This window comes from Terrapene carolina, unplaced genomic scaffold (genome assembly GCF_002925995.2).
Source record: "Terrapene carolina triunguis isolate 2854851 unplaced genomic scaffold, T_m_triunguis-2.0 Scaffold68, whole genome shotgun sequence".
Taxonomy (NCBI): Eukaryota; Metazoa; Chordata; order Testudines; family Emydidae; genus Terrapene; species Terrapene triunguis.
The window spans coordinates 2,304,119-2,375,744 of NW_020664419.1; the positions used below are offsets into that span (position 1 = coordinate 2,304,119).

A 71,626-nucleotide genomic window follows, 5' to 3' on the forward strand; every position below is an offset into this window, starting at 1 on the left:
GGCACAGAGAAACATTCTCCCATGAGGGTAAAGCGCTTCAAGAGACAGCTTTCTCAGCGCTTCAAGAGACAGAGCTTTCTCAGGGGCTGGTCTGAGACTGGAACAAACTCCCCTAGGAACTAAGGACCATCATAAACCTTATCTTCTTCCTCTCCAAGTGCAAGGTGCACCATTTTGACCAGCCTTTTCTAGCAAACAGAGATCAGTGTGTACATAAAAAATTATCTCTCTCTCCTTATCAAACCCAAACACTCCCCTGCATGCACAATTCTCCTCTTGGGGGAAGGATAAGAGAATGAGCCACAGGTGACAGCTGTATTAAGCAATGTGAATAACGTGACTGGAAGGTGCTCAGATATCAGGGTGGATAAAAATCAATGCTTTTTTTTTAAATAAAAAAAATTGGATTTATTTTTATTTACATCAGATTTTTTTGATAGGTGTTTTCCTCAAAATGCATTTTATCTAAAGATCGTTTTAATTAAGATACATTATAGCTCAAAGATATCTCATCATGGAATAAGGATTATAAATTCTAATTCTATAGTATGAGACAATATATTCATGTCATGTTTAAGAAAAGTTTTGTAAATGAGTTCCAAGTTCATGGATTAGGGACCAATCTTATGGGGGTCCAGGGGCTTCTGTATAGTATTTAGTACAATCTTTCTATCTACCCAATGGGACTCAGTGCTCAGTCTAGAAGATGCCATCAGAGATGCTTAGTTTTGCAGTTCTCAAACTGTGGATTTGTGTTTCCAGAGATAACATGCTTGTTAACAGCAAAAATGTTTTCAAATAAATAAATAATATATAGAGGTAAAAAATAACAGACCTCAACCCTATTGTCCCTCTGAAAATTTGTGTACAGAGTGTCAATCCCTTACCTCTCTCTAAAAGTGCAAAGTTTCAAAAAGTTCAATGAATAGAAGATTGTTGAGTGGTGTTGCTGTGCACTGTTAAACAGCTGGCAAGCTGCTCCCCAGAGGTTGCTAGATCCCAGTGATGAGTGAAATGATCCTTGTGAGTAGTTTGTATATGAATTTACAGTGGAGGTGCCTATACTGCAGTGATGAGGGCTATATAAGAACCACGCTAGGTAAGCTTGTCAGGAGTGTTAGAATGGTAAGCGCTGGTAAGAGCTCTATGAATGTGTGTAAACTACTGGTCTCCTCCTGAGTGCATTCAGTTACTATATACTGTGTGTCATTATGTTTCTCCTTCTCTCTCTTCCCCACAAATCCAGAGAGTTTCCAGGATGCGGGAACATCGTGACATTTGCACAGTTCTTATTTATAGCAGTGGAAGGCTTTATCTTTGAAGCCAACTTTGGAAGGAAGCGGCCAGCCATCCCAATAAGGTACAATAGACTTAAATGCTTTCACTGGGCTTGAATTGACTAGATATCTGTTATCTCTTAGCGTTTAATAAAACAGCTTATCCGTTTCTCCTGTCTAACCCTCATTCCCTTTCCAGAGTTAGCAATGCTTCATTCAGAACCTGTCATGCCTGGTAAAATATTAACTCATTTATCTAGGATTATTAATAGGAAACTGCTTTCAGAGTCTTCTCTCCTAAGGAACATGTTAGTAGCTGTTTAGTAAGCGAGCGTTACTTTTAGGGGACTGGATCTCTCTGGGGTTTGGTAATGAGTGGGGCCCACTGGCAATCTGGGGGGAAAGAAGTCTTGCAAAATTCTTGTTTTACCCCCTTATTCTGTAGGGGACAATCCTGCATTGGCAGCAGTGTGGCCTAGAAAACCTGATGGGTTTTTCCACCTCTAATCCCTGTGACTTGATGGCCTGTGTGAAATGACTTGGTTTCAGACTGGTGCCTAGTAGATCGCTAAATACCAGCCCATTCGCAGTTGGTCCCATTGTTGGCAGCCTCCTTACGGAGACTGAATTCTCCACCCATCCTGGAGCAGATGTGGGAACACTGTTGCATGTAAGGGAGGGAGACTTGCACCGCCTGGGCTCTTCCTGCTCTGAGGATGAGCAGAGAACTTGAGTCTCTGGGGCTGACAGATTAGCGCTGCCCAAGCATTGTGTGAGACAACATCTAGAAGGAACTTCCCGGTCATCAACTTGCTTTGCTGACCAGCCCCTTGTGTTTCCCTTTCAGATACTACTTGATCATGGTGGCCATGTTCTTTACAGTCAGCGTCGTGAATAACTATGCCCTGAATCTAAACATAGCCATGCCGCTGCACATGATCTTCAGATCAGTGAGTACCTCTGCCAGCCTTTCTCTCCGTGTGCACAATGTCCCAGGGGAGCAGAACACATCCGTTCAGTCTCCCTCCAGGCCCGGTGGAGGAGCAGAGCTTCGCATTGACATGGAGTGCTTTATAGCTACAATACGTTGTACATAGATAGCAGTGTTATTAATGGAGAAAAGATGGCCTTGTGGTTAAGGCATGGGGTCAGGGCTTAATATGGGTTCAGTTCCCAGTTCTGCAATAGACACCCTTTGAGAATTTGGGCTGTTCCCTTATTGCCTGTGCCTCAGTTTCCCCATCTGTCAAATGGGAATAATACAACCACCTGACAGGTGATTTGAGAACTAGTTAATCTTTGGGAGGCTTTTGCACATTACAGGGAGGGCCATTGTCACACACACACCTGGCTGTCAGGGCTGGGAACTTGTTTGTCTGCTCCTTATTCCGGGGGGCATCAAGGCCTGGAGAAGCTTCCTTCTTACAGATGGGGAAACTGAGGCATGCAGAGGTTGAATAACTCACCTAGGATCACAGAGGGAGTTGGTGTTAAAGCTAGTATCTAGACTCTGGAGTTCCTGGCTCCCAGCCCTGCATTCAGACTGCAAAACAACTTGCTTCTGTTTCATGTAAAACCCCTGCATTTCACTGGTAATGTGACCTATTCGTCTGTTTGGCACAGTATAGGATAGGTTTGCAAAGACTGCCCAGTATGAATGCAGTCCGGGGGAAGGATATGTGAGTTTGCATGTGCAAACACTCAGTAGCTATTTTTTAGTTGTACTGAGCGTGTTGGTAGCACGTCTGAAAAGTAAATTCAAGTTTTGCCTGCTCTTTACATCTCTAGTTCCCTACAACTTGCGGATTCACTGATGTGTTTCTTATGGTGCTTCATAGGCACAGAGCACTGTACAAAAGGTGAATTGTGCCAAAATAAAACTACTAGCATGAAGAGATGTATTAACCCAGGGGTGGGCAAACTACGGCCCAGGGGCCACATCCGGCCCTTCAGGTGTTTTAATCCGGCCCTCAAGCTCCTGCTGGGGAGCGGGGGTTGGGGCTTGCCCAGATCCATGCTGTGGCTCTGCGTGGCTCCTGGAAGCAGCAGCATGTCCCCCCTCCAGCTCCTACACGTAGGGGCAGCCAGGGGGCTCCGTACGCTGCCCCCACCCCGAGCGCTGCCTCCACAGCTCCCACTGGCTAGGAACCGTGGCCAATGGGAGCTGTGGGGGCGGTGCCTGGGATCGGGGCAGTGTGCAGAGCCGCCTGGCCGCGTAGGAGCCGGAGGGGGGACATGCCGCTGCTTCTGGGAGCTGCTTGAGGTAAGTGCCACCAGGAGCCTGCACCCCTGACCCCCTCCTGTGCCCCAACCCCCTGCCCTAGCCCTGATCCCCCTCCTGCCCTCTGAGCCCCTTGGTCCCAGCCCGGAGCACCCTCCTGCACCCCCAACCCCTCATCCTCAGCCCCACCCCAGAGCCCACACTCCCAACTGGAGCCCTCATCCCCCCCCCCCGCACCCCAACCCCTTGCCTCAGTCTGGAGCCCCTTCCCAAACCCTGAACTCTTAATTTCTGGCCTCACCCCAGAGCCCTCACCCCCTCCCACACGCCAACCCCCAATTTCATGAGCATTCATGGCCCGTCATACAATTTCCATACCCAGATGTGGCCCTTGGGCCAGAAAGTTTGCCCACCCCTGTATTAACCCAATGAGCCATGAAATGTACGAACAGGATCATTTGGGTAAGAAGATGTCACCTGAAAGCTGAGCCCCACTTCAAGGAAACGAAACCCTTCTCACCTCCTCCCTTCTGCAGCACCCTGCCCTGTTAAAGGCCCACACAGCATGAATGTGCGTGCGCACGCTGCTAGTCCTTCATGCGCCCCTAGGGGGTGCACAATGCTGCCCCGTCCATGTTACTCTCGCAAATTTTAATGTCTGCAAAACAGTGGCCAGGTGAACTTACATTAAAGCAAAAAGGAAATGTATGCTTGAGTATCAGGTATCGCGTACTAGGCTGTGGAGTAACCTTCCGTGAGAAGCAGTGGATGGCCAATGGCTTGACACATCTTAAATCTAGACTGTTTTTTAAAAACAATAAAAGAGGATACAATCTAGGAACCAGTCCTGTGCTGAGCTAGATAACCTCGTAGTTCTCTCACCTAAACATTATCATTCCTGAGCCATCCCCAGATAGATAGAGGACCTAGGCCTATTCCCTACAATGTTGATGCCAGAAACTCTTTTAGTTTGTTCTTTTCCTGAACTGCCCTTGTAACTGTTTTAGCGTAAATACGACAAGGAGAAAGCCTAAATTTCCCTGCTGCATCCACATGTCCTATTACTTCTCTTCTCTGGGTCTAATGAGAATCCGTCCCTTTCTGATTTCGGTCTCTCACTGTCCTTCTCTTGAGGCTGTTATTTCTATTAGTGAACTGTACTTACCTGTTCAGAGCACACAGGATTTCTCGTGGAATGTGTTTCTATATCTGGGAGGGTGCCTGAGACACTGACCTTGTTTTGCATTTCTCTCTCCCCGCTCCCCAGGGCTCTCTAATAGCGAGCATGGTTCTAGGCATCATCATTTTGAAAAAAAGGTAAATTAATACCTCCCAGTTTCATCAGAAAAATTTATGTTATTGACTTAGTCAGTGCAACATCTGATAGTCAGCGGCATTTGGCACATGTGAAAAACTGTTCATCTGCAAAGCGCTTTAGACTTGATCTGTCATCCCTCGGTGTAAATGTTATCCTCCTCTCACTGATGGGGAAACTGAGGCACTGAAGGTAAGTGACTTGCCAGAGGTCAGGGCGGGAGTCCGTATCAAAGCTGGGATTGGCGCTCCAGCCGTACCTCTCTAAGGCAAACCTGAATAGGGAGCACTTCAGTACTACTGCTTTGCATTTCTGTATCACCGTCTGTCTGAGAAGTACAGTGTTTTATGATCATTAATCGATTAAGCCCTATATCACCCCTTACTGATAGGTAAGTAGTGAAGGAGAGTTGGTCCCAGGTTGCTGCTCGTGGGCTGGCCGTGTGATTATAAGTGACGGAGGAGCGATAGGGAAGAGAGTGCTTTGTCACTCCCTTTGCAGCCACCAGCCTTCCAGCTGAGGCCTGGGTAGGATTCCCTTCCGTGTGAGGTCTCGGCTTAAATATTTTTCAAGAAGCTTTTGTTTTTGCTGCAATAGGAGCGTGTGGGTCTTTGTCCCCCTCCAGTGACTGGTTTATGTAAAAGATAAGTTGACAGCTAAGCGAGCTTCAGATGCTCATACTGTTAGCGCTGATGAGCAGGGCTCGAGACGTGCTGCTGGCCCAGGCAGGAGTGGGGCTAGGTATTGCAGTAAGAGCTCTCTTCTGCTGACCTTTCCATCTGTGTGGGGGTATCAGGGAATGAAAAGTAAATGGCTCAGCAAGAGAGTAATCAGAATGACATGATCTTAAGGCTCCCTATCTTGTGATCGATCCCGGACTAGTTCTTGGAAAGAGAGCACTTAAATCTCTGAGCATGGAAAGGGCTAGAACTGAAAGAGCTTTTCCTTGGATCTTCTGTTCAACAGTTTCCAATCAGTAGTTACTCCAGATTTACACCAGGGTAACTGAGCAGAATCAGGCCTAATGCCTCTTCAGTGCAGCATTGGGTGAAAGCTCCCAGGTTGGAAAGGGTGGACTAGAATGCTGAAGTCTCTCTGTTCTTCTCTTGTTGCAGATACAGTGTGTCTAAATACACATCCATAGCCCTGGTGTCTGTGGGGATCTTTATCTGCACTTTAATGTCTGCAAAACAAGTGGTAAGGAATGCTTTTCAAGTGTCTGAGTCTGTACAGCTGGGAGCCCTATTAACAGTAGGAGCTGCCACTGATGCCTTAATCAGGCAATTCCCTTTGTATCAATGGGAAGAAAGTACACTGCATATTTTTTGTCTGTTTCCCTAGAGATCTTTCCCACAGTCAGACACCGGATTTTTGCTGGCCTTCACATTTTTTTTTAGTTCAAGGTGCCTTTTATGACATGCTGCTTAGTTTTTGCTTTTCCTACGGGCACACTGAATATCGAGTTACTTTCACCTGCAGAGGAAACAAAATAATTGGGGTTAATGTAATTGATTAGTAGCTGCTTAGACTGGCAGTGGCTATCTAAAAACCTTACTCTCAGCTTCCAGAACAGGTCTCTTTTCAAACTAGAATTTTCCAGGCCTGGCCCGAAATGAAGTGTGATTTTTATTTTTTGGGTAAGTTTGAGCATAAACAGGCTGGCAATTTTTTGCGAGCAAGGTTTCGGGGTGGGGAGAATACACACAAGTGTGTAACTTTTCTTGTTTGAGGTTTTTCCTTCTTGGTTTAACAGCTTTTACGCAGGTAAGGCCAGAAAATTGAAACCGACCATGGAGATAGGACTTAGAGAGATGCCCTTTCCAGTGTCTTGGTGAAAACTGATTTAATTTGGCCCAATTTTGTGGGTTTGAATAGTGTGTAAGCCCACTGCAGACTTGCAGTGACAATAACGCTTTATCATGGGGAAAATATACTTAAGAACAAAGGATCGGAAGGGACCAGAGAAACGAATCTCCTGCTGTCACAGGCAACTGTAGAGAGGAAAAACTTACAAGATTCATTGCGCAATAACTTTAAGCAGCTCTGTTGCTCTGATACAGAGACAGCTGCTTAGAATTAGTCTGCAGTGTAAGAAGCTGGGTTCTGTAAGATCCTTGCTTATTTAAATGCAGGTTCAGGAGATTAATGCATCCACAGATGCATTAAACAGCTGTACTTCTAGACTAGACTAGTAGTAATAATCCAAGTTAACTTTAATAGATCCACAGCAAATACTGGGAGTTAAGCATGTGCCACAGAGTGCAGGCTTGGGTATCGGCATATGTGAGTCTGTATCCCATTTTCAATAGACTCACGCCTGAATAAGTCTGTTTTCCACCCTGCAAAAGAGGCTGTGCATCTGCAGCTCCTGTCAGACTTGGGCTGTGCCAGCATGGTACTTTTTTATTATGATTGGTAATTGATTATTTTTTCCAAATACAACAAATGTCCCAAAATACCAGCTTCATCATAACACACACAGTCACTCAAGAGTTAGGATAAAGGGAGGGGAGGGGAAGCGACGTGTCTTCAGCCAGCGTGTTGCTTTGAAAGGGATGCTTTGCTGATCAGTCTTCATCTTCTGTCCAACAATTCCACTAAAGCAGGGGTGAAAGCCGTAACTGCCACATACTCTCTTTAACCAGTGAAGGGAGTGCAGAGGAAGGACACTCCGGGCTGTCTTTGATATACTGTTTGTATAGGTTTGGAACACAATCCATCAGCTATTGGGAACAGAGAGACAAACTTAGTCACTTGGAAACTCCCCAACTGCATCCATTATAATGATCTGACTCGCTTCTCCCCACCTTCCCTAGGCTTCTAAATCCAGCTTAAGCGAAGAGGACGGACTCCACGTCTTCATGTGGTGGCTGTTAGGTCTGTAAGTGCAGTGACGCTAACTGACTTTGCAATTATGTTGGTCGAAGCTGCTCTCACGGGGCTGATCTCCAGGCCTGCAGCTGTGCTTAAACGGCACGGCAGCAGAGAGCGGTCGGACACCCGGCTCCAGGGATCAGTTGCGTTTCTGCTATCGATTTAAGCAGACTCCCGTTGCCCTCTCTCACCCTGTTGATACAAGCCTATCACGTTGCAAAAAGTCGCTTGCAACCAGCTGGTCAAAGATAGTATCTGAAGTGTTTGTGTGAGGGGTGGGTTAGTGATGGAGCTGCGTTGCTCCTTTATCGGGTCCCTTCCCAGGTTACTTTTCCGCAGTGAATTTGAGAGATTCATATTAAGTCAAAAAGGGCAGAGTCTGATCTCCATTGGACGGGTGCCACTGATGAAACCAAGATTAGAATCTGGGCCTAGCTCTGTAAAGCAGACTCCCTATAGGAAACAGACATGGGAGGCGAACCTGAGAAATGATGGCTTCTGAAAATATCGCAGCATCCCGTCGTCAGCTGAAGCTGGGGAGGGGGAGTAAAAAACTGCGTAGAGGTCAAAGGGCAATCTCAGTCCTGGGTGTCACTCCATTGCCTACAGCAGGATTAGACCAGGGATGTATTTGGCCCCATGTGTATGCCAACAATATTGGCCCACTTCCTCCCTACAATAGAAGGGCCTTCTTGTTCACCCAGGTGCTGCAGAGGAGCCTTTTTAGAAAACTGGCCCTGAAGAGTTTAATATGGCCAGTCTTCACTTTCTGGCTGCTTTCAGGGACTGGGTTTGATATCTTGAGGAACCCAATTTTGCATGTGGGGCAGTAATTCCGTCTGTGCGTGGCAGGGGCTGGCTTCCGATTTTCAATATTGGTCAAGGGGGTAACAACATCTAAAGCAGCTAAATCACTTTTGAAAATGGGCCTTAGGTGCTTAAATCCTATTGGCTTTCCATGAGACTTAGTGCCTAAGTCACATGGGTAAAATATTCAAAGACCCCTAACATCTTTCGGCTGCGGCACCGGTCTCTTGTGGGCTTTCCCATTCTCTTTCGTTTCAAGTCACACCCCGGAGATCTGCCTACGCTGATTGATTTGAGGTTTATTAAGCGTTGAGGCGGGGACAGTAAGGCTGCTTTTGTGTTACAGGTATCGCGGCACTGACCTTCGCCCTCCTGATGTCAGCCAGAATGGGGATCTTTCAAGAGACCATCTACAAACAGTTTGGAAAGCATTCCAAGGAGGCGCTGTTTTACAATGTAAGCAACTGCTGGCTTTATCTCAAACCAAACCATTTCGAATATAAATTTCATGCAGTTTTCCAGTCTGCTCTATGCGATAGAACCACTGACCTGAGTGGAACCTTTTTTTAGAAAGAATCTAGAGCTGAAGGCCCTGATCCTATGGTCAGAGCCATGCGGGCAATCCCTGGCCGTGCTCGGCACTAGGAAATGTTTTGTAGGAAATAATCCTGCATGATGATTTTATAATAAGTCTCTTCCCATTTCTACGTCCTATGATGCCAGGTTACTATACAGTAGAGGGGGTTGGGGAAATGAGGCTGGCATTGATCAAAAACTGTCCCCAAACCTCTCACTCAGGTGTTCGGCCCTTTAGAGCATGAGGGCTGGGTCAACGAATGCATTTCATCCTGTCGTAATCCCAGGTTGCTCTGCCAAGAGTGACTGATAATTTTGACTTGGGGTAGGACGGATGGATAAACTGTACATGAGCTCAATTAGAACATTAAAGCATTTGTCCTTTAACATTAGTTGAAATGCACATACACTGGATTCTCTGCCTGGTGTCAGTTTAAAGCTCTGCATTGGATTTCTATCTCTTGCCATAGCATGCCCTGCCCCTCCCTGGCTTCCTCCTCCTCGCTCCGGACATCTACGCCCATGCTGTTCTCTTCAGCCAGTCTGGTGAGTTTTCTTTGTGCAAGTTGATGCTCTTGTGGGTTCCCTGCAGTGCAGGAATCTCTGGGTGAGACTCTCTGGCTGGTGATTATGTAGGTCAGCTTAAGTAATTATAATGTTCCGTTCTGAACTTAAGTCTGTGAATTGCTATGGAGAGTGCTTTAACCCAGCAGAGGGATTAGAAACTCGTCAAGTTCCCAACCCTGCTAATACACACATGCTTAACTTTATCTATCATCAGTAGTCCCGTCAAAATCAGTGGGTCTGTTTTGTGCGCATTAAGTTACTCACACGCAGAAGTGAAAACCTGAAAACTGGTGAATGTTATTGTTAAATAAGCCCCACCTCACAGACACAGATCCCCAATTTTATCTGACAGCCAAAAACTTTTCAGCATGATGCTTTGTAAACAGGTCCCCCTGTAATGCACAGCTCATCTTCCCTAGTCAGTCACAGCCATTTAAAAATGAAAATCCTTCTCTCCAGCGGAAAAGAAGGGCTGTTCTTCCTCCCCCATTCAGCAAATCAAGTGATAACAGATTTCATTAAACCATTCACATAAGTGATGCCGATGAGCACAGTCATGGGAATGAACAGGCCAGATTCTTTGGTTGAAATTGGCATAGTTTGGAAATTGGAATCAATGAAGCTGCAGAGGCTTATAGCAGCTGAGGATCTAGCCCATGATGCATGTCCAGGTAGATGACCTGTGTGAAAATGACAATGTTTTCATACAGCTTTTTCACGCAAACTTCTCCCGGCGGGTATTGCCAGCACAGAGTTGCCTTTGTGAGATTTCCTTTCCTCCCCAAAAAACTTGCAGAAGCACGTGCAAAGTGGAATTCATGTTCTCATTGCCAATAGCTGCTTGATAATGGGCCCCTCGTCAGCTGTGAATTCAGAAATGCACAGCTCTCGTGGTGCTTATCACAGCAAAAGCTTTGCCCAGCGTCTGTGTGTAATGCACATACAGCAGGAGACACCAAACAGTGAGCAGTAAGAGATGCCACCTCACCGTGCTATTTCTGTCTAGCGATAAAAGTCAAGGTACCACACTGGATCAGAACCAGAACTGGGCCCCTTTCCAGGTGGTAGGGCCCAGTGCCGCTGGAGCATGTGCAACCGTTACTGCTGTCCAGTCTGCTTTAGAATGCCATTGAATCTGAATACCCTTCGGTCTCCAGAGCTGTGGTGTGTTTATCCCTCGCACGGATACAGCATGGTCAGTCGCAGTGCAAGCTCCCCACAGCTTTTCCGGCAGGCCTCGCCGAGTGAGACGCAATTGAGAGGCTTCCCTGCTGACCACCAAGAAGGGGGCTCGTTGCCATTGTGTGTGTTTTTGAGCTTTTAAAAGCTGGGCCGAGATCAGACATGGACCTTTCTTCTTTCCTCTCTCCTCGCAGAGCCATTCCAAGTCCCGGGGATCGGGCTGACCTTGCCCATCATGTGGTTCTACCTCGTCATGAACGTCATCACTCAGTATCCTTCAAACGCACTGGTGGTAGAACCAGGGCAGGCAGCGGGGATGCTAGTGCGTTGAGAAAACTGGGCCGAAAGATCAGTTGTGTAAAGCCTGCCGTGCGCTCTTAGACCTCCCTGAATTCAGAGCTAACGTCTCTGTAGCGCAAGAGGTGCTGTCAGCTGCTGAAGCAGCGTGCGTGTTGTTTCCAAGAGACCAGAGACATTGACAGGTGCGCTTGAGCTGATGTAAGGTACCGACACAGCAGCTAAACTTTTACTAGTAATAATTATTGGAAGTGTGCGCGTGAAGCTGGAAAAGGCAGGCAGAGAGGGTCCCGGCAGGGAAGCCTTTGCTCTCTGAATTCAGGCAGAATGCAGTGCGTGAAGGCAACAGAAGAGACGGAGACCCAAGCTTTTGATAATGGCTTGTTTGTTATGAACACACCTCAGCGATTCTGGGATGAGACAGACACTCCTGCAGTTTGTCACCGAGTTATGGCTTGCGGTTATTGTAAGCTCTTTATGTGGAAAGGGGGAGGGGTCTGTTTCTGTTCCCTCCCAATCTCTGTTCTGCAATGGCAACTTGTGTGCACCTGCGTATAAAGCAACAGTGGTTCATCTAGTACAGTATATCACCTCCTGTCGTACTGCAGCAAACCAATCCTCCACCTAGACCAGTATCCCTCTCTCTGACAGCAGCCACTGCAGGGTACTTCAGAGGACATTTGGAAAGAGACCCAGACAGCTGTGCATATATAATTTGAGTCAAGTAGGAGCAGAAGCCAGCCTAGCGTCCGGTGTGTGTGGAATGGCTTGACAACTAACTGGCTTTAGCACTTAGGCAACTCTACTTACCTATGATTGAGCTCTACCTTTGTCCTCTACGCTTACTGGGCCAGAGGAGGGTGGAAATATTCCTGAGAATACAAACACTCTTGCCTATCCAGGGGAAGGGGAAAGATGGATCAGCGAGAAGCTTCCTGATCATCCCCCCTCCTCCCCCGCCCTCCCAAAAGGCAGCCACCTGGCTCTGTGTCGAAATTCTACCACCCCTTTGTCTTCCCCCCCCCCCCCCCCCCCCCCCCGCTCTCTGTCCTTATTTCACTATTCCCTCTGCACCCCAGCTAGGAGCCCTTCTACTTACTGCTTCCCAAGCCTCTTGGTAAAAAAAAAAACCTCCTTAAACACGTCTCTTCTATATTCTAGCAAGGGGGCGTGGAGGGGAAGAGACTTCTCCACTCCAGCTGTTTATCAGCTTATGCCCTGCGGCAGGAGGATTGATAGCTCTTAGATTTAGCCTACCTGGTCTTGCAGCAGGTGCTGTTAGCATATCAGTGCAACTTTTTAACCCTTCTTTAAGAGAGCGGCTGCTCTAGCACCGTGTGTTTGGTTTTGAGATTATGATGGCTGGATTCTCAGAGAGCTCTGGCTGGTGTCGAAGACTGGGAGGATTCCTATAGACCGGGGTGGGCAAACTACGGCCCGGGGGCCTCATCCAGCCCTCGAGCTCCCGCCGGAGAACGGGGTCCGGGGCTTGCCCCACTCTGCACGGCTCCCAGAAGCAGTGGCATGTCCCCTCTCCGGCTCCTAAGCACAGGGGCAGCCACGGGGCTCCGCAAGCTTCCCCCACCCCAAGCGCTGCCCCCGCAGCTAGCATTGGTCGGGAACCGCAGTCAATGGGAGCTGCAGGGGCGGCACCTGCAGACAGGACAGCACGCAGAGCCACCTGGCCGCGCCTCCGCGCAGGGGCCGGAGGGGGGACATGCCACTGCTTCTGGGAGCTTCTTGAGGTAAGTGCTGCCCGGAGCCTGCACCCCTGATCCCCTCCTACAACCCCCTTCCCCAGCCCTGATCCCCCTCCCGCCCTCAGAACCCCTTGGTCCCAGCCCGGAGCACCCCTAACCCCTCATCCCCAGCCCCACCCCAGAGCCCACACCCCTAGCTGGAGCCCTCACCCCCTCCCGCACCCCAACCCCCAATTTTGTGAGCATTCATGGCCCGACATACAATTTCCATACCCAGATGTGGCCCTCGGGCCAAAAAGTTTGCTGACCCCGATCTATAGACACTGCAAACAGCTATGGAAACATATTAAGGGCTTAGAAGAGGAGAGTGAATTTTGTCTCTCTCTTTAAAGTCAACTCTTTCTGGGTGGGGGTGGGGGTGGAACTTGAGTATTCCCTTGTGGCTGGTGGCCTTAAGTCATGTAAGTCTAGCCCTGAATAATGTGGGGAATGAGACTACTAGCTCTTATACTTAAAGGCGCATGGTAGTGATCCCGAATCTCCTAGGGTTTGCCCTCCATTCAAGGACATCCTATCACCGCTTGTATTGGGAGAGCTGTAAAGGTGCGTGGACGTTGGTAGGAATTACCGGAGCGCCTGCAAACCCAGCTTCCGGGCACGGGGCATAGAGCAAAGGAGCAGAAAGATCTCCCAGCCGTGCTCCATTGGCTCGTTTGGATTGTGCATGAATGGCTGGCTGGAGCCTGGGGAGGGGGTAGCTTTGAGGTGCCTTTGCAGCTATGTTGGGCAGATGAGCCTATGTAGACTGTAGGCGATTGGGGCACCAGGCAGCAGGAGACGCACCTGTGGATATCTGTCATGGCTTTGAGCACGGGCAGTGTCTGTGCGTGCCATGAAACAGGGAGGAAGAACAAGCCAGGTGGGCAAATCAGAAATATGTTAGCATTAAAAGAACATGAGCAAACCCAGCTTCCTTCAGGAGTGAGAGGCCTTCGCAGAACTGGGAAGGGCGACGGGGACAGAGGGCCTGGGGGGTGCTGCAGGACTGGAGTGAGTTTAGCAGAGCTGAATGGGAGCCCATGGCTGGAGGAGCAGAGAGTGGAAGGAGGGTTGCAGGTCAGGACGGAGGGGCATCAGCAGAGCTGTGTGTGTGGGGAGAGCAGTACTGGAATAGGAGGGTGGGGTGGGGGGCAGGATTGAGGGGCATGTCCGTGTGGAGAGAGACCAGGAGGAGGGACTGTGGGTCAGGCTGGAGGGGCATTGGCAGAGCTGGTATGAATGGCAGGGGTTCTGCAGCTCAGAAAGTAGCACTTATCTGCACTGTCCCTGGCTCAAGCTGGTGCTCTCCGTTTCACTTTCCTAAGCCCTTCATCCGTCCGCTGGACCCACCCACGGCCCCCGTGTTCTCAAACAGCCGACCACCGGCATGTGCTTCTCTCCGCTCGCTGTGCCCTTAACTCGCCCCACCCAGATACGTGTGCATTCGGGGAGTCTTCAGCCTCACCACGGAGTGCACCTCCCTCACCGTCACCCTGGTGGTGACGCTGCGCAAGTTTGTCAGCCTCATCTTCTCCATCCTGTACTTCAAGAACCCCTTCACCGCCTGGCACTGGCTGGGCACCCTCTTTGTCTTCGTGGGCACGCTGATGTACACCGAAGTGTGGAACAGCCTGCGGCCTCTGCTGGCCAGACAGAGGAAGGAGGCCAAGAAGGAGTAAAGGACTGTCTCAGCAAGGACCTTTTGTTATGGTTTTACAGGGCAGAGCCCCAGGGACTCCCCTGCAAGGGGGGTCGTTTCTGTAATAGAGAGGAGCTGCTGGCTGTGCCAAGCTGGTGGGGAACGCGTAGCCTCCGCTGGGGAAGAGAACGAGTTTAGCGTTCGGCTCGCAGCCCCTTTCGTTTTAAAATGGCCCTTTTAAAATTTTTAATACTGTAAAGGTAACGTGCGTCCGTTACACGCTGTCCCTGCACTGGCCCCCTGCCTGTGGTGCTGTTGGCCCATCCTCCCTCCCCACCTGTCTGATTTAACCCTTTCGCTGCCGTCCATTACCATTCTCCTTACTTTACCGGCAGCCTGGTGCGCTTGTGCCCTGACCCGCCCGGTGCTGCTAACGCCCAGCGCAGCGTTGTAAAGTTCAAGCACAACGCGTGGATGCCAAGCCCTGGCTTCTGGACTGGCTCTCTAGCTGCAGGGGGCATTCAAAACAGCTGAAGCTGCCAGCTCTTCCCAAGTCCCCTGATCCCTCTGTGAAATCCTCTGCCGTTCTTGACTCATGGCTAGGAATGATGCATTCTGCATCGAAACACTCCATTTGTGATATCGCGTTGTGGGCTCTTCGGTGAGCCCAGACGTGAGAGAGAGAGAGTCACTGAGATGGGAGAGACTTTTAAAAGGTCAGTCACACTGTTGTCCTCGTCTCTTGCTTCACTGAGACACTGAAGTATGTAAGATCAGGACTTGACTCAGTTTCTCTTTGCGAGTCACCTTTTAAAGCGCAGGTGACAAATGGCACCAGGGGACTCCATCCTTGTCAGCTGGCCAGTTCCCAGGTCGCTTTTCCCCTCCTAATTGCTAGTGTAGTAAAGCCAGCCCTGAGCCAAAGAACCCAGCTGGAACGGAAAGGTTCTACAGGCCAAATTAGAGCCCCAGTGACCCCTAGCAACCCCAGAGTCCAGTGGGCTTGTCGAGATGAGACTGATTAGAATTTAGACTATTCTACTGGAGCACAAGATGCAATAGCCAAGAGTGAGCGAGCTGGGGGCTGTCGGCTCTGCGTGGCTAAGAGCAGAGGCTTTGTTTGTGTTACTGAACGCAGCCAGGGAACAGATCTCTCCAATCAGAAGGTGCCTCTTTTACATTCCCTTTGCAGAGGAGAACCACCCCGTTGAGTGACGTCCCCAGTGAAATTGCAGGTGTTTCCCCCGAAGGGCTCAGAGGAAGTCAGCCACGTTGAAGGCCTTTGCATGGCTGACTATCCCCTGAATCCCATGGTGAAGTTACTACTCAGGTCTAACATGGCTCTTTCCCTGTGGTCACCACTCTTTTCCCCTGTGCTGCTGCTGTTTGAGCCTCTGTAGCAACCAGGTGTGGCGCTCCTGTGACATCAGGTCCATAAAGATGGCTTCCCCTTAGTGTCCTGCTAAATGACATTGCAAGATCTAGCAGCCAACCTTTCCCATCCTCGCTTCGATTTGGGTTTGCCAGTTCTTTGTGCCGGACCATTTCTACCCACCTGTGTTAGGATTTATACATCCAGGCCCTGGGTGAAGTTTTGGATGCGTACATCCTACTGTTTGGCTGCAAGTGCACAGACAAGTTCTGTGCATTGTGGTCGACCTGGCCAGCAGTGTTCAGGAAGGAACTTGCACAGGGCTTGTAGCAATAGAGAATTAATAGTGTCCTTTCTAGGAGCAAGGAGGAAAGATAAATGTGCAGTAACAAACCCACAAGTGAGAACCTGCTGGGACTCTGCTAATGGGTAAAAAGTAAGAGGCATAAACCGATCTGAATACAAAGCCGAGATGTTCCTATATTAGATTACACGTACTGCCCTCAAGCAGCTAGCCGAGCATCTGACTAGAATAAGACGTGATAGCGGAAGAGCGAAAGCCATCATAAGTAGTTCTGATGGTGGCAGCCTTCGGCGGTCTCAGCAGAGAGCAAGGACTGAATTAGCCACCGTGATGACCTTTAGCAGAGGTCCCTATAGGTCACAGCTGGTGCCTTGTGGGAGAGCTTGCAATGCCACTTCCTGGAACGGTTCCATAGCCAGATTAGCTCCCCATTTTCAGCTGTCTTGACTTTGAGCAGCTGGTCAAACTAATTTACAGCTTCCTTCGCTATTTAAAGTGTCTGCTCATAACACAGACTAAATGAAAGGGGCATAATCAGCCAGCCTGTCCTTGTCATGCTCCATTGTTCCTAACGCTCTTTAAGTTTGACAACAAGACTTGTTCCATTGACTGCGCCTCTGATTTGTCAGAGAACAGCTCACAAGCAAACACTGCTATGTTACAATCAGTGTTCAAGTGGACGGGAAGGGATTCACTGCCTTTGAAGTTCATTGTTCCCTGTAACTGTGAAGCCGTCCATAGCAGGATGGAGTTGGCATCTACTTGCTCAGAGCAATATTTCTGAGGAGCAAAACTTCCTGCCTTCGGAGTGCCCCAAGTGGCACATGGTTTTCAAAGTATTTTCTCTGGCAGGGGGAGAATAAGCCTGCACGTTCACTAGACTGTCTATCCCTCCCGCCCACAAATAACTTGTTTTAAACCCTGCTTCAGCTCATCAGCTGGTATATACATACCCTGGGAAAGACCAGCCCAGAAGTAAGATTTCCATCTTGATCTTCATTGCGGGGGGGGGGGGGGGGGGCGAAGCTTTTTACACAGACTCAGAGCAGGGAGTGTGTGCAGCACAAGTAGAATTCAGTGTTAGAGCAGCAGTAGAGCTTGTAGATCAGAGTGGAAATATGGCATGAGGCTGAGACATGGAGTCAGATTCAGCACTGGCCTCCACTCCACATGAAACCAGTTTACACTAGCTGTGAATGTGGCTCAAGTAGTTTGGGTTCACTGTTGCCAGCCAAACAATAGCTTGGCAAGTGTAAAAGTGAATGTAACGTAGTATTGTACATAGGCTGCTCTCATTTATCAGCTCCACTCTATGTGGTCTCTTGTTTCAGTTTTTTTTGCCATGTTCTGTATTTGGATTTTATTTGAATGAAATCAACGTGATGTTTTTACATATACAGTATCTCTGTTTACAAGACAGTCTAGGTGTCGCAGAGTAGTTATCACCAGACACCGGTAGTGATGGCTTCCCTTCTGTATTCTAGGATCTCTAAGTGATAGTCTCTATAAACTCATGAGAGGCAGAGGGGAAGGAAAATGCTGAGACAACCTGGACTATCTAGAGACACTCTGTCAGTATCCTCACGGTAGGGGTGGTGGACTTGTTTTTAAAATGTACACTTGAATGACCGACAGTGATTTAGCGCATATGCAAATAGACACTTGAAAAAGCCCAACCCTGAAGATCTGAAATGCTTTCTGAATGAAAGTAGAGATTTAGGGGTTTTTTCTTTTGTTAAATAAATCTGCTCCTGACCCTTAGCTTTTGTTGTGCCTTTTACTGTTTAATATATGGAGATATACCTATCTCATAGAACTGGAAGGGACCCTGACAGGTCATTGAGTCCAGCCCCCTGCCTTCACTAGCAGGACCAAGTACTGATTTTTCCCCAGATCCCAAAGTGGCCCCCTCAAGGACTGAACTCTCAACCCTGGGTTTAGCAGGCCAATGCTCAAACCACTGAGCTATCCCTACCGCCGGTATGTTCCTTCTGCTGAACACTCTTTGCTAAGGGAAGTAGACCAGGTACTGCTGCCATGAAGTCATACTGCCTCCAATAGGTGGGCTTCAGAGCAGGCTCTCTGGTTTCAGGGTTAACCTTCCCTCCCGGGAGCAGCCAGACAGCCCCAGCGTGTGCGGATGACGGTGTGCCACGGCTCAGTCCAGAAGGTCAGTAACTGGTCTCAGTGTTGGCTTCCAAACAAAAATGAACGTTGAGCAGCCAACGCCACGTGAGCAACCAAGGAGCCCTGGCCTTCCTGCTGCTACCAGATCCAATTCTGGAGGATCTTGACTGTCCATCAGTAAAGAACATGCACTGAGGGGGAACAGAGGATGGCAGCCGAATCAGACTTAGAATGGGGTGGTGGAGACTAGGGGTTTTTTTTCCAGTGGGGCAGAACCCCCCATCTCTACTTGAAGTCAGTGGGAGCTGAAAACCAAACTCTTTAGTTTTCTTTTCTATCTGGGAGGGCAAGGCTGATTTGAAAGCTAATTGCTCTAAAGTTAGACTAAGAGCAGTGGCTACTTTAGCTTGTTCTAAACTCAGATTCAACACAATCCCTATCAGCCTACCCATCGGTGTCTCATACTCTAAACAGAACAGCCCTGTAACGTAGGGCAGTGCTGGTCACCCCAGTTTACAGATGATGAACAGGGGCACAGAGAATTGAACCCAGGTGTCCTGAGTCGCACCCTAGCCATACGACCAACGTTTTGGAAAGGAACCTCACCCAGGTAGCAAACTGGCAGGGAGCAACTGGCTTCTTTTGAAGGGCTAGGACCTAGCATATGGATGGAAAGTCATTGTTATCCTAATGTTGTCTTAGAATTCTGTATTGTTACAGCCCCGACAACTGTCCCACAGCCTTCTCCCACACCTGGCCTATCCCTTAGAAGCAAAACTCCACCTCACACAACGCACGGTTAACCTGTGGAACTCATCGCCATGGGATGTTGAGCTGGCAAAAGTATAACTGGGTTCAAAAAAGAATTAGAGAAGTTCATGGAGGAGCGGTCCAGCAATGGCTATTAGCCAAGATGATCAGGGATGCAACCTGTCCATACGCCTGACACATGAGCCCAGATTCTCAGAAGTTGGGTGCCTAAAGTGAGATGCCCCAAGTCTTTATTAAGCCAACTCACTAAGTGGGCCAGTGTTTAGCGTGGGGACTGCTGGGGGCTCAGCACTTCTGAAAATCAGGCCTCGTATTGAGTTGCCTAAATATCGACTTCACTGCCTAAAGTCAGGCTGCTACCTTCTGAAAAGCTTGGTATACAGCCGTGCTTTGTACTTTTGTTCGTATTTTGTTCAGTCCCGCTGTTTGGCTCTCGCTATCCAATGAAGACATAAGACAGACCCTCATACAGGCTTTCCACTATTAAAGCCAAGTAGTGGGGAACGTGAGTTGATAAAGAAGCGGATGACCGAGGTCCTTCTATACGCTAGTGAAGGCTAAATCACTTTATAAAGGGATAATGTGCTAACGAAGATACCTCTTCAAAGCCTGGCCGTAATTTCATGTTTAACATACACGCCTATAAAACCCACATATTACACATTTAATAGCTGCACTTAATTCCAGAGCAGTTATGTCGTCTATATTTCTAATTTAACAAATCATCTTTCTCCCCTAACATTGCAGAGGTCTGATTAAGAAGTCCCCATCTGCTGGGCTCTTCATTCATAAAAGCTAGAGGTTTTAGCGTGAAATCTTTGCCTTTCAGTGAGTGTGCTTGTGTTTATTAATGACTTCAGTCTGTCTTCAGCCCTTCCCACTGTGCAGGTCGAGGGAACAAGGGACTTGTAAAGCAAAAAGAAACTCTTAAGGTTCCTTTGGAGATCTGACTAAATCCTGGTTGCTTTTGAGGTGTAAAACCGGCTCCTGTCACTAAATTAAACAAGAGGGGAAGAAGGTGATTCTGCGAGCAGTAAAGATGTCTTCATAAATCACACCTGACAGCACGGTTCATTTTTGTGGAGCCTCGTTCATTACAGTGAACATAAATCAGCAGCTGCAGGGGCCAGGAAGATTAAAAAAAAAGGTGAGATTTACTGACAAGGGAAATGGGGGAGGGGAAATAATTTGCATTGTCACAGTTCAGGGCAACTGCACCTCCCCACCCCCCCTTGGGGTCCAGCATGGGCTCCTACTCTTAGGCCTCCAGCACCCCAGCTGTCACCTCCCTTGGGCAGAGACCGCATCTCTCTCCCTCCTGGCCAGTGTATTTCCAGGTTACACAGGTCCTTGTTTACGCTGTGAGTTCCCTAGCAAGTCAGATTGCCTCAGCAGCCCTGCTTTGGTTGCCTTTGCCTCAGAAGTGATAACAGCGCAATTACTATAGAATCATAGAATCTCAGGGTTGGAAGGGACCTCAGGAGGTCATCTAGTCCAACCCCCTGCTCAAAGCAGGACCAATTCCCAATTAAATCATCCCAGCCAGGGCTTTGTCAAGCCGGGCCTTAAAAACCTCTATGGATGGAGAGTCCACCACCTCCCTAGGGAACCAATTCCAGTGCTTCACCACCCTCCTAATGAAATAGTGTTTCTCAGGGCTGGTCTACACCGGGGGAGCGATCGATCTAAGATACGCAACTTCAGCTATGCTATTCGCGTAGCTGAAGCCGAAATATCTTAGTTCGACTTACCTGGCCGTCCTCATGGCGGCAAGTCGACCGCCGCGGCTCCCCCGTCAACTCCTCTTACTCCTCCTGCCGAGGTGGAGTACAGGCATCGATTCGGGGATCGATTTATCGTGTCTAGACGAGACGTGATAAATTGATCCCTGATAGATCGATTACTACCCGCCGGTCTGGCGGGTAGTGTAGTCATGGCCCTAATATCAAACCTAGACCTCCCCCACTGCAACTTGAGACCATTGCTCCTTGTTCTGTCATCTGCCACCACTGAGAACAGCCGAGCTCCATCCTCTTTGGAACCCCCCTTCAGGTAGCTGAAGGATGCTATCAAATCCCCCCTCACTCTTCTCTTCTGCAGACTAAATAAGCCCAGTTCCCTCAGCCTCTCCTTGGGGTGATTTCAGTCGGATCCTGACCCTCAGGGGTGTTGGGTCCTGCCTGGCATTCACCCCCGCAGTGGTGGCTCTTGCAGCGCCTGTGCTGTGGGGCTGACTGGGCTTGGCTTTCTGCTCCGGGTGTTGCAACCCCTGGGGTTGCAGTGCCGCTCAGGTTTGGGGCCACCAAATCAAATTAATAGGCAGTGGGTTTAAAACAAATGAAGTATGTCTTCACACAACACGCAGTCGACCTGTGGAACTCCTTGCCGGATGATGTTGTGAAGGCCAAGACTATCACAGGGTTCAAAAAAGAACTAGATAAGTTCCTGGAGGATAGGTCCATCCTCCAGGGAAGAAGGAGTGCTAGGCAGAGATGGGCTCCACTTAACGAAGAGAGAGAAGAGCATCTTTGCAAGCAGGCTGGCTAATCTAGTGAAGAGGGCTTTAAACTAGGTTCACCAGGGGAAGTGTGATGCCGGGAGGAAGCACAAGCAGGAGAGCACAAGAGGGGAGGACTTCTGACTCATACTGAGAAAGCAGGACGATCAGCGAGTTCTCTTAAGTGCCTGTACACAAATGCAAGAAGCCTGAGAAACACGCTGGGAGAACTGGAAGTCCTGGCACAGTCAAGGAATTATGATGTGATTGGAATAACAGAGACCTGGTGGGATAACTCACATGACTGGAGTACTGTCATGGATGGATATAAACTGTTCAGGAAGGACAGGCAGGGCAGAAAAGGTGGGGGAGTTGCATTGTATGTAAGAGAGCAGTATGACCGCTCAGAGCTCCAGTATGAAACTGCAGAGACTCTGGATTAAGTTTAGAAGTGTGAGCAACAAGGGTGATGTCGTGGTGGGAGTCTGCTATAGACCACCAGACCAGGGGGATGAGGTGGACGAGGCTTTCTTCCAGCAACCAACAGAAGTTACTAGATCACAGGCCCTGGTTCTCATGGGGGCTTCAATCACCCCGCTATCTGCTGGGAGAGCAATACAGCGGTGCACAGACAATCCAGGAAGTTTTTGGAAAGTGTAGGGGACAATTTCCTGGTGCAAGTGCTGGAGGAACCAACTAGGGGCAGAGCTCTTCTTGACTTGCTGCTCACAAACAGGGAAGAATTAGTAGGGGAAGCAAAAGTGGATGGGAACCTGGGAGGCAGTGACCATGAGATGGTCGAGTTCAGGATCCTGACACAAGGAAGAAAGGAGAGCAGCAGAATACGGACCCTGGACTTCAGAAAAGCAGACTTTGACTCCCTCAGGGAACTGATGGGCAGGATCCCCTGGGAGAATAACATGAGGGGGAAAGGAGTCCAGGAGAGCTGGCTGTATTTTAAAGAATCCTTATTGAGGTTGCAGGAACAAACCATCCCGATGTGTAGAAAGAATAGTAAATATGGCAGGCGACCAGCTTGGCTTAACAGTGAAATCCTTGCTGATCTTAAACACAAAAGAGAAGCTTACAAGAAATAGAAGAGTGGACAAATGACCAGGGAGGAGTATAAAAATATTGCTCAGGCATGCAGGAGTGAAATCAGGAAGGCCAAATCACACTTGGAGTTGCAGCTAGCAAGAGATGTTAAGAGTAACAAGAAGGGTTTCTTCAGGTATGCTAGCAACAAGAAGAAAGTCAAGGAAAGTGTGGGCCCCTTACTGACTGAGGGAGGCAACCTAGTGACAGAGGATGTAGAAAAAGCTAATGTACTCAATGCTTTTTTTGCCTCTGTCTTCATGAACAAGGTCAACTCCCAGACTACTGCACTGGGCAGCACAGCATGGGGAGGAGGTGACCAGCCCTCTGTGGAGAAAGAATTGGTTCAGGACTACAATATTTAGAAAAGCTGGACGAGCACAAGTCCATGGGGCCGGATGCATTGCATCCGAGGGCGCTAAAGGAGTTAGCAGATGTGATTGCAGAGCCATTGGCCATTATCTTTGAAAACTCATGGCGATCGGGGGAGGTCCCGGATGACTGGAAAAAGGCTAATGTAGTGCCCATCTTTAAAAAAGGGAAGGAGGAGGATCCGGGGAACTACAGGCCAGTCAGCCTCACCTCAGTGCCTGGAAAAATCATGGAGCAGGTCCTCAAGGAATCAATTCTGATGCACTTAGAGGAGGGGAAAGTGATCAGGAACAGTCACCATGGATTCACCAAGGGCAAGTCATGCCTGACTAACCTAATTGCCTTCTATGATGAGATAACTGGCTCTGTGGATGAGGGGAAAGCAGTGGACGTGTTATTCCTTGACTTTAGCAAAGCTTTTGATACAGTCTCCCACAGTATTCTTGCCGGCAAGTTAAAGAAGTATGGGCTGGATGAATGGACTATAAAGTGGATAGAAAGCTGGCTAGATTGTCGGGCTCAATGGGTAGTGATCAACGGCTCCATGTCTAGTTGGCAGCCAGTATCAAGCGGAGTGCCCCAAGGGTCGGTCCTGGGGCTGGTTTTGTTCAATATCTTCATTAATGATCTGGAGGATGGCATGGACTGCACTCTCAGCAAGTTTGCAGATGACACTAAACTGGGAGGAGTAGTAGATATGCTGGAGGATAGGGACAGGATACAGAGGGACCTAGACAAATTAGAGGATTGGGCCAAAAGAGATCTGATGAGGTTCAACAAGAACAAGTGCAGAGTCCTGCACTTAGGAAGGAAGAATCCCATGCACTGTTACAGACTAGGGACCGAATGGCTAGGCAGCAGTTCTGCAGGAAAGAACCTAGGAGTTACAGTGGACAAGAAGCTGGATATGAGTCAACAGTGTGCCCTTGTTGCCAAGAAGGCTAACGGCATTTTGGGCTGTATAAGTAGGGGCACTGCCAGCTGATCGAGGGACGTGATAATTCCCCTCTATTTGACATTGGTGAGGCCTCATCTGTAGTACTGTGTCCAGTTTTGGGCCCCACACTACAAGAAGGATGTGGAAAAATTGGAAAGAGTCCAGTGGAGGGCCACAAAAATGATTACGGGGCTAGAGTACATGACTTATGAGGAGAGGCTGAGGGAACTGGGATTGTTTAGTCTGCAGAAGAGAAGAGTGAGGGGGGATTTGATAGCAGCCTTCAACTACCTGAAGGGGGTTCCAAAGAGGATGGAGCTAGACTGTTCTCAGTGGGTAGCAGATGACAGAACAAGGACTAATGGTCTCAAGTTGCAGAGGGGGAGGTTTAGGTTGGATATTAGGAAACGCTATTTCACTAGGAGGGTGGTGAAGCACTGGAATGGGTTACCTAGAGAGGTAGTGGAATCTTCATCCTTAGAGGTTTTTAAGGTCAGGCTTGACAAAGCCCTGGCTGGGATGATTTAGTTGGGGATTGGTCCTGCTTTGAGCAGGGGGTTGGACTAGATGACCTCCTGAGGTCCCTTCCAACCCTGATATTCTACGATTCATCAGCGGCTATTAGCCAGGATGGGGAGGGATGCAAAACCATGCTCTCAAGTGTCCCTAGCCTCTATTTGCCAGAAGCTGGGAATGAGCGACAGAGGATGCTGACACGTGACCCAATTTTGGCTCCTGACCCCTGAGTTGAGAAACCCAGATCTAGAACATCGTTTCAAAGAGTCCCTTGAAGTTCATAACACAGCCCAGGCTTTACGCTGGCCAGGTCTCCTCCCTAGAGACATTATGTACAATCCCACAGTGATATATAGACGCTTGCATTTTTAATACAATGAAATCCTAAGATACTGAAACTTAACTCAATAAGGTTTAACGTAATTCAATCAGATTTGCCCAGGATATTGCAGGAAATGGCCATATCTACCACACGCAGGTCAAGAGCATGGGACAGATCCAAAGCCCACTGAAGTCAATGGGGAGGAAAAATCCCATTGACTTGGAGGGGATTTGATCAGGCTCTTTGAGAGCAAAGTCATGGGGAGCGAGAGAGGTGGGGCCAGAAAAGACCCTTTACCTCGCTGGCTTGGGTCTTTGAAACATTCAGACTTTGGTGCACTGTCTCTCCTCGTGTGCCTCGGAAATAGCAAATCCCCTAATTGTGCAATCTTTGCAGCAAGACTCCGTAGGTGGAGGGTTTTAATGATTTGTGGAACAAAACATAAATGAAGACGCTCCTCTGCCTTTTCACTGCAATGTTCGTTTGCTTCATCTCCGACTCCGTAGTGAATCCATAGGGAGTTCTTTATTCAGGATGTTGGGGGGGGGGGAACGGGGGAAGGGGGGAGACACACACACACACACACCCCTCACACCAGCACCCTGATCCTTTTGTCTTTAAAGTTGGGGAGAGTTTTGTTATTGGGGCTAGGAGGAGCCAAACGCCCACATGGAGCCCCACTGAGTCAATGCAGCATCGCATGGGTCTGCCCATGCAAATGCAATTGCCAATTAGGGGAGTCTTATTCTTTTGCAAGGGGGGAAAAAATCAAATATGGTTTAAGACTCTCTCAGAGGAAGAAATGGTGGGGCTTGAAAATTGCTATCTGAGAGCTGGCTTCTGTCTGCAGGTGGGAGAATCCAGCATTTACACTTTGTTGCCTTTGTCCCCCGAGATAATTTTTAGGACCTGTCACTCAAGTTGCGTCAATGGCCAATTACAGCCTGTCAGCCCCACATGTGTATCAACAGAGCCATTGTCAGGTACGGGCACAGTTGTCAGGCCAAAGCTTAGCATTTCATTCATCCCTGGTCTTTAATCTGGTAATCACATGTTACGGAGCAGCTTAAACTGCGATCCCCTCCGTCAGGTGGCCTGGGAAATGGCTCTGTAAAATGGCGCTGTGTAATTTCATTGTCACTGTTTTGTCTGAGCTAAGAGGCCTATCGCTTTTCTAAGCAGGAGAGATGGTAGATTTGGTAGAAGGAGGCAGAAATTCCCTGGAGGGGTTTGGTTTTTCATTCCATTAACCAATGCAAGCCTGATTCAGTGTTTAGGAGACAATGGCCATGGCCAGGTATCTGAGGTGATGGACGGCTTTTGGAGATGATACGACATGTAGAGGAAGTTGAGCCCATTTATCCTGAGGCTGCTCCTAATGTCCCGACTGCTGGCAAGTACAGGATTTAATAAACCACAGCATGAGAAATATAGCGGGTCTCGTGCCATGGTCAAGCAAATTGACTGATACATCACATCTCTGCTGCTTCTTTCTCAGACTTTGTCCTGATGCCATTTTGGAGAAGTGGCTTAGAGGAGCCACAGTGCTGGGGTGGGGCTTAAAACCTGAACAATTGAGGGGGTGGCCTATGTGGAAAAGGAGTGAGATGGTTGGACAGACTGGGCCAAACTTATCAGTGGTATAATAAACTCATGCAACTCCATTGCCTCCAAAGAGGGGCACATAGTATAGTAAGGCTACATTGATAGTAGCTTACAGCCAGTTAATAATTGATTAATAGATGTTTCAATAAGTGGTTCATAGATTGTTCCAGATTCCAGCGGTTCAAGAGAGTGACTAGAACCACGACTGATGCCCACCTCAAACTCCTCTCCAGAGAGCAATCTGCAACACAGTCTGTAAGCCAATGGCTGGACTTTGAAGCGAGGCAAATACAGACTGGAAATAAGACGTACATTTTTAACTGCAGAGTAATTAACCATTGGAACAATTTACCAACGGTCGGGGTGGATTCTCCATCACCGGCAATATTTAAATCAAGACTGGGTGTTTTCCTAAATGCTCGGCTCTGGGAATTGTTTTGGGACAGTTCTCTGGCCAGTGTTATGCAGGAGGTCAGCCGAGATGATCCCAATGGCCTTGGAATCTATGAATCTGATACTAGGCCCTATCAGAGAAAGATCCCAGACAAGACGGATCAGTAGGCTGAGGCAGTGTGGCTCTTTCTACACTCCTATGAGATGCACCCACCGATGTCCGCAGTGAATTTGGCCCAGTGGCAATTAAGATCCAATGGCTAGACCCTCACCTGATGTAGTTGGACTCAACTTCATTGATGGCTGTGGAATTGGAGGGCTGTGGATAAATTCACACCAGCCCAAGAATGGCCCGTAGTGTCTTTTTGTGAGTGAACATTGGATTAAGCTAATCTAGGCATTGGCAGAAATCCTTTGCTTGTAGCATAGGAACACTTATGCCCAGAGACTGTTTGGAAATACAGACTAGGCTGGTTCCCAATAATGTTTTAGCTGCTCCTGATCCCCTGTAATTAGGGCCTCCTCGCTGCTGGGTATTGATTAGCATCCCTGTATTTACAGTCATGCCACATGTGATGCAGTCTGAGCTCCACATGGTTCTCCCATTTTGATTGCCTTAAGCATTGCAGGTGCTGTCGTCCCTGCTAGGGACCGTGTGTCTTCCCATGCACCTGGCAAGCTGCACAAGGGGCAGAAGAGAGCACTTCCAGTTTACCTGGCTGTAATAAACTCCTCTCTCAGCAGGTCAAAAGGAAAAACCCTTGCTAGGGTCAAGAGTCCAATTATACAGGGCACGAAGCCTCCCGAGCATTAACGCTTTAACTAGGGCTGAAGGTACTGTGTCGGATTGGATCACAGAAACCCCCTTGGGAGCTGCCACCTGATGTGCCAAGACTACCCCTGTTCCTGTTTTCCCTGCCAGCTCAGGACTCCAGCACCCTGTCTTGCTGAGCCAGACACTCCCGTCTGCTCCAACACAGACCCAGGGTCTGAATCACTTGTCCCAAAGCTGCAAGTTTACCTGAAAACAGCTCACAGAAGTGTGCTTGTCTTTAGCACTCAGATGCCCAACTCCCAATGGGGTCTAAACCTAAATAAATCCGTTTTACCCTGCATAAAGCTTATGCAGCGCAAACTCATAAATTGTTCGCCCTCTATAACACTGATAGAGAGATATGCACAGTTGTTTACTCCCCCAGGTATTAATACATACTCTGAGTAAATTACTAAGTAGAAAGTGATTTTATTAAATACAGACAGTAGGATTTAAGTGGTTCCAAGTAGTAACAGACAGAACAAAGTAAGTCACCAAGCAAAATAAAATAAAATGCACAAATCTATGTCTAATCAAACTGAATACAGATAATCTCACCCTCAGAGATGCTTCAGTAAGCTTTTTCTCAGACTGGACACCTTCCAGGCCTGGGCACAATTCTTTCCCCTGGTACAACTCTTGTTCCAGCTTAGGTGATAGCTAGAGGATTCTTCATGATGGCTCCTCTCCCCCTCTGTTCTCTTCCACCCCCTTATATATCTTTTGCATAAGGCGGGAACCCTTTGTCCCTCTGGGTTTCCACCCCCCCACTGGAAAAGCACCAGGTTAAAGATGGATTCCAGGTCAGGTGACATGATCACATGTCACTGCAAGACTTCATTGCCCACTTGCCAGCACATACATACAGGAAGACTAACAGGTAACCACAGCCATCTGCAGACAATGGCCCTGGTTAATGGGAGTCATCAAGATTCCAAACCACTATTAATGGCCCACACTTTGCATAATTACAATAGGCCCTCAGAATTATATTTTATATTTCTAGTTTTAGATACAAAAGTGGTACATTTCTACAAATAGGATGATCACACTCAGTAGATTATAAGCTTTGTAATGATACCTTACAAGAGACCTTTTGCATGAAGCATATTCCAGTTACATTATATTCACTTATTATCAAATCTTTATAAAACTATCCCAGTTACATTATATTCACTTATTATCATGTTTTTATAAACCCATATAGACTGCACAACGTCACAGGTACTGCCTCTGTTAGAATAAATAAGACACTCAAAACACTCTTCTCTAGCCGCACGACCTGCAGGCACCTAAGATTGGCACTCACAGGCCAGGAGCTATCCCCACTTTACAGATGGGAAAGCTGAAGCACAGGAAACCCAGCCCCACACAGCCAGGGGGTGGCAGACAATGGAATATAAACCAAGGCCCAGAGCCTGAGCTGCGGTTGTGGATCCCTCAAGGAGGGTTTGGTGGAAATCCGTCTTTAACCCTTGATCCTATGCTATCCTAACATTGGCCTGAGGGCTGCTCTGACCCCAAGGGGCCAAGCCAAGCAACCGGCATTGGCTGCAGGAGAAGGGTTAGCGTAAGAGTTGCTAGGCCAGCTCTATACCACACAAGATTCCCCAAGGTCTAATGGCCAGACAGACAGACCAGCTTCGGGGCCATTTTCCATGGTGGAAGCAACTTAAAGGGAGTTGGGGCCTAGATCTTCTGATGCCAACACCTGGACCTTAGCCACTAAACTGTTTCCTCTCATAGGCTCCCGTCTTGCAATGGAATCTGCTAGCACCGGGCTCCAGGCCCGGTGGGGTCCCATTGACACGTTTTCGTGCTCAGACTTGCTCACGGGTATGAACACTGAATACACAGACAATACAAATGTATCTAACCCGGGGCATGAAAATGAAACTCATCATTAGGGATTTTTTTTTTTTATGAGGAACAATCGCTCAGAAGTTTGAAATATTTGGGGGGATCCGTCCAAACGGTAAGATTTGCTGGGGACCCTGTTCATGCCTTAATTAGCTATTGTTTGTCAAGCGCTAAGTAGTATTGATTAGGGCCCTGATCCTGTGTCAGGATCCACCAACTCAGACCCCTGCACCCCAGGGAAGTCAAGGTGACTACGTGTGTGAGTAAAATTAGCCATGTGCAGGACTTGACTCTAAATGATCACACCTGGGAATGAAAGTATAGGCATTAAAATACAAGTGTTCTTAAGAAGCCCAATTCTGGCCCCTTTACTCCCACTAAGTACTCCTTGAGCAGTCCCCTTGATCTCAGTAGGATCACTTGCGGATTAAGGTCCTGATCCTGCAACCTGATCTGTGTGGATGGATGCTGTACCAGCACAAAGCCCCAAAGTCAGCGTATGGGGATCAGTCTGCAGGGTCATGGAGAGCAAGGGGGGAAGAATCAGACCCACAGTACGTTTGCAGCCATTCATCGTCTGTCCCGAGAATAAAGTGAATCAAAGGTAACCAAGGAAATACACTTTTTGCAGCAAAAAAGTGCTCTACATCTACTGTAAAAAAAGTATAATTCACTTTGACAGCTGCCAAATGAACAGCATATTATGCAGCGCATTCAATTAGACAAGCTCCTGAGGGAACAGAAGTTAGCTAGCCACCACTGGAATGCAACAATATTCTTTAAACAGGTATTTTCGGAAACCGATTTGTGCTTTCTTTTGCCATATTGTAGAAATGAAGAACAGCCCTGTAGTAGTATCTGATCCGACTGTGCAGCTGTGTTAAACATACATTTTTGGTAACTAGCTGAGATTGTTGGGCCTTCTTAAGAGAGATGAAAATACCTGGGCTTTTATACCCAGCCAAGAGCCCATAGGGTGGGTTTTCATCGTTCACACTGTTGTTCCCTATGAGTCTAGCATGTTCTGGCGTGAGTACTTGCTTTGCCCCTGCTTTGCATCTTGCAGTCATTTGCCCCTATGCAGAAGCATTTTTACACCCACTTTGCACAGCTGTAAAAGACTCTGCAAGGAGTTAAGTGCTGGAGAATCAGGCCAGTTAAAATCCCACCCTTTGTCCACCACAAAGTGTGCAGCAGGTTGGACTAGATGGCTGTCATCGGTGCTGGAACCAGGGGTACTGCCATACCCCAGGGCTTGAAGTAGTCATAACCCAAATCCAGGGTTTCTGCCTTCAGCACCTCCCACTATAAAAAACTGTTCCACCACCACTGCTGCCTATGGATCCTATCCATCTTTAGCCTCATTTGTAAATTGCTTTTCCTTTATCCCTCAAAAATTTCCAGTAGCTTTGCAAGAGCGAATAACAGCGATATTTTACTTTATTATTTATGGAGCTAATCCAAACCCCATTGCAATCAATGGAAAGATTGCCACTGACTTCCATGGGCTCTGGCTCAGGCTCTTAGCTCGTGGATGCGTTCCATTCCTTACATTAGCCAATGTCTCATGGACTACCCTCCACAATTACGCCTCTGTTCAGCTCAGCTCTAAGCTCAGAGGGCCAGTAAAGGTCATTGTGAAGGATCCTTTCTGACGTCTCGGACTTTGTGGGAGTAAGGGCTGATCTACACTGGGGGGGGGGGTCGATCTAAGATACGCAACTTCAGCTACGCGACTAGCGTAGCTGAAGTCGAAGTATCTTAGATCGAATTACCTGGGGTCCACACGGCGTGGGATCGACGCCCGCGGCTCCCCCGTCGACTGCGCTACCGCCGCTCGCTCTGGTGGAGTTCCGGAGTCGACAGTGAGCGCGTTCGGGGATCGATATATCGCGTCTTAACGAGACACGATATATCGATCCCGGATAAATCGATTGCTACCCACCGATACGGCGGGTAGTGAAGACGTACCCTAAGTCTTAACTCATGCTTGCTAATCAGTGCCCACCTAACTGTGGCTTGTCTAGGCCAAATGGAGATAAGATCCTTGTCTTAATGTCTAACAAACTTTCCATACCTTCGCTTCAGGCCATTTCTCCTTGCCACGATCATCCAAAACCATGACGAATGGCCTTCCTTTGTTTTTATTGTATTTAAGGAAGTATTTACAAACTGAGATCCTACCGGCTGTGTGCTCCTCACGCCAGTCTTCGCTTTGCATAACTCATGATCAATGCAGTTTTTTCCCTCTCTCCCCATGTATTAGAACTGTCTGGTGGTTAGAATAGGGGTCTGGGAGCCAGGACTTCTGGGTTCTAGTCTCAACGCTACATCCTGTGAGACTGGCAAATCATTCCAGCTCTCATTTTATCCATCTGTAAAATGGGACTAATACTTAAGCTCACAGGTTGGGTGAAAAACTACATAAATTATCTGTGAAGAGCTGAATCTTGAGTTCACAAAGCAAGAAACCATAGTCTTGGGCATTGCTTCTGACTGCTGAATGTTTACTTGGGGGGAAAAAGGGAAATTAAACAGCTTGTAATACTGTCCCCTGTAAAACTCAGAGACTTAAGCCATATCTACACTACAACGTTAAGTCGACTTTATGTAAATTGAGATCATAGAATATCAGGGTTGGAAGGGACCTCAGGAGATCATCTAGTCCAACCCCCTGCTCAAAGTAGGACCAATCACCAATTAAATCATCCAACAGATTTTTGCCCCATATCCCTCAGTGGCCCCCTCAAGGATTGAACTCACAACCCTGGGTTTAGCAAGCCAATGCTCAAACCACTGACAGCAAGTCTCCGAATTAAGCACGTCGATCTTGTGTGTCCACACCACGCTCACTGTGTCGGCAGAGTGCGTCCTCACTAGTAGTGCTTGCATTGCTGCACGGTGCACTGCACTGGGGGTCACTAGCCCACAGTGCAAGTAGCCGAATGGAATTTTGGGTAGGGCTTGCAATGCCTCATGGGACCAAAACATTGTCGCGGGTGGTAATGGGAACATGGTATTAGCCTCCCATGATGCACTTTCCTCCCTCCCTGAGAGCAACGGCAAACAAACCAAGGCTTTTTCACATCTTTTAGTCGCACAGATGCCATAGCCCGATAAGCGTGGACCCCGCTCAGCTGTGCACTCTTGTGAGCATGACAAACACCTTGTGCCTTAGCCTGCAGTATTTCTACAGCTGAGACAGGAGCCGCCATGTGGAACATTGCGATGTCACACAAGCAGCCCTGCTGCAAGCCATAGAGCGAAACAAGCCGCAGCTGCTGGGGGCAGTCGCACATCAGCTGAACACAGTTGAGCACCGTTTCTGGTCCCGGGAACCAAGCACTGATTGGTGGGACCGGATCGTTATGCAGATATGGGATGACGAGCAGCGGCTGCAGAACTTTCGAAAGCGGAAGGCCACATTCTTTGTGCAGAACTTTTCCCAGTCCTGAAGCGCAGCAATGCTAAAATGAGAGCTGCTCTGACAGTGGAGAAGCAAGTGGTGATCGCTCTATGGAAGCTTGCAACGCCAGACTGCTACCGGTCAGTGGGGAATCAATTTGCAGTTGGTAAATCCACCATGGGAGCTGTTGTGATCCAAGTGTGCAGGGCCATTAATTGACTTCTGCTAAGAAGGGTAGTGACTCTGGGCAACATGCAGGACATAGTGGACGGTGTTGCCGTGATGGGGTTCCCTAACTGCAGTCGGGCGATAGATGGCACACGTATCCCAATCTTGGCACCAGAGCACCTTGCCAAAGCGTACATAAACTGAAAAGGCTACTTCTCAATGGTGTTGCAAGCGCTGGTGGATCACAGAGGCCAGTTCACCAACGTCAATGTGGGCTGGTCGGGAAAGGGGCATGACGCGCGCATCTTTAGGAACACAGGTCTGTTCAGAAAGCTGCAAGCAGGGACTTTCTGTCCAGACTGCAAAAGAACCATTGATTATGTTGCCATGCCAATGGTGATCCTGGGAGACCCAGCCTCCCCCTTGCTCCCATGGCTCATGAAACCTGCCGCCTGGACCACTGTAAGGACGTTTAAAAGGTCATTGGTGCTGTTTGCTTACGAGGTTAGACCTCAGTGAAAGCAACATCCCCATTGCTATTGCTGCCTGCTGTGTGCTCCGTAATATCGGTGAAACAAAGGGAGAAAAGTTTCCAGTGGGGGTGGGTTGAGGCTGAGCGCTTGGCAGCCAATGTTGAGCAGCCAGATACCAGGGCAGAGCCCATTGAGGGGCTCTGCAGCTCTGTGAGGTTTTGAAAACCAGTTTCAGCAATGACTCACAGTAATGTGACACTTACCTGTGGTGTTCCTTCCCAAACTCTCCCTTCCATTGCATTTTCTCCCCTGTAAACTCCACCTCCACCAACCACCATGTGTGGAATGAACAAAGAGCCTTTTTTTTCTCAATCCGTTTTGTTTTATTATGCACACAAACACAGACAGCAAAAAAAGTAAGATAACCTTGGGCAAAAGGACTGATAAGATTGTGAGGGGAGAAACAAGGAAAGCTTGTTTGCAGGGCTGGGAATGGGTGCCTTCAGTTCCTTGTACCCTCCCCTGGCATCGAGGGCAAGGGCTACCAAACTCCCTCCCCCTCGCCCCGCCTCATAGAACATTGGGGGGAGGAGGATTGAGAACTGGGCAATGCTGGCAGGCAGTTCTGCATAGGCTGCAGAGGGAGGCTAGCATCCATCTGCCTTCCTTGAAGCTCAACCAGATGTCTCCACATGTCTGATTGGTCCTTCATAATCCACAGCATCTCAGCCTGTGTGGGAGAAGGCCAGGGGAGAGTGTGTGTGCGCCTGGGGGAGGTTGGTGAGGGGAGAGTGCAATTGAATATATTGTTGAACTGACACCATCACATTTCAAAAACCAACACCTGTCTTTATTAGTTTTAAAATCAAGAGTTCTCCTACTATCCGAGGCCCTGATCCTGCAAACACTTGAGCAGTGGCCTTGAACTCAATTGTGCTATTCATGTTCATGAGTGTTTGCAGGCTCCGAGCCCAAGAGAATTAATTCAAAACTGGAAATTCTCCTTACACACAAATACGGTCAGCTACTATGAATGTAAGTGAGCTAACATATGCCCTCACCCAGCAAAGATTTCCCCATGCAGAGCTGATGGCAGGACCCGGGGCCTCTCTCTGCTGCCAACTGGGAAATAAGAGTAATGTTATAAGTCGGGCATGACCAGTGTGCTCAGAACTGGATAGTACACCAAAATAACGACAAGCCCTGCACGGGAGAGATTAAAATCAAGAGCACCGATCCTACAAAGACTTAAGTGTGTGCATAACTTTACACCTGAGTAGACCCATAGTCAAAAGGTGCTCATGTGCTTAAAGTTACACATGTGCATAAGTGTTTGCAGGACTGGGTCATTAGGCGTGGGCTGTGGGGCTCTAGGACCCTATGAGGTGGGAGGTTGCTCAGAGCTCAGGCTGCAGTCTGAGCCCAGAAGTCTACCCACCAATGAAACAACCCTGCAGCCCGAGCCCAAGTTGGCCGGCATGAGCCAGCTACGGGTGTCTAGTTGCTGTGTAGACATATCCTAAGATACAGGAAAGATCAGGTCATCCGGGATAGCACAGAGGAAGGAATAACATGGAGGTGGTTGTGGTTGTTTTTAAACGGAAGTGAACAATTTGGTGGGTGTTGGAGTGTTTAGGGGGGATCTGAATGTGGGAAAGGTTGTGACTTGGCGGACTGGGATAGGGACAGAAGTCTATGTATAGGAAAAACACACAGACATGAGGTGTGGGAGAAGGAGATCTCTTTCAGTACCTACAGTCCGTGTTTCCCGAATATGCTGCATATAGCTACTTAAACAAGGATGCTAAAGAACTCTGTGTTCTCAGGGTATGTTTCTCTTTTGTTAATTAGAACATTATAGAATAACAGTGACTATCACGCAAGGATCTCAAAGCACTTTAATTGTTTAAGCCTAACAGCAATAGTGAGAGGTAGAGTGATATAATTATCCTCATTGGTAAAACAGTGAAAATGACATACTTAGACGTTAAGTGACATGCCCCAGGTTACAGTGGAAATCAGCAGTGGAGCAGGAATAGCAGTAGGGGCCAGATGTTCAAAGGTATTTAAGCACCTACAGATGCAGATCGACACCTAATGGGATTTTCAAATGCTACTGAACAGATCACGTACCTAACTCCTACTGAAACTAGAAGTTAGGTGCCTAATTTGTGTAGACACTTTTGAAAAATCTCTTTAGGCACCTATCTGCATCTTTAGGTGTCTAACTACCATGGCAGTTGCACATTTACCACGGAACGCCGCAACATGCTCAGCGATCACTTGGTTGCCAAAAGCGGGAAGATCACCAATGGCTGACATAGGCTGAACATCCAGCCAGCCCGTCTTAAAGACCTAGCTGGAGATAGGATCCTGGTGGGCTCAAGCTGTAAGGGTGCTGCTTCCTTTGGGAACTTGCCTTGAGGATGATACCTTTGCATAGCTGACCCGATGAGTTTTGGCCCTGCTCATGCAAAACCTGCTGTAAAAATTGGTTCCTCAGAAGAGATGTTTCTTCTCATGGAGGTGGCACAGAGCTAGCTGCAGTTTGGGGATACTTTAGGCTGCTCACGAGATAGTAAGCTTCCTAAAGTTGGGTTCTTCTACAAGCTTCACTGTATTTTTATACTACACCTCTACCCCGATATAAGGCGGTCGTGGGGAGCCAAAAATCCCTACCGCGTTATAGGTGAAACGCCGTTATATTGGGGTAGCAGTGGCAGGGCTGCAGCGGTGATTTAAAGAGCCTGGGGCTCCGGCCGCAGGGAGCCCCAGGCCCTTTAAATCGCTGGCCGAGCCCGGCTGCCTCAACCCCGGTGTAGCGGCGGCAGGGCTCCAGCGGTGATTTAAAGGGCCCGGGGCTCCCTGCAGGAGCCGGAGCCCCAGGCCCTTTAAATCGCCAGCCGAGCCCCACTGCCTCAGCACCAGGGTAGCGGTGGCAAGGCTCCAACGGTGATTTAAAGGGCCCTGGGCTCCCTGCTACCGCGCTATATGCGAACCTGTGTTATATCCGGGTCGCGTTATAGCGGGGTAGCGGTGTATTTATTAAGTTCAGGATATTGGATTTATCCTTTACATGCCATGATCTGTTGTTCTTTTTTTTGTCTAATTTAGATTTTATGGGCCCTGGCCAAATTCTGATCAGTTACATTGGGGTAAATCCAGAGCAGTTCCACAAGCAAAGTTTAATCCACTCTGGTATAACAGATCATAGATCATGTCTTCTCACATTTGCAAAGTGCCATGCACATGACTGGTGTTATATAAACAGCAATAGGGCTTCACAGTGCAAGCTTATCAGAGCAGGTTATTTGTTCAGTAAATATAACAAAGTAAATATATATAGTCATATAAATTAATAATGAAAAAGGTTAACGTCTGAGTTTTGTTTAATATTGAGACTCCATTTCTATTATATATGGCAAAAACAGATCTCAGCATAATCAGAAAACAGTTAAAACTTTAGCCAAATCAAATTAATTAAAGATTTTTTCTGATGATTCCTTTGTGAGTTGTTTGTTTAAATATACCTGTATATTAAAAATAACTTCTCATTTCTAAAGATATAGCTTCTATAAAAGGTTGCCTTGGAATGAAGTAGTTTTTCTTCCTCACTTAAATCTAAGTATCACATTAAATCTCTCTTAGCAAAAACTAATTCAGCAGTCTTGTACTATAAGCAACATTATCATCAGAGGCCTTCAAGCTTCCACACCTCAATTAAGTCAGTGAAATAGAAAAAATATCCCTGGAAGATCTGATCACATGGATCTCGGGGAAAATTCTGTGACATTTCCAAGTGGGGGAGCATCTGGGGAAATCATTTCTAGCTCTGGGAAAAGCAGAAAGTACTTTTTAATAAAGTTATAAATAAATAACTTTTTTTAAAGAGAAGAGTGATTCAGAATTAATCAGAGATGGATTCAGAAAGATAATATTCTTTGATAGACTTTTCTTTGTGTGTGTGGGAAAATTATATCAAAACCAGTATTCAAGTGGGACTGCAGAAATGGGCATGATCAAGGCAATGCCTCAGCCGATGTCAACCCTCAAGGGTTTGTCTTTTTCCGCCCTGATGGGATTGGAGGTAGGACGGGTTTGGTGTTGGAGCCTGGTCGGTTTGCAATCTGGGGCACACGAGGGGAACCAGACTTGGATTTGCTGGCTTTTTTTTCAAGCGTGTCACTAGAGAGTTCAGCGTCTGCAAGGATTAACAAACAAATTAGTAAGCAATTTCAAGGAAATAAAGATTGTTCTCACTGAACAACACTATATAATCCCGCCATTGGTCTTCCTCTCTGGTACCCCACTCCCTCGCAAGCACCACAGCAAGCAGACATTCTTTCAAAACTTGCACCAGCTGAGAAATCTGCGTGTGATTCGACTGGAACTTTCCCAGTGGAGAACAGATCTATACTGAGCCTGACCCTTAGTTCACATGAGCTTATAGGGGCCAAAGGAAAAGGAAGATGTAGTCTAGCTGGGGAACTCAGCCCAGAGAGGAGGATGGCGGCATGAGGCACCCGAACTACAACTCCCATGAAGCATCACAGCAAAATTTTTGCACTGACATTTTTTGTGTTGTTTTTCAATAAAAAGTTGAAAATTTCAAAAAAATTTATTTAGCTGAAAACTCAATTTTCTGTTGAAAAACAGTTAACAGGAAATTTTCAACCAGCCCTAGTGACTACCCCTAATTCATAGAAATGGAAAGTTAACTACATGCCTACATTTATTACCACCATTTGGTGTTCTTAAGACATGTACTATTAGAAGCTGAGACAATGTAATTGCACCATAATCTGGATATACTTATACCCCGATACTCAGACCTCAGTGGTTCAGGAACCAAATTAGCGATCAACATTAGCCAAAAGAGCCACAGTCATGCGAGTTCATTGTTTCATTTACTGCAGTACTATATATTCCTATTTAAACCCTATGAAAGGGGAAATATTTAGTTTATATATATATAAAAAAATTCTCAAAGCAAAATGGCTGACCAAGTATTATTATTTTATAAACTACAATTGGTTAATAAATAGTAAAAGCATCCTGATTGGTTAATAGCTTAGATTGGTTAATAATTAAATCACACAGTGTTTTAATATCATGTGCTGCAAAGAGCCGCGGATGCTACATTAAAGAGCCACTTGCGAGCCTCAGTCTGAGTATCACTAACCTACACGATAATTACCGGGCCCTTATTACAAAGGCTGAGCAAAAAAGTAGATTATTTTGGAAAACAATTCAGACCTTTCAAACTTTCCATTCCATTGCGGACTCCTCCAATGTCCCCACATTCTGCATTGGCCTCTTCGGAGTATCGAGCACTAGGAACTGGGCTCCGGGCAGACAAGCTTTCTGTAGAAAATGCGCCAGCCGAGGACATTATAGATAACCCAGTGGTGGCACGTGATTCTCTGGAGCTGAGAGTGAGAATGGATTTATTCTTTCGTGGTAATAAAAACCATACACTGTGAGTTTGTTTAACATGACTTCAATGACAACAGTGATATTGTCAGTCAGGAGCCTGAAATAAAACACCAGACTCAGCAGTTATACAGCACTTTTTCCACACATGACAACACTTCTTTGGAGGTAGTAAACAAAACTGCCAGCACCCACTTTAATTTTTAATGTATTTAACCAATCACAGACAGGGAAAGAAAAGCAGAGGTTCATGCTACAGAGTGAATCAGCTGGAGAGATGGGATTCGAACTCAAAGAGTTCCTGTTTGCCAATTCTATGTTCAGCATAATAAACGGTGTCTCTTAGTGAGTGATTTTGGGATAAAATGAAGAATTTACAAAAATTACAAAGATCTATTTATTTTATAGAAGATCTGGGAGGCTCATAAGGAAATTTTAACATTGTCTAGAAGACACATCCAGGCAGAATCAAAGGATGGTTTTGTGGTAAAGGCCCTAAACTGGAATTTAGAAGATCTGGTTTCAGTTTCCAGCTCTGGCACAGACTCCCAAGGTGATCTTGGGCCAGTCTCTTTCTGCCTCAATTCCCCTTCTGTAAAATGAAATGAATAATACCTCCTTTCTTCCACACTTTCTCGGTCTTGTCTATTTAGAGTGTACACTCCTCAGGGAAAGGACCATCTCTGACCATGCAAATGTACAGTGCCTAGCACAATGGGCGCTGGAGAAAGCAAGCACCTCTGTAATACTACTAATAAATAACCTGGCTGTTGGGTAGCCTATACAGAAGCAGTTGGTGATCTCACTTCACTCATCAGTGGGCAGGTCTCTGTGGCACAAAGCCACCTCTACATTTGGCTCTACTGTGGGAAATCAACATAGAGGCCAAGGCCTGAATGGGCAGCTTGCCTGCAGGTCAACATGGACACCGATTAGCATGACAATGATAGTGCCTGGGTTGTCACTTGTTCTGGGACTACACAGATTTCAGTCTCCAAGGGTGTGACTCCAGCATCTATAACAAACACTGAATTTGTTTAAGGAAAAAAAATGCCTTGATGCACATTTACTGCAAAGAAGTACCAGTAAATACCCATTTTAAACAAGAAATCACACAGAAACTTTTGAGAGACTGTAATAGACATTTAATAAAGTCCATCTTTACACAACAGCTGTTCTGGCCTATTGTGTGAAAGAAAACATTGATTCATAGATTCTAAACTTGGGACCATTCTGGTTATCTAATCTGACCTCCTGCACAAGCCAGGCCAGAGCATTTAGCCCGATGATTCCTGCGTGGAGAGCAATTACCTGTGATAACACTGTGATTAGAATGTCTTTGGGGGAGAAGGGAGAATGGTTTAAGGAGCAGACAGGGTTATGAACTGGCAGAGCCTTTGAAATAAAAAAATAAGGAAATTCAAAATATGAGGGGGAAAGAATCAAAAGAATGAGATACAATAGTGGCATAAAGCCCAGAAAAAAACACCAGGAAATGATCTTCATTGAAGGCCTGATCCTGGCCCATGGACACCAATGGGGATTCTGTCATTGACCTCAATCCGAGCAGGATTAGATCCTGAGAAGTCCTGAACATTCACATCTCTCGCTGAAGTCAATGTGACCTGGGGGTGCCCTGCTGAAGCGATGTGCTTAACCCTAACAGTGATCTCCCCATAATACCCACCAGGCGTCATTACAGGATGGCAAAGCAATTACTGGGAGTTGTAAATCCAGGCTAAGATTAAACAGCAGTTTTGGGTTTTTCAAAACTATCAGTGCCAATGCAAATACTAGTTTCTGAAGGGTCCGCTCCCTGCTCTGCTATTCTAGAACACAGCCCTGCATCTGTCTCCTAACAGAAACTAAAAATAAATCGCATTCAGGTTGGAATTTAACCCCACGTCGATCTCCATATAGTATACATGAACATGTATACTATACATGTATACCCCCGCTCCTTGTCCCCTGACTACCCCTCCTGGGACCCCTGCTCCTAACTGCCCTCCAGAACCCCACCCCCTACCTAAGCCTCCCTGTTCCTTGTCCCCTAACTGCCCCCTCCTGAGACCCCCCCACCCTAACTGCCCCCCCCCCAGGATCCTACCCCCTACCTGTACCCTGACTGCCCAAAACCTTATCCACACCCCCACCCCCAGAAAGCCCCCCCCCGAACGCCCGACCCCCCCCCGTCTCTTGACTGCTCCCTCCAGAACCTCCCTGCCCCTTCTCCGACCCCCTGGCCCGCTTACTCTGCCGCTCAGACCAGCGTGCTGGGGAGGAGGAGCAGGGGGAGGAGCTCCAGACTGCCGGTGCGAACGGCCGGCTGGTGATCTGCGAATGCAGGGAGGGAGGGAGTGCTCTCAGCTGCAGGGGAGAGGAGGGGGAAGTGGAGGAGGGGCTCTCTCTGGCTGTCGGAGCCCCATGTAAGTGGCACCATCCGTCCGGCTGCCCTGTCAGCAGCGCGTGCTCTGCAGGGGGGGAAGTCCGGACATTTACAAATTCCCCCCGGACGCTATTTTTAACTCTAAAAGCTGGACATGTCCGGGGGAATCCGGACGAATGGTAACCCTAATCAACCTATCTCCATCGAAGTCAATGGAGCTGCACTGATCTACACCAGCTGAGCATCTGGCTCCACGTCTGCACTGGCTAAGGGACCAGTAACAACCAAAGTTGTTTAGGCCCCTGTGTGAAGATAAGTTGAGAACCCACACAGCACATTTATGAGGGGAGAGATTAGTAACCGGCAGAGGCTATCCGAAGTCTAGGAAGTGTGGATCATGGGGCCTTCTTCTGTGGGACCATGGAGGGTTCGGCCCTGACGTTCACCTTACAAGGTAGAGAGGAGATCACAGAAGGAAAAGAAGGCCAGAGGTGTGCTGAAAGAATGCAGGTCCCTGTGCAGCCACCCACTAGACATGTGCTCTGGGCTGGCCCTTGGAACAGAACCATGGAATTCCTGTTTTCTATTCACAGACCAGCGACAGTACTGAGCATCACCACACTAAGTGTCAGTGGCCTCCAGGCCTCCTGCTTTTAGGGATAACAGTTGGTTCGGTTTCCATAACAGCTCAAACTAGGGCAGTAACTGATGAATGTGATGAATTACGCATATAATTTGGGACGCTGCCCAATGAGTTCTCCCACTCATTAGTTGGCCCTAATCCCAGAGGTGAGGAGACCGTGCTTTGTTTGCTACGCCCACAGGCCAGTAATTCACATTTGCACCATACGCTTACCGCACGCGATTTTTCATTTTACTGCTTCTGCCATCCCAAATGTTGGAAGCATGGAATTGAAAATAAAAGAATATTAATTCACCTCAATACGCAAACCAAAAAAACCCACCACAGGTCTTAGCATTAAGTTTCTGAAGTGATGTTTTACAAAAGCACTAGAGGGAGTCTATACAAGAGCATTGCCATCCTGCCTATGAACAACTCTCATCCAAGCCTTCATTATTTTTCCTTGCAAGAGGATCTGACAATATGACTGTATATTTTGCTGTAGGCCTGATGCATGCACAGAAAATGAATCTGATTAGCAGTTTGCTTTCTCTCTCCTCTCAGTTGTTTTCCCACTGTGTTATTAAGAGCGTTAAATGAAAACACTGCTAAAGTCAAAACACCAAACTGTGCTAGAGTGGAAAGACACATTTATTCCCATATGTGAAGGGCTTTAACGCTTTTACAACTCATCATAGCTTCACACTCACTTGGGTTATGGGTCTTGCCTCTTTACTGGTGTGGGCAGATGATGCATAATCCCTTGGCAACCTATTATGCACTGTCTCTCTCTCATGCATTCACTCTGTTCCCTTCAGCACACTCCAATATGGTACAAGTACACAGTACAATCTAATCCACAGAGACCTACCATTTCAACATTTTTACAGCGTGTTAATTAACTTCTGTAATTACAGTGGCCGGCTGGACAGCATATAGTGGAAATGTATGAGCTCTTTAAGATTTAAACAGAACAGTCAGTGTATTTCACCAGCAAGTTTATCCACAAAAAAGCAAGAACTCTGCAGCCTAAAGGACAAGGGATAAAGTGAACTGCAAAGGGATTGTGGATGTTTTGCATCTCTCACGATCAGACCAAGTCACTGTCGATATACACAAGTTTTCAAGCACTAATTAACACTAACTTTTTAGAAAGGTAAAAAAGACATACAGAAAAAAAAAAAGATCTCTTTCAAATACCCCTGGAAAGGCACTATGGTCTGTGTGGAACGAGAATGGGACTGGCAGTCAGGAACCAATAAATTCTAATCCTGGCTTTACCACTGCCTCACTGGACAAACGAAGGCAAATTAATTCACCATGCTGTGCCTCAGTTTCCCCTTCTCTAAAAATGAAGATTAGACTTCCCTATCTCTGTCTCCTACCTGGAGTAGAAGACCGAGGCCTATCTCCCCGACCTCACAGCAGCAAAGGATCACTCAGAGGTTTTCCAGCCAGGAGCAGGAGGAACTGGGAGTTCAGTGCTCGAGGCTCAAGCTGCCCCCCGCCCTCAAGCTCTTTGCCATCTTTGACTGAGAGGGTCCAGGCATAAGAAGGGGTTATAACAAAGGCACAGGGACACAGGGTGGGAGGGTTGGGTAGAGTGAGCTGGAGGGATTGCTGATGCTGAAACAATCCACAAGATCAGAATTTGAGGAAACAGGGATATCACCACCAGCCCCTCCCGGCCCAATGGTATTCCAGTCACCACCAGTATCTCCTTATGTAGAGGACAGAAAAACATTGTGGTCTCCTGGATACCACTGTGCAGTAACTGTTGGTAAATTATGACTTTAAATAGTGATCACTCTAGTTTTGTTTCTCTACGTGGAGTCCCAGTCTCTTCCATTCTTCTCCCCATCCTTTACCATTTTTTTTCCTTCCCTTCTCCAACATGCCCCTTTAAAAACAAAGCTCGTGAAATCTTCAGTCTGCAGCTAGGTCATCCACATGAGTTACAGCACTTATGCACTATCATCCCCAGGTTCTGTTTTACATTGTAGCAACATGTGTTTAGCAAGGCGATTGATGTAACAGAGGAGACACCTGCATTAGTTGGGGAAATGGTTTTAAGTCTTGTGCGATACAACATTATCCTTCAACCTGTCCAGCAATAATCTGTTCATCCAACAGCTAAACTCACCTGGTGTCTGGGCTAGCAGGGGGCAGACTCCGGTCTTGGGTGACATTACTTCCACTTGGGAGCATAGAGGTATATGATGGTGGCTCCAGTAATCTGTGTGGGCTAATCGCTGCGGGGGTACTTGCAAGATGCCTGAAATGACATCAAAAGAAAGTTAAGCAGGCGGTGCATACATTCATGTACGATAATACACTACTTTCAACACACTGATCTAGTGTCCTTCATCAGAGTATCTCAGAGTGCTTTATAAAGCTGGGTTAGTATTATGCCAATTTTACAGGTGGGGAAATTGAGCCACAGAAGTTAAAGCCAAAACTTCCCATAGCTCCTAGATTTTAATGGGAATTCTGACAGCACCTTTAAAATTCAGGCCACTAATGTAGATCTCTAAATGGATATAGGTGCCTAACTTTAGGTGCCCGTGTTTGAAAATTTTGGCCTAAGTGACTTGCCCAAGGTTACGTATCAAGGCACCAACTGCAGCAGTAAGAGAAAGCGGGAGTCCAGACTCCCAGTCCTCATCTCTGCTTAGTAGACCACGTTGTAATAAAACTTGTGTGGTACAACAATAAACACAGACTCCTGGAACTACAATCAGTATTGCATCTATGCGCTCCTGATTCCAAAGTGGTAAGCTAAGCAAATTTGTTTTAATGAAAAAAAAATGGTTTTGATCTATTAAAAGATGCTATGCCTGTTAAGGGTGAGCTTTTCAAAAGCACTCAAGTCATTTAGGAGCACAGGTCCCATTTGAAAGTCTCGCCTACAGCATTATTTTTCTCATCATCTTCTGTCTATTATTAACAAGGCCTGGAGTTCCATCTTCATGTCTTCTACAACAGTCACTCACGGTAACATCTAACAAAACGTAACCCATGCTAACTGCAGTATTGCCTCCATTTTATATATAGACATTAGTCACAGTGCCAAAGAGCACTGCTGAATTTCCAATGTAAGAGAAGTCCCTCTTAAAATGTTTTATTTAAAATTAAGTTACAGCTCTTAAAAGATGTCCTTTATCTATCCTATGTACAGGTGCAGCAGCCATCTTGCTGATACACCCCAACTCAGCACTGAAGGAACCTCTTTCTTCTAAGGGTGACCAGCCAATTTAAGTGCCATGTCCCCTCATTATTTAGCTCTTCTGCTAAGATTGCCAATAATGTTGTCAATTGCAGAAGTGGTTTGTAGATCCTTGTCCCATAGGAATCACAGATACTAGAATCACAAAAGATCTTTTAGGTTGTCTAAACCAACCTTTGTCAATGCAGGACTGTTCCCTATTGTACGTTTTCTAGGGGTTTGTCCTGTTTATTTTTTTAAAATGTCTCAGTGATGGGATTGTCACCAGTTTCCTTGGGGAATCATTCCATAGCCTAACACATCTCACTGCAAACAGGATTTTTCTGCCATTGGTCTTTCATTTGCCCTTTCTTAGTTTCATCCTATTAATCCTACTTATAAATAAATCTCCCTTAAAGTGAGACCACAAGTATCTATTGCATAGGCCACCAAACGGTTGCCAGCAGGTAACGGCTTTTGGTCATTATTGGCCTGAACCAATTACATAGAGAAAAAGGGTCCTTTATTCCATTGCCGGCCCTCAGAGCCATTGATGGCTCTCAAAAGCCTTCTAAATCAATGTCATGGCATTTAAAAGAAACAGAAAACAACCCTCCTCCCACACACATTTCCTAACAAATATCTCCACTCAACATGCAGTGCTGAAACACGCAGCTCGACAGCAGAGGTTAAGAGAGCTCAGACAGAAATCTGAGACGAGGATACATCATGCACCACTTCCGATGGAAGGTCACAGTCTAAGGACTTGTCCGCCACAGGAAAATGGACTCTGCTCCCTGAAATGAAGGCTTTGAATTCAGAATCAGTGACCCATTCTCAAAGGCTAAATCCCTACTGATAGATACACTTAAAACAACCAGCCAGACAATTGAAAGAAACGTGTTTTAAAAGGCTTCACAGGGATTTCCCCCTCCCCGCCAAATCCCTTATTTTTCACACTGACAATTGAGTTTGTGACTGTCATTAAGGTTTTGTCGTCAGTTTCATTAGAAACATTCATATTCAGGGAGTTTATAATTTCTGTTGCTCTAGGCTGCTGCAGTTGAATAAGAAAGAAAAACATGTCAGCTAAGTTAAATTACACACTCTGAAGCATATGCAGTGTTGATGTAGCCATGTTGGTACCAGGATATTAGAGAGACTAGGTGGGTGTGGTACTATTTTTTATTGGACCAACTTCTGATAGGCAGAGAGAGGAGCTTTCGAGCTTCCACAGAACTTCTGAGTATATTTCAGTACTTCTGAGTACATTTCCCAGACCTGAAGAAGGGCTCTGTGGAAGCTCGAAAGCTTGTCTCTCTTTGAACAGCACAAGCAGGTCCAATAAAAGAAATTACCTCATCCACTTTGACACTCTGAAGAGGACATCCATGAACCTAGGGCCACAGTTACTGCCTCTTTCTTTCTGCCCCCAAAATGGGCACAGAATAATGTGGCAAAGCAACATTATGTTGTACCTGTATCCTGTACCCATCACCCCTTAACCAGGGGGCGGGGCTACTCAGGAAGACTAGGGCTTTAAAAAGCCCACTCCTAAGCGACCAGAGGAGCTAGCGAACAGGAGCGGCTAACGGGAGTTTTGCGAGGGAGTTCTCCAGGGAAAGTGTGTGTGGGGGGGGAGGGGATACATACACTTAACATTCCTTCAAGTATCAGAGAGGTAGCCGTGTGAGTCTGGATCTGTAAAAAGCAACAAAGAGTCCTGTGGCACCTTATAGTCTATAAGGTGCCACAGGACTCTTTGTCGCTTTTAACATTCCTTAAACTTCTTGAAACTTAAAGCCAAAAACACGCCCTGATAAAAACAAAACAACAACAAAGGAACAAGCTTCAGGAGTAAAAAGAGAATGCAGGCAGAAGTCCAGCAACAGAGTGGGGGTTCCCCAGTTTATTGCACCCAATGCAGCATATATGATTACCTGCCCTATGGGCAGGTGGTGAATGTGTGCATTCCGTGCAAGGAGCTTCTGGCCCTCAGAGACCATGTACAGGCTTTGGAGACCAGGATGGCTGAGCTGGAAGAGCTAAGGGAGATAGAGAAGTACATAGAGGAGACTTTCCGGGACACAGTAGAATGGTCCCACCCCCAGTCTGAGAGACTCTCTGCTGTTGAGGAGGGTGAAAGTCTCAGGGAAGAAGAGCATCTAACTGGAGCAGAGGGAAACGATCCCATAGTTGGGACCCTCCTTCCAGATGATGTTGCGGTATCGTCTCACACTGAGGATACCGCTCCGGGGGAGGAAACTCTAGTTATTAGGAAGAGACAGGTATTAGTAATGGGTGATTCGATCATTAGAAACATAGATAGCTGGGTTTGCGATGACTGGGAGAACCGCATTGTGACTTGCCTGCCTGGTACAAAGGTTGCAGATCTCTCGAGACATCTAGATAAGCTTATGTGTAGTGCTGGGAAGGAGCCAGTGGTCCTGGTACACGTAGGTACCAATAATATAGGGAATATAGGGAAGGGTAGGAGAGACGTCCTGGAGACCAAATTTAGGCTGCTAGGTAAGAGACTGAAGTTCAGGACCTCCATGGTAGCATTCTCTGAAATAATTCCAGTTCTACATGCAAGGCCAGTTAGACAGGCAGAACTGCAGGGTCTCAGTGCGTGGATGAGACGATGGGGTAGGGAGGAGGGGTTTAGATTTATTAGGAACTGGGGCAACTTTTGGGAAAGGGGGAGCCTATACAGAAAGGATGGGCTCCACCTAAACCAAAATGGAACCAGATAGCTGGCGCTTAAAATTAAAAAGGTCATAGAGAAGTTTTTAAACTAAGGGCTGAGGGAAAGCCGACAGATGCAGAGGAGCATGTGGTTCGGACATCGCTTAGGGGAAGATCTATAAATGGAGATTCCCTATGTCCTAATAAGGAGGAGAGGATGGAAGATGATAAAATACAGGGAGGATCTGATGAGAAACAGTCAAAAGAAAAAAAGTCCCATTCAATTACATCATGTAATGGCAGACAGCTAAAAAGTAACAAGTTTTTAAAGTTCTTATATACAAAAGTTAGAAGTCTAAATAATAAGATGGGTGAATTAGAGTGCCTCATATTAAATGAGGATATTCGTATAACAAGCATCACAGAAACTTGGTGGTATGAGGATAATCAATGGGACACAGTAATACCAGGGTACAAAATATATCAGAAGGACAGACCAGGCCGTGCTGGTTGGGGAGTGGCACTATCTGTGAAAGAAAGCATAGAATCAAATGAAGTAAAAATCTTAAATGAACCAAACTGTACCATAGAATCTCTATGGATAGTAATTCCATGCTTGAATAATAAGAATATAGCAGTAGGGATACATTACCGACCACCTAACCAGGATGGTGATAGTGACTGTGAAATGCTCAGGGAGATTAGAGAGGCTATTAAAATAAAAAACTCAATAATAATGGGAGATTTCAACTATCCCCATATTGACTGGGTACATATCACCTCAGGAAGGGATGCAGAGATAAAGTTTCTTGACACCTTAAATGACTGCTTCTTGGAGCAGCTAGTCATGGAACCCAGAAGAGGAGAGGCAATTCTTGGATTTAGTCCTAAGTGGAGCATCTGGTCCAAGATGTGAATATAGCTGGACTGCTTGGTAATAGTGACCATAATATAATTAAGTGTAACATCCCTGTGGCAGGGAAAACACCACAGCGGCTCAACACCGTAGCATTTAATTTCAGAAAGGGGAACTACACAAAAATGAGGAGGTTAGTTAAACAGAAATTAAAAGGTACAGCACCAAAAGTAAAATCCCTGCAAGCTGCATGGAAACTTTTTAAAGACACCATAATAGAGGCTCAACTTAAACGTATACCCCAAATGAAAAACCATCGTAAGAGAACCAAAAAAGAGCCACCGTGGCTAAACAACAAAGTAAAAGAAGCAGTGAGAGGCAAAAAGGCATTCTTTAAAAAGTGGAAGTTAAATCCTAGTGAGGAAAATAGAAAGGAGCATAAACTCTGGCAAATGAAGTGTAAAAATATAATTAGGAAGGCCAAAAAAGAATTTGAAGAACAGCTACTCAAAGACTCAAAAAGTAATAGCAAAAAAATATTTAAGTACATCAGAAGCAGGAAGCCTGCTAAACAACCAGTGGGGCCACTGGATAATCGAGATGCTAAAGGAGCACTCAAGGACGATAAGGCCATTGTGGAGAAACTAAATGAATTCTTTGTATTGGTCTTCATGGTTGAGGAGGTGAGGGAGATTTCCAAACTTGAGCCATTCTTTTTAGGTGACAGATCTGAGGAACTGTCCCAGATTGAGGTGTCATTAGAGGAGGTTTTGGAACAAATTGATAAACTAAACAGTAATAAGTCACCAGGACCAGACAGGATTCACCCAAGAGTTCTGAAGGAACTCCAATGTGAAATTGCAGGACTACTAACTGTTGTCTGTAACCTATCATTTAAATCAGCTTCTGTACCAAATGACTGGAGGATAGCTAATGTGATGCCAATTTTTAAAAAGGCTCCAGAGGTGACCCCAGCAATTACAGGCCAGTAAGCCTGACTTCAGTACTGGGCAAACTGGTTGAAATTATAGTAAAGAACAAAATTGTCAGACACATTGATGAACATAATTTGTTGAGGAATAGTCAACATGACTTTTGTAAAGGGAAATCATGCCTCACTAATCTACTAGAATTCTTTGAGGAGGTCAACAAGCATGTGGACAAGGGGGATCCAGTGGATATAGTGTACTTAGATTTTCAGAAAGCCTTTGACAAGGTCCCTCACCAAAGGCTCTTAAGCAAATTAAGCAGTCATGGGATAAAAGGGATTGGTAACTGGTTAAAAGATAGGAAACAAAGGGTAGGAATAAATGGTCAGTTTTCAGAATGGAGAGAGGTAAATAGTGGTGTCCCCCAGGGGTCTGTACTGGGCCCAGTCCTATTCGACATATTATGATCTGGAAAAAGGGGTAAACAGTGAGGTAGCAAAATTTGCAGATGATACAAAACTACTCAAGATAATTAAGTCCCAGGCAGACTGCAAAGAGCTACAAAAAGATCTCTCAAAACTGGGTGACTGGGCAACAAAAGGGCAGATGAAATTCAATGTTGATAAATGCAAAGTAATGCACATTGGAAAACATAATCCCAGCTGTACATATAAAATGATGGGGTCTAAATTAGCTGTGACCACTCAAGATTATCTTGGAGTCATTGTGGATAGTTCTCTGAAAACATCCACTCAATGTGCAGCAGCAGTCAAAAAAGTGAACAGAACGTTGGGAATCATTAAGAAAGGGATAGATAATAAGACAGAAAATATCATATTGCCTTTATATAAATCCATAGTACACCCACATCTTGAACACTGCGTGCAGATATGGTCGCCACATGTCAAAAAAGATATACTGGACTTGGAAAAGGTTCAGAGAAGGGCAACAAAAATGATTAGGGGTATGAAACGGCTTCCGTATGAGGCGAGATTAATAAGAATGGGACTTTTCAAATTAGAAAAGAGACTACTAAGGGCAGATATGATTGACATCTATAAAATCATGACAGGTGTGGAGAAAGTAAATAGGAAGTGTTATTTACTCCTTCTCATAACACAAGAACTAGGGGTCACCAAATGACATGAATAGGCAGCAGCTTTAAAGCAAACAAAAGGAAGTATTTTTTTCCACACAACGCACAGTCAACCTGTGGAATTCCTTGCCAGAGGATGTTGTGAATGCCAAGACTATAACAGGGTTCAAAAAAGAACTAGATAAATTCATGTAGGATAGGTCCATCAATGGCTATTAGCCAGGATGGGCAGGGATGGTGTCCCTAGCCTCTGTTTGCCACAAGCTGGGAATGAGCGACAGGGGATGGATCACTTGATGATTACCTGTTCTGTTCATTCCATCTGGGGCACCTGGCATTGGTCACTGTCGGAAGACCAGATACTGGGCTAGATGGACCTTTGGTCTGACCCAGTATGGCCGTTCTTATGTTCTTATGTATCAGACAGGAAAGCCACCAAATCTTTCACACAGCCACCTGCGTGGAATACTCATGCCCTGACCATGAGTTATCCGTGCAGAAGAGAGTGTATCAGGCGTGTCATGTTAAAACGCATGGAACACACCTCCTTAGCACTAAGCCCCATCCTGGAAGGCAGCAGTGGAGAGACTGCAAAGTGTGAGAATTCTCTAAGTTGGGGTGGAGCCAGGACCATGGCACTGTCAATCACACTTTGCAGTTCTCTTCTTGGCCATGCCTTCTCTTCTTTACCCATATGTGTACGTGACAGAATCCAGGCCCTCGGGGGGCCTTCAGGGGAAATCAACCAGTTATTCAATGGCTAAGGGCCTGATTTCAGTAAGACCTCACCCCAACCTCTTATTTTGTATCTTTAATAGCAAGGGCACAATTGACACGAGCTAGATATTATTATTAGATGTCAAACTACCCGGTTGTGCCCACATACTGTATCAGGTAGTTAAACATCAAAATAACCTCCATTGCAACTGCACATAGCTACAGGCAAAAAATAAGGAAGTCCGATTTTAAATTATCTCAATTTAAAAATATAAATTTATGTAGTTATTCCTTTGGCTGTTGCAATAAATAAAACAGCACTGATTCTTCCTTTAAACCACTTTTAAAACCAATATAACTTCTTTGATTTAAACTGAGCTACTTTTGATTTACATTGGTCAAGGACATGTCCCAAAATCTTAAAACATCCAATTCAGTAGTTTATAGCCTTGTATAAAATGCTAGGCAGTGAACACTGGTATTTCTATATGGCAAATATTCTGAATATTTACCAATTAGACAGTTGTGCTTTTATAAAAACAGTCAGGTATTTTATTATAGCTATAAATGTATTTTGTTCCAAAGTATTTACAATGGAACAAAGTTTCTTTCCATACTAAGTTCATCCATTGTGGCAAACAGTGGTTTTCCACTTTCCATTTCCAACGGAGCTTGGAGTTAATATAGCTTTTTTGAGTCTCTTTCTTTCTTTGTCTATTAGCATCTTCAGTTATGTCAGCACAACTCTAGGATCAGCATTCTCTCAGTCAGTTCAACTGCACTGCCAGTAAAAGAGATAGCTTTCGTCTAAGTCCTATGTAAACAGTAATTCTCTTTTGCTTGACAACAGAGTACTGTAAGAAGCTCACTCCCATGGTCACTGAACTTTGAGATTAAGAAACATTTTCCCTGAATGGGTATATTGTATTGTAAATGAAAGCAGACAATGTACAAGAACAAAGCTGACACGAGAAAAATGATGGCTGTCAAGAGAATTTTTTATAATCAAATTTCAGAGAGATGTGATTTGTACTTGACTTATGTAGCCAAGTAGAAACAGAAAAAATGTTCAAATAAATACACATTGGGGAAAAATAATCTAAATCACAGACAGATACTCCACGGAAAGGAGAAACCTAGGAAGCAGCATGCAGAAAGAAACCTAGAGATGTCAATGACCAGGAAGTCAGACCTGGGTTTGTCACACAGGATGACTGCAAAAGGCCAATGCAATTTTGAGCTGCATATGCAGTGGCAAAGAGGTATCATGTCCCAGAGACAGAAGGTAATTGTGTCATCTTTGCTACCCCTTGTTGCAGCTGCACCTGGATCAATTCTGGCACCTAATTACCGGATGTTAACAGATTGGAGGAAATTTAAGAGCAGAACACCAACGTTTACCAGGGGGCTAGGGGAACCGACTTATGAGGAAAAGATGTAACTATACGTAGTTTGGCTAATTGCTGACTAATAGAGAGTGGAGACATGGTAACAGTCTAATTTTCTGAACTGCATAAAAAATGAAGAGGAATTATGTTGAGTAGTACAAGGGGTATAACTAGGAGTAATGGGATGAAACTGAGGCCTGGTCTACACTAACCCCCCAATTCGAACTAAGGTACGCAAGTTCAGCTACGTGAATAACGTAGCTGAAGTTCGAAGTACCTTAGTTCGAACTTACCTCGGTCCAGACGCGGCAGGCAGGCTCCCTCGTCGACTCCGCGGTACTCCTCTCGCCGAGCAGGAATACCGCAGTCGACGGCGAGCACTTCCGGGTTCGACTTATCTCGTCCAGACAAGACGCGATAAGTCGAACCCAGAAGTTCGATTGCTTGCCGCCGAACTAGCGGCTGGGTATAGACGTACCCTGAGATAGCGATAATTTAGGGTAAATACCACAATAATCTTTCTGAGAGGGAGATGTATTACACTATGGAACAGCCTTCTAAGGTGAAAGGCCAATCTCAAGGTACATTTAAAACTAGACTGGATATTGCACTAGTAAACATACTACAGGGAATAATCATACACTAGCCATTGGTATGGACTAAATGACCTGTAGGTCTCTTTTCTATCTAATAGCTATGATTTCAGGGTTCATTGTCCAACTCTCAGAGTCTCAACTGTTCATATTTATGGTATTTCCTGATTTCGCTCCTTGCATCACCATATGGAACGGAGTGTTGTCTCCTCCTGCATGCAATTTGTTTTCACTGAGCACAGATGTCCCTGGAAATACCAACTGAGGGTGATAGGAGTTTCTTTCACCTATCTGACAGCTCTGCCAAAACAAAGTCTTATTTTCACTCCAAACACAGAATCCAAAGGATGAGCAAGGCACGGTGAAATAAAGGCAGCAAAGAGCAGTGGACTAAGAGTATGTCTATGCTAGAAATGTAAGTCGACCTAATATACACCGGTGGTGTGCATCCACTGACCTCAGAGGGACAGAGTGCGGAGCTAAGAGGCCAGTCTCTCAACTGGGTACCCTGTCCCATAGACTCCCAGAGGGCTGCCCCCTCCTCCCTGCCGGGAGCCAGGGGAAGTTGCCCGAGGCTTCTCGCCCCTCAGGAGTGGAGTCCAGCTGCCCCAGCTTCTCTGCCCCCACCAACTGCTCCCTGCTGAGAGCTAGGCAGCCTTGTCATTGTGTGTGTTATAAATTCACAGTCCCAGATATACTGCAGGTTGGCCTCACACTGTTAGTTTAAGACCATTGCAGCTCTCAAGTCAGAGGGCGCATCTCCATGTATAGGGCTTAACTGTAGGGTTCGACTTAAACCTTTTAAGGATAAGAGTCAGCCATGGGACTTGTGATCTTTGAGAGTTTCTGATCATTCATCTTGTAGACGCAATGGGGAAGAAGTTCAAGATGGACATTTTTCATTTGGCTGAAAAGGACGTGACTCATACAAATGCCCGCATTACCTTTGAAACAGTTGGGCATATGCACTAGGAGCCTTCCCCAACAGCGCCTGACGTGCTGCACATTGCCGCCTCTGCAGAGATGCTTCTTCCTGAGAAAGAAATATGATCAACTTATTACAATAACTTACAAGTACATACAGGCCTTCAAAAAAAGGGTAACAAATGGCCATGACATTCCTGTCTCTGGCTAAGGCCATGTCTACACTAGAGACCTTACAGTGGCCCGGCTGTACCAATGCAGCTGTGCCGCTATAAGATCTCTCGTGTAGCCACTCTATGCCAATGAGAGAGAGCTCTCCCGTCGACATAGTTAAACCACTTCCAATGAGCGGCGGTAAATATGTTGGCAGGAGAAACTCTCCTGCCGGCATAGTGCTGTGCACACTACCACTTATACCAGTGTAACTCATGTTATTCAGGGGGAGTGTTTTTTCACACCCCTGAGCAACACCAGTTTTGCTGACAAAAATGGTAGTGTAGACATGGCCTAAGCCTCTTGAGTGTATAGGTTTATCTATACTGGGAAATTACATTGTGTTATAACACGTTAACTAACAGGGTGTTAAATATCAGTCAGCACTCAGTGTAGACAGGACTTTTGTCTTTAAAGTCACACCTGGTTTTAAACATGGCGGTCCTGGTTTACAATGAAGCCCTGATTCTTCACTACATCTGAGCTATGCTAGGATGTAGCAGAAAGGGATGACTGCAGGGAGCTGGTTGATTCACAGCCCCAGTATAAATTAAAGCAAGAATAATCCTACTTTAATTGATGCTGCTCGCATAAGGTTTCTTTCACCAGCAAAGGATGCAGTATAATAGAATTTAGCTCCAACACACTCCTGACATGCTGCTTTCCTTGTCCGCTCACTCTAAGGGTAGAGGGAGTGGTTGGCGGCTACACCACTTCTGCCAACTCTACACCAGCTGAGATTCCCCCTACACCAAGGGAATTCTCTGTTGGAAATCTACGGTCACTCTCAGGCTACTGTGCACACCTAGCATAAGGTAGCCTTAGCAGACCGGAGAATCCAGCCCTGTGGTGTTAGTTAACATGTGCTGCAGCAGCACAATATAATTTCCTACTGCAGACAAACCCAGTGTGGGTAAGGCAAGAGAAAGCTCAAAAAACAACAACAGTCATCTTGTGGTGACATTATCACATACTGGTTTGGCATCACGATGGTCCAATAAGACCCCACACCACAGTTTATCTGGTGACTCTCTGTGACTCCCATCCCAGGAATGGCTCTCCAGATGGCAAAGGATGAACAAGAAAGAGAGTCCGATTGTCTTGTTGTACCTATTCACCCACAGATTGTTGTGAATTCCTTCCCTTTTGCTACTCCAGCAAGGTCCAGACCTACACAGATTTCAGACAGATGTTCCACAAAGCATGTACTTTGTAAAGAAGCAATTCTTTCTGATTTCTGTATGGATTGCAGGGCCTGGTTCTGTACTGCCTTGCAACTTGTGTAGTTATTTCTACTTGTGCAACATTGGTATAATGTGTTTTGCACCCAGCAGTTGCAAAGGCTATGGAAAATGATGGCTCTTTTCCTGGTCAGCAAGCCTTTCCTCTTACCCTGCTCCTGGATTGACAGTGCTAGTCATTTTATGCTCTCTCTCACTTTGCCATTCTACACATAGGAAGCATGGAATGCAGTTGTAGCAGTCATGCCACATGCTTTTGTTGCCAAAAGTAAAGGAATCATTTCTACTTCCAAATGGAACAATTTAGACAGGATTTTACTTTAAAATCACAACAGGCATATTTATAGTCTTTACTATTGAAAATTATCAGAGCTGCACTCGTGTTTCACCTTGGAGCACTTACTGATTGACACTTCAGTCGATCCTACAGAACCTCATCATACACATGAACACATATATTGGGCACTTAGAAGGCCTAGTAAACAGCTTGGCAGATATTACCAGCGATGAACATGGAAACTAATAAAGAAAGCCTTCTAGCCACTGAAGAACTTAAACCCGGGCTAAATTATAGCCACCTTCATCATAAAACACTTATCTCCCTGGCTTGACAAAATGTAAAACATTAACATAAGATGCAATAAAGAGAGAGAGACATAAATCACCGTGATACAGATGATGGCAGAAGGCTGCTGAAGTGAGAGAAACACAGCCTTCTCCTTCAGCTTAAGCTAATATATATTCTGATGAAATAAACATTAAATGAAATGACACTTATTTAACTCTACACGGCACGAGACGTGGGATTTTGCTTAAGATGTCTGAAAGATGGGAGGGCTCCTTGTCTGGGTAGCTCATTTTACAGTCATACCTTTCTCCCCACTAAAGAAAGCCTTTTTTTAAGCCTTGGATAGCAGTGGGTTTTTTTGATTCTCTGCTCCATCCAGAATAAAAACTCTGGACTTCAGAATCAGGTGTAGATTGCTATAAATACAGAGATAGTGGCAATAATTATCCAGCAAGCCAGGCCTGCCCAAACCATCAGTCATCATTATGACTTCATAGCCCTGGAATGGAACATATTTTGAAGCTTCCGTTTTTTTTTTCTTTCCCCTGCCATTGTCATTGAAAAGGAGCATTAGAAATATCTGTTTGACAGCACCAACTCCACCACTGCCTGCAAGGAAAGTGAATTAAAGTCTGCCTTTAGGGAACAACCTATAAAAAATGAAGCTTAGATTGCACAAGATTGTTTGAAATGTAAGCACACTGTTGAGTCTCTGGGTCAAATAAAGAAGAAAACACAGCAGCGAAACATGTCTGAACTCAATCTCTGGTGGCAACCATGCCAAGCATGCAGCCACTCAGGTGAATTAGAGTTTTGACTTCAATGGGAACAGAATCGGGTTCAAAGCTCTTGATGTCCTGTTAGACAATTTCCTTGCATCTCACGGCAGCACGTCTATTATTTATCCTGAATTTGGATTGTTTCCATGCATTCTTGTAAAAATATATAGGAGCTGATCCTCATCTAACTTACACCACATAAATCAGGAGCAACTCCAACAGAATCAATGAAGTTGCTCTGGTGTAAAACTGGTGTGAAAAGATTAGGCCCTCAGTTCCCTACCCCATCTCCTCCTCAGTTGATGATGCTTATGCCATTTTCTTTCAGCTGCCTTTGGTACATTTGATTCTGGGCATTCCACTACTGGGAAAATATTGACAAACTGGAAGGAGTTCAGAGAACAGCAGTAAAAATGATATGGGAGCTGGAGGGATTGAGCAAAGTATAAACATCCTACTCCTAGGTTAGCATTCTATAATGCTAAAATTAGAGCATTTTCCCCTTACCACTGGTGTCTTTTGTGCAGCAAGTTTGGCTGAGATTCTAGCAGAGTAGTTTTTGGCTGAAGAGTCCGAAAATTCATTGATGTCAGAAGGCTGGGCAATTCTAATGGTCCCTCCACTGGTTAAAGCTTTGTGATCTCCAAAAGACAGTGAGCTGAAATCTAGTAGGGAACAGGTATTGTTATTATTGCAACAAAACCCTTACTGTAAACTCTGTTTACAAGAAGTTGAAATCCTGTTTGAGAAATTCCATGTCTGCAGTTTCATAATAACTAGGTTCCTTTTGGCACTGTTCTGGGTTTGCAAATGGGAAGAAGGAAAGTGAAAAAGATAGAACTGAGTATCTTCTTAAGAAATAGATCCCAGGGAAGGGAATAAAAATACTTAGCACTTTTTGTAATTTGTAAAGCACTTTACAAATATTAACTAATTCACCCTCAAAATACCAAGGGAAGTGTAGGGTCCCAAAAATACTCAAAACAGAAACCACTGATGGAGTACGGCATGTTGCTTTGCTTAATTTTATTTTCCTGAGGTGCTAGCTATTAAACATTGCTACCACTATTAAGCTGATTAGAGGCTATGTTTGACCTACCTCACAGCCAGGGAATTTGAATCACTTGCCCTTCCTTCTGTCAGAATCATTTGCATCTGAATTTTTGTGCACACAATTCACCTCTGGGTGCAAATGTAAGTACTTGCACCTCGACTGGATTTACAGGTAGTCAGAAATGCAACTAAATCAGATAGCTGGAGATGCAACTAACACACTTTTTTTCAAGCAAAATTCGAGGGTGCAAAACTACAGCCACAAATAAGGAGGCTGGGCTTCAGTTTAGCTAACGAATTACCCCTAAATATCAATTTAAAATATAAAGGAAACCCTTACGAATATTTATATTTATGGGAGTGTTTGGAAAACCCAATCAGGAGAAAGGCCCCATTGTAGTAGGTGCTGTACAAAAGCAGCTCTCTCAAAGTACCTACCAGGGCCGTCTCCAGGCACCAGCCGAGCAAGCTGGTGCTTGGGGCGGCAGATTGAACGAGGCGGCATTCCGCCCAATCCTAGGGCCAGCCGCACGGCCGCTTTTTTTTTTTTTAGTGTGTGTTCCGCTCCGGCTGCCCTGTAGGGGGCGGTGGGGGCGGCGGCGCGGAGGACAGGAGCGCCCTGCAGCAAGCCCGGCAGGGCAGCCCGCGTCCTTCCCTTCCAGCCGACGGGAGCAGTGTGGAACCCTCCCGGCGGGGGCACGGCGGGAGGGGCCACGTGGCAGCGCCCCCCTGAAGCCCTGGCCGCCCCCCTTCTCTCTCTCTCCCCCTGCTCCCTCCCCTCCCCCACATCTGCAGCGCAGGGAGTCCCCCTGCACCCTGGCTCTGGCCGCGCCGCAGGGGGTTTTTTTGTTTTTATTTTTTTTTGCTTTGCCGTTTTTTGCCGCCCCTGGGTTGTGGTGGTTTTTTTTTTTTTTTTTTTTTGCTTGGGGCGGCAATAAAGCCAGAGCTGGCCCTGGTACCTACAATCTAAAGAGAAGAGTAATCAATGAAGGTGGAGGAGAGGGAGACAATCAAATACATACAATCTTACACACACACATGCATATTTTGTGTATGTTTGGTTTTGTAATTATGTAATAAATAAATGCCAACTTTCCCCAAATGTCCCTCAGCCTAGCCCGCTCAAGTTGCTGATATGCAGATGCTGGAATTTCTAGTGATTAGAACAGGGGAGTTATGGCTCCTGAGTTCTATTCCAGGTGCGGCAAATGATTTACTGAGCCTGATTTTCAGACATGCTGAGCATCCACCACTCAAACCAACTTCAATGGGAATTCTGAGAGCTCAGCACCACTGATAATCAGCTACAGCCCCAGTGTCCCATCTGTGAAATGTTGTGAAGTGTGTATTACTATCCAGAGTGTTGTGAGGCTCACTTAATAGTTATAAAGCACCGAAAACTTGGATGAAAGCTGCTATGTACGCGCAAAGCATTATCATCATGTTAGTACAGTAATTTCTTCTATAAAAAGTGTTTCAAAAGAAGAGCTTATCGATTTTCTCCCAGTGTCTTTACTCTGTACATGAACGAAAGATCTCACACGGCAGCTCATTAAAAAAAGAATTAACAACCTATCATAATATCACAGAACCAATCTTCTCCCTTCTACTCTCTTACTAAAAATGTCCATAATAAAGTCAACCTTTAGGCAAATTCTTTAAAATCAATTATTTCACACAGTCCATAAGAAGAGACACTCTCTCCAGAACTAAGATAGTTAAATTTCTTTAAACTCCTATAAATGAAGCTCGAAGTGAATTTAACGATGCATAGTCAATTTAAAAGTTACTTTATGGAGAGCAAAATTACCAAAACCCCGTACTATTAATGGAATTTCTGTGGCTAGCAACAAAGTACAAATTGACGCAATTCCAAAATGTGAAAGAATATTAAGTTTTTGTTAAAAGAATGTCAGGTGCTTTAGATAGAACATATTATAATTAGATAAGAATCTCTTCTGTCCGTAATCCTTCCACTTTGCTCTCCCTCCTGTGCCAGAAAGGCCCTAGTGCAGCAGTTCTCAAACTGTGGGTTGGGACCTCAAAGTGGGTTGGGACCCCATTTTAATAGGGTCACCAGGGCTGGCTTAGACTTGCTGGGGCCCAGGGCTGAAGCCCAACCCCCACCACCCGGGGCCTAAGCCCAAGCGCTTCAACTGTTGGCGACGGGGCTCAGGTTACAGGCCCCCTGCCTGGGGCTGAGGCTATTAGGGTTCAGCTTTGCCTCCCACCCCACCCGGGGTGGCAGTGGGGCTCAGGCAGGCTCAGGCTTCTGTTCCCCTTCCTGGGGTCATGTAGTAATTTTTGTTGTCAGAAGGGGATCATGGTGCAATGAAGTTTGAGAACACCTGCCCTAGTGTTTTAGCAGAAAATAACTAAGAGCAAGATTGCAAGAACAAGATACAGCACACATGGTAACCTGCTTCTCCAAAATCCAGTCAGCCCCACAAGCCTTCCCTAACCTCAAACAAACACTGGCACTGCTAGAAGTGAAAATTAAGACAGTCCAGATTTAGATTAAATTTACTGGTTTCTTTAGAAAGCTACCTGTCATGGTAGTATCTATACGTTACAATCCATGTTGAGGCTTTTCATTCCCCACAGAGTAATCAACATTTATTAATTCTTTCAGGATATGAAACCACTTCACATGAAAAAGTGATAAATTTTACACTATTTTTCATTAACATTTTTGTGCCAGTCTTACGCACTCTTCAGATTCTCCTATCTGCAGCCTTGTGAGCCATGCAGAAGGTCATGACTACTGGCTCTTCCCCTGTTTAGGAAAACAGTCACTCTCCTTCAGCACGGGATCTAAAACAACCTATGAACTGTGGAAGCTCTTGGAGAAAAGAGCTATCATAAACAAGTTCTTGTCTTCCTTTATTACGCAAATCCCTGTCAAGAAACTCTCTGTCTCCCCTTCCTTGCTCCCACTGGAGGCTCTATTAGCTACAGAAGTGTATAGTCCAAATAGAGGAGACAGAACAGAATCTATGGCCAGAATAAGGATGGATTTCTTTAATAACTTACTTGGCATTAGGGAAAAGCATGTCTCACCATTAAGGGTCTTCACCACAGAGTTAGCCCAGGTGTCTCCCCTAAGTCTCCTCCTGTCCACACATCTGAATTTAGTGGTGCTTTACACCTGAGCTAGCTGGCCCAGCTGGGGGTATGGGTCAGAGCCTGGGTTCCCCTTTCACTCAGGCTGGTACGCCACCCACTTTGCAGTGAGAATACGGGCTAAATCACTTGAGTGCTGATAGTCCTGCAGTGCCTTCCCACAATTCCCCCGTGTGTCCAAAACGATAGGCAAGTTCTCCCACAATTCACTGGGAAAGACTCCTAAAGAGGCTTAGTTTACTGCAGCACAAAGAATCACTGGATATGCCCCCAAAGCTCTAGTGACACACATAAAGGCGTGCAGCACCACTGAGGACAAAGTAACTCAGATGTGACTGTGAAGTGTGGCTGTACCCGGGCTAGGTTAACCCAGGTGTCAATCACCCAGGCTAACTCGGCAGTAAAGAATTACTGTTAAAAGGAGACTGGGGTTATTGGCCAATGGCAAGAGTGATCCTGATTTGGAGAGACCTCATTCATATCCCTGATCACCCTGAGGCGAGGAGGAATGTAAGTGTTCAGCCTCACAGCCCCATTTCTTTTTTCTCATTAGTCTGATAGGCACAAAGTTGTCAGCCAAGGAGACATGTTTTGTGTTGTGAATCTCCCTTAAAAACCTTCCCTGATGAGTGGATGTCTATCAGCTAGGGAGTAACTTGCCTCCATACAACATTAGGGTCACACAATGCGCTCTTCCCAACATTGCTCTCCCAAGTCAGCTGCCATATAAAGTAACTGTAAGTAATGGAAGAAGCAGCATCACAGACTTGGTTCCTAGAAGGACAGCCAGGGAGGCACATTACTCAGTGGGAGGCCCGCAGAGTTTTCACAGGCCAGTAATCATGGAGGCCACTTCTCTTGCAGATAGGGCACCAATGTTTATAATTGACAAGTAATCAGTAACACTCTCCTAATAAAGCTGGTGTTAGTTCCTGACTGGCACAGTTGGAAAGTCATGTACAGTACCTGTGACTGCTTTGTCGTCCAAGACCCAACTGCTGTCCAAATCTGAAGGCTGTACCATACCTAGGTATTCCTTTATGAGGAGACTCAGCTGTGTGTATGCCTCATCGTAATCATCTACAGGAAACAGATGCACGTTTTAAGGAGGGAGGGAAAGGATGTCTGATAAAAGAACAGCCATGCACCAGCATGAAATTATAACATCACAGAAGTCAGAAATGAAAATGTCCTTTTAGTTCACCCAGCCTACCTCCCTACCAGTTTGGGCTTGTTCTCCACAGTACATTCTCTGGTAAATGTATTCCCAATCTAGCTGTAAATGTTCCTCAAGTGTTTCACCTCATCACTTGAGGAACATTTACAGCTAGATTGAGGAACTTCCCTTAGGAGGATAATCCATAGCCTACTATTGTGAAGAAGCTTTTCCTAAATTCAGTTACATTCTAAATTCCTATAGGTCAGCCTAAATGTTCTCCTCTGCAATTTGATTTTATTTATTGTCTTTTATTTCTTCTGTTTTAGACTAAAAACGTAAGGCTGCCTATCCCTGGCTTCAGGTGCCCTCGACAATAATTAAAAATATAATTGTAATAATTCACAAAGCCAGCAATTTCATCTAAACCCTAGACCAAAGGTGGGCAAACTACGGCCCGGGAGGCTCACCCCCGGTCCCTCCCCTGCTGTTCCCCCTCCCCCACAGCCTTAGCTCGCTCCGCCACTGGCACAATACTCTCAGTGGTGGGGCTGCGAGCTCCTGGGGCAGTGCAGCTGCAGAGCCAGGCCTGACCCAATGCTCTGTGCTGCGCGGTGTGTGGCTGGCTCCAGCCAGGCGGCGTGGCTGTAGCGCCGCCAGCCACTGGTGCGCCAGGCAGTGCGGTAAGGGGGCTGGGAGCAGGGGGGTTGGATAGAGGGCAGGGGAGTTCGGGGGTGTGGTCAAGGGCCGGGGGGGTGGATGGGGGCGGGGCGGTCAGAGGGCTGGGAACAGGGGGATTGAATGGGGGTGAGGGTCCCGGGGGGCAGTCAGGAAAGAGAGGGGGGGTTGGATGGGGCGGCGGGGGGCAGTCAGGGGCAGGGGTCCGGGGGCAGTCATGGGACAGGGAGAAGGGGTGGTTGGTGGGGCAGGGGTCCCAGAGGGCCAGGAAGGAGAGTGGGGTTGGATGGGGTGGTGGGGGGCAGTCAGGGGCGGGGGTTCTGGGGGTAGTCAGGGGACAGGGAGCAGGGGGTGGATGGGGCAGGGGTCCCGGAGGGACCATCAGGGAACATGGGGGGTTGGATGGGGCAGGAGTCCTGGCGGGGGGCATGCTGTCAGGGGGCGAGAAGCGGGGGGGGTCGGATAGGGGGCAGGGGCCAGGCCATGCCTGGCTGTTTGGGGAGGCACAGCCTCCCCTAACCGGCCCTCCATACAATTTCCGAAACCCGATGCGGCCCTCAGGCCAAAAAGTTTGCCCGCCCCTGCCCTAAACCCAAATCCACACAAGCAATGGCCAGTCCAAAAAAATAAACTAGGAAAAATCCCCTGCCCCACCACTTGCTACCCTCCCTCGTGATGTTCCCTCACTCCCTAAACAACAGGGAGAAAACATTTGTTTCAGACGATACCACAAAGATCAACAGATTCAATTATTTTACCCCAAGGAGATGATCAAGTTTCAAAGAAGGGTCCTCACAGAGAAGGCCCTTGCAGCAGCTCCTATCTTTATGCCCCTGGGGACCTCAACGGTGGCAGTATGGCACAGGGTAAAAGGAAGCCATGTCTCAGGCCATTTAGGGCCTAACAGGACGAAAACAACACACTGAACTCCATTCTGAAACCAACCGACAATTAGGCCCAGATCCTCAAAGGATCTGAATACCTTTGAGGATCTGGGTGTTAGGGCACATCACGGAGCTTCACTGTAACAGCCTCATGAGAGACACTGCTTAACAAATGTGCAGCTGAATTCTACACCAGGTTCAGTTTCTTGATGGATTTAAGATGTAGCGCATAATGCAGTAATTCAATCTTGAGGGAACAAAGATACAAATCTGCAGTTCTTTATGTCCCCTGGATAAGAACTAGCTGGGTTCCATTTCTGGCAGACTCAAACCAGCTACTTTGAACATCAATTTGCCTTCCCTAGTTTTTGTTTCAGAGATGACTTTATCTGCATGGCAGTTTTGGGGCATCCATGACCATCACCCTGGGTAATCAGATTCTTGGTAGAAAAGAGATTAACTCACCCGTGTTAATTACCGCATCAAAGTATCCTGGAAAATCCTGATTTATTTTGATATACATGTCCACTCTGGAGACGGCAGTTTCAATCTCTGGCCTGCTAAACAGCCCCTTCCTCCGCAGATGTCCCTCATATTTTTCTTTGTTCATTGGTACTAACAGGATATATCGAGGTTCAAAGTAGGTATTTTTCAAACTTTGCACACCCTTTAAGATTAGACAGAAAGCACCCAATAATGTTTTATTCCTGAAACTCAGTGACTACTTACTGACATGCTGTGTTCATGATGACCCCTTACTTATTACAAACCATCATATTTGGCAATGTCGGTAAGTTATTTAAGTCTATGGTCTTCAAAATTTGGCACCAAATTCATCTTGAAGTTAGTGAGTACAACTCCCAGGAAGCCTATAGTTCACTGGTGACTTAAAGCACCTTGCTTTCTTATACCTGCCTAGTAACTGTTTTTCCTGTTAGGCCCTATCCTTTCTCCGCCTTATATTGCATGTCAGAAGTCATACTACTGTATTTCTTATAACCATTTTCTGACCAATTTACACCCCACATGTAACTTTCACCACCAATGAATTTGGCCCTTTCATTTTTACAATGAACAACATCAGAATCTTCTTCTCAATCAGAATGTTTTTCTAACTGATGCTGAGCAGCCTGATAACTTTCGGAGAATGAGGGTTTATTAAACCACAGTAGGTTATGATGGTAAGTGAACTGATCTTGAATTTCTGACAGCATCCCTTGTACCAAACCACGATATTCTGAGAAAGGGGGAAGTCTACATCTGCACTAAACATACCTGAATAGCATCAAGAACTAAAAAATACAGTATGTGGCATAAACTGGTATAAACAGGACCCTAAAGCACTTGGCACAGATCAACTGGCTTCTATGTTTAAGACTAAATTCTGCATATGTGGCTGTATAATGGGGAGGGGAGGAAGGCTAATATGTAAGGGCCAGACAAAAGTGCATCCCCCTGCTCTGGGTAGCATATGGGCTGCTCCATCCTAACTTCCCCCACTACCATCTGGGATATACAAATCCCCAAAGGCAAAGGAGAGAAGACAGAGCTATATAGCCTCATCCTATCCAATCTAAGGCTGGGACTAATCAGCAAAAATGAGTCCTGAGTGAGTACCTTAGGCCCCCAATCTGATAAACATTAACATGCTTAACTTCAAGCATCAGAATAGTCCTACTGACTTCAGTGATACTGTTCAAGTACAAAAGTATTTGTGGGATGAGGGTCTTACATACCTACACTTAGGGCAGGTCTACACTACAAGCTTGGATTGGCGCAGCTGCACAGTTGTAGTGCTTCTGCTGGAGACACTCTCTCCGACAGCATCATAATTTGCATCACCCAGCCAACATACCGCTGGGTTAAGGTCGGTATAAGTACGTCACTCAGGAGTGTGGATTTTTCACACCCCCGAGTGACCTATTTATACCGAAGTAAGCATATAGTATGGACCTGGCCTTACTTACAAATAAAAAGGGATCAGAGGGTGGCACACGGGTGGTGGGAATAGAGAGATGCAAGGAACCCCTGTTGTTTGCAATAAGCTCTGTCTACAAAAGCAACAAAATGTGCCTTCTAGTGTAAAACAAATCAAAAACCAAAAATATGACATCACTGAAATGAGGGGTGGGGATAGAGTCTATGTGGGGGCCAACAGAAACTTAAAACTGAAGATGTATCTGAAAAATAGGATTGAAACGTAAATTGTATGCCGAATGTGCACATGCAGCCACTGGTCATCTTCCTCTGGCTAGCTCAGGTGACTCCCTGCCTGGCATGCTAGCTTTTGTGAATAGCATTCTAAGGCCCCCATCTCTCCCCATTCATTGTATGGGGAGCCTAGGCACCTAACTCAGGGTTTGTGAATCGCAGTGTGTTTCTATGATTTTCTAGACTCCCAAAAGTTGGGGGGTTTGATGCTCAGCTTAGCAACGTCTAACTCCTTTTGTGCATCCAGGCCTAGTAACCTGCCCAAGGTCACACAGGAAGTCTGTAGAAGAGCAGGAAATTGAACGTGGGTCTCCCAAGTCCTAGCTTAGTGCTCTGACCACTGGGTCATCCTTCCTCTCACATGAGAGGAATTCTCATAATGAGAATTATTTAATTAGCGCAGAAACTACAAAGGTAAATGTTATTCTTTTGGATTGATAATGGACACGTTTCCATGTTTTGTTTTTTGATGATGTTGTAATGGTTAAGTAAAAGTAACGCCTACCTCTATTTCCAAATGAGCACAGCTTGCCAGTCCCTCTCTGGCAATGGATTCTACAGTATCTCTTCCTAATCCATAGTAGTGGCTGCTATATTTATACGTTGCAATAAATTTCCCCTGAAATTAAAATGGTGATGTGTCATGACAATGGAAAGACTGTAATGAAAACAACTTTCCTAAAGAAGCACAGTAAAAATGATTGTTCTAGACTTGGTTACCATTAGTATACAGCTCCACAAAGCCTAAATCATCAGTGATAACGAGGCCACCTGGGGTGCAAAACTTGCAGAGAGCAGCAAAGAATAGGCCTCAAGGGTGCAGGCTTGTACATTGTTTGTGAATAATAAAACATCAGCTCATTGAAAACAAGCAGCTGACAGGTTACAACTTTACATTGGTTATTCATTCACCCCGCAAAGAAGCACAAGATCTAAAGCAAGGGGCATCTTCCTTTGACAGAGCATCAAAATGAATGGCAGCACAGGATAAAAGAGAAGATACCAAAGAGGAAAGTGGATACACAAAGTGAACCTGCAAGGAAAACATATACTTGGGAAGTAAATTTCAACAGTGAAACTTGGCAAATAAAACTTTGGTGCCAGTAGTGTGTGTCCAAAGATATTCTTTGGAAATTAAACCACACTGGCATTGAGAGGTAAACACTAAACATCAGCTCAATGGCTTATGAATGTGTAGGCCTTGTGTATCTACCAATAAAGTACTATAATTGGGCTTTTTGAGCCCAAATTGCATTGGGAGTACAAACAGGCACCAGAAGCAGTAGCTGGAGACATTCTGTCTATAGACAGAAGAGAGGCAGGTACAATGCCTGGGTCAATCTGCCACCCTTTAAATCCTGTGCTCCCCACAGGGCTCCTAGAACACTGAGAAACATGGCAGGACCCTATCCACAAGCCTCCTTTTGGCTTTCTAGCACCCCTATCCTCCCCACCCCCCAACACACACACACAGTATTTGCATATGCAAATAACCTATTTATTAATATTACAATAGTACCTAAAGACTCCAACTGATCTATGTGCCCCATTGTAAAAGTACTGTAGCTAAACACAGTAAGAGACAGTCTAGCTGATGATTTGCACAAATAAATACCTGATTTGCACATGCAACTGTGCTTACTGGACATGCATATTAGTCATTTAATTGTGCACACATCTCATTTTTTCTGAAATCAGGCCTTTAGAGACTTTTTTGTTTAAGGGAGATGCAGTGAACTCACTGATACTACAGGATTAGGCCTACCAAGACACAAGTCTAATTCTTACCATGTTCAACATATTGTCAAACACCTCCTGAGAAATGAAGTAGTAATCAAGTCTGTTGTCTTCTCCGAAGTAAGATGCCCTCGTGGTGTGACAGGGGCTGGAAGATATATGGTATGTTAAAGGATTCAATCATTTTAAAAGCTGGTAGTGGAAGAGAAGGAGGGAATAGCACTAGAAATGATTTTATTTTAAACAGAGAAGAAATATGAGGAATATAAAGAGGTGCAAATCATACCACTAATGCTGCATATTTGAAAGACTAACCTATAAATGCAAAAAAACTGTATTAATGTAACATTACATTTGGGCTATAAATCCAAACACACAGGATTATCTGAGTGGAAGCTGTCACAGCACCGTTAAGTAGGGAAGTGATAAATTCATATTCCCCCCCCCCCCCCCCCGCGCCCCCGGCTATGTTGACTCCTGGCTGATAGATAGGAATCTTAGATATAGGAAGGCGTGGTGGGAGGCAGGTTGAGCAATTGATAGAAGTAGATGGAGGGACCAGTGGTGAGCTCCAGCCCCAGCAGTAAGAGGGTATCAGTGCTGGAATCAATGAGGCTGGCTGGAAGTAGGGGAGATAAGGGAGATATTTAAAACGCACATTTAAAGATGCACATTTAAATGCTATTTAAGGGCAACAATTTGAAGTATCTGACACATGAACTTTCTTTTGAGATGAGGGTCATACAAATATGAATCTGGCCAAATAGCAAAGTCTACATATGAAGAAATTTTAGTTTAAAGGCTCCAGTCCCTTCCTAAACATTCTGTTTCACATAAGCCCCAGCATATGGTCCTCAGTCACTCCTAACAGTGGGTCACATTCCTGAGAGGTGGAATTTTGCTAATAGTGCTTTTGTATCATAAGACAAGCAGAACAAAAATGTTATGCATAGACTTACACTGACAATATTTTGTCTCCTTGACTTTTTGACTGATCCATCCCAGACAAAACATAGCAAAAAATACTCACATCTAAATATACAGAGCCTGGCTGTGTTATTAAAACACTGATAATGGATGTTAACCAGTTTTGCAAAATAAAACTGGACAGACAGCTTGTATGGTGAGCTTTGGGCCTTGAAGCCTCAAACTGGAGATCACAGAATGAAAAAAAGCCATGTCACACTTTGGGGCAGCATTGTCTAGGTCTGGGAACTGTGAGTCTGGGCTCCCAGATTTCATTCCCAAGTGTGACACAAACATGCTTTATTTGGTATGGGTATTGGGTAACTGATGTAAATAGAATCCTTGTGAGCCTGGTTCTCATTTATACTTAAGCCCTTTTACACTGACAGAGTAGTGTAAAAGGACCCTACAGTGAATGAGAATCAGACCCTTGTATGTCTATTACTTTCTATGGCTAGGTCTACACTACCCGCCTGAATCGGCGGGTAGAAATCGACCTCTTGGGGATTGAATTATCGCGTCTCGTCGGGACGCAACAATCGATCCCTGAATTGACGCTCTTACTCCACCAGCGGAGGTGGGAGTAAGCGCCGTCGACGGGAAGCCGCGGAGGTCGATTTTGCCGCCGTCCTTACAGCGGGGTAAGTCGGCTGCGATACGTCGAATTCAGCTACGCTATTCGCGTAGCTGAATTTGCGTATCTTAAATCGACCCCCCCCCATAGTGAAGACCTGCCCTGTGACAAAACCTATATGAGTACAGGTACCATTTGCATTTAACTTAGGTTTCTTTCAGTTCTCTTTTTTTGTTCCGTAAGTGTTTCAGTGGACTCCTAATACCATAAACTAGTCAGCACCAAGCACAGTGGGTTCCTGGTCAATGACTAAAGCTTAGGTGCTACAGTAGTACAAATAAAAAACCCCACCAACAACAAGGCCCTTCTTGTTTTTATTTCTTTTGAGTTTTTGTAATGAAAATCTTGTAAAACCTCTCTTGTTTCCCTATAATTTTATTCATTTGATCATAGAAATCTAGGGCTGGAAGAGACCTTGAGAGGTCATCTAGTCCAATGGTTTTCAACCTTTTTTGGACCAGGATCCATTTGTAAACATTGGTGGCCAATCCCAACCTAGTTAATAGCTTAAGTAGAAAACACCCAAGTATTTTGGCCCCAAAATACTTATTACCTACTATATGTAATAATAATAAATAATAACAACAACAACAATAGTAATAAGTTAAAGAAGATCAACAGTCAAAGTTAAAGGCAGAAATCAACATCAACAGAAACAGACTAACAACAGTTAGTCAATATTTTAGTCAATAGGTCAATAACGTGCCATCGCAGGTAATTAGTATCAATGGTCAATGCGGGTCTGGCTGGAGAATCTTGCCCACATGCTCGGGGTTCTGCTGATCGCCATATTTGGGGTCGGGAAGGAATTTTCCTCCAGGGTAGATTGGCAGAGGCCCTGGAGGTTTTTCGCCTTCCTCCGCAGCATGGGGCAGGGGTCGCTTGCTGGAGGATTCTCTGCGACTTGAAGTCTTTAAATCATGATTTGGGGACTTCAACAGCTGAGTCAAGGGAGAGAATTATTCCAGGAGTGGGTGGGTCAGCTTTTGTGGCCTGCATCATGCGGGAGGTCAGACTAGATGATCATAATGGTCCCTTCTGACCTTAAAGTCTATGAGTCAGTATAATAAATCCTAGGTTGAGAAGCCGGAGCTTGCTGCTCTTTGATGAGTTTATCAAAGTTTGGTGTAATTGTAGTCAGTACAATCCGAAGGTCGTGTTCAACATCCAGTCTGTTTCTGCTTTTGTTCTTCAGTTGAGTCAGGGCAGAGAATTCAGTTTCTCACAAGTATGTTGTACTGACAGGCACAATGACTATAATAGCCTGGCAAGCAAGAGCAGGATATTCCAACAGCAGCACTGCACCAAAACTGGGGAAAGCTCATTTCAGTATATTTTCTCTGTAGACTGTGATGACAAGATAACTTGACCAGCTGAGATTCTTCCTCCATAGGTAGACTAACATTTTCCAACACAACTCCAAATGGATCCTGTATCCATTCTTTTCCCCTGAGTTGTTCGTCTGGAAAGTGATCGCAGAATCTTTTGTGCAATTTAGTTAAATGATTCCTGATCGTTTTCTTCAGTGCTTTCTGGCTAGCAGAATCTTTCCAATGTTTTTGTTTCTAGAGACTCATTGCGAAACATGTCCATTCTATCATTTGAAACATGTTTGTTCACCAGAGAAAGTTTTTTTTTTTGAATGCAGCAATTTTGTCAGTTTGCTCAAAGCGATTGTGCCCTCTTCCCTGTAAAGACGGGGTCAAATAATTCGGAAAATCAAATATATCTGCCGTATATGCAACATGAGGAAGCCATGTATCGTTACTGAAGTGCTTTGCCAGGCGAGACTTTTTTTCCTTCAAAAAAAAAGCTGCCAACTCACTTTTAAGTTCTTATACACGAGACAACACTTTGCCATGGGACAGCCAGCGAACCTTAGAATCATAAAGCGGATTTACATGTGCACTGCCCATTTCCTGACAGAAAACTTGAAAGCATCGTGAATTCTTGGCATTTCGTTTCATGTAATTCACAATTTTGACAGCATCTTTAAGAGTTTTGTGACGCTCAGGTACCA

General features: G+C 46.0%; 2 protein-coding genes across 2 annotated transcripts in view; one reads left to right on the plus strand and one right to left on the minus strand.

Moving 5' to 3' along the window:
• Positions 1-1,204: 1,204 nt before the first annotated feature.
• On the plus strand, positions 1,205-17,931 carry SLC35B4 (solute carrier family 35 member B4). The gene is made up of 9 exons (XM_024203994.2): positions 1,205-1,360; positions 2,125-2,227; positions 4,766-4,815; positions 5,929-6,010; positions 7,630-7,690; positions 8,841-8,950; positions 9,541-9,616; positions 11,014-11,089; positions 14,288-17,931. The coding sequence occupies exons 1-9, from the start codon at positions 1,212-1,214 to the stop codon at positions 14,532-14,534; spliced, it is 954 nt and encodes a 317-aa protein (XP_024059762.1). The 5' UTR covers positions 1,205-1,211; the 3' UTR covers positions 14,535-17,931.
• An 18,620-nt stretch (positions 17,932-36,551) lies between these two features.
• Positions 36,552-71,626, minus strand: part of LRGUK (leucine rich repeats and guanylate kinase domain containing) — a 76,908-nt gene continuing 41,833 nt past the window's right edge. Inside the window, exons 12-20 of the mRNA XM_026648936.2 lie at positions 68,058-68,154; positions 66,775-66,888; positions 64,524-64,725; positions 62,307-62,420; positions 57,672-57,829; positions 54,384-54,472; positions 44,111-44,242; positions 38,783-38,955; positions 36,552-37,727 (exon numbers count right to left, since the gene is read on the minus strand). Of these exons, the coding sequence (XP_026504721.1) occupies positions 37,576-37,727; positions 38,783-38,955; positions 44,111-44,242; positions 54,384-54,472; positions 57,672-57,829; positions 62,307-62,420; positions 64,524-64,725; positions 66,775-66,888; positions 68,058-68,154 (1,231 nt within the window). The 3' untranslated portion in view covers positions 36,552-37,575. The remainder of the gene's footprint in view (positions 37,728-38,782; positions 38,956-44,110; positions 44,243-54,383; positions 54,473-57,671; positions 57,830-62,306; positions 62,421-64,523; positions 64,726-66,774; positions 66,889-68,057; positions 68,155-71,626) is intronic.

Bases quoted from the DNA above. Each gene is read 5' to 3' on its own strand.
- SLC35B4 (XM_024203994.2), top strand. From the start codon at position 1,212: ATGTTTCTCCTTCTCTCTCTTCCCCACAAATCCAGAGAGTTTCCAGGA. The intron at 1,361-2,124 runs GTACAATAGACT...TTTCCCTTTCAG, and splicing joins CGGCCAGCCATCCCAATAAG to ATACTACTTGATCATGGTGG. The intron at 9,617-11,013 runs GTGAGTTTTCTT...CTCTCCTCGCAG, and splicing joins TGTTCTCTTCAGCCAGTCTG to AGCCATTCCAAGTCCCGGGG.